The sequence below is a fragment of the Rutidosis leptorrhynchoides genome, chromosome 1, assembly GCF_046630445.1.
Source record: "Rutidosis leptorrhynchoides isolate AG116_Rl617_1_P2 chromosome 1, CSIRO_AGI_Rlap_v1, whole genome shotgun sequence".
NCBI classification, from domain to species: domain Eukaryota; kingdom Viridiplantae; phylum Streptophyta; class Magnoliopsida; order Asterales; family Asteraceae; genus Rutidosis; species Rutidosis leptorrhynchoides.
In genome coordinates, this window is record NC_092333.1 from 16,392,297 (window position 1) to 16,453,831 (window position 61,535).

A 61,535-nucleotide genomic window follows, 5' to 3' on the forward strand; every position below is an offset into this window, starting at 1 on the left:
TGCGGCGTACACGACGAGGAGCCATTGTTCCTTCAAGACACAAGAATATCATTGATTAGTATTCTCAATAATACTAACCGTGATATAGAATAAAGATAAAGAGAAGTTTTTCCTCGACTCGCCTTAAATTCTTTATGTCATAATGTCGGAACGTTCATATAAGTCACCGTAATATAATCCCGGAAATTATATTACCCTGATTCATATGTGCATTCGACACCATTTCATATAGTCAAGGTGGCGTGTCAATCAAATTAAACAACGTGAGATTAAGATGAACTAAGAGTAGATATGAGTAGAAGCGTTCGAGTATAAATGCACAAGTAGTCAAGTAATTCCTACTTCAAGTCTATATGCCGGTTGTAGTCTAGACTCACCAATGTACCCTATGACTCGGGGTCGACACCAATGAACTCTAAATCCCTACAACCAACGCTCTGATACCATCTGTAGCGACCCGACCAAATCGTGTTTGACGGCGCCGTCTACTTAGGTCCCGTTACGTGGTCATAAGTCTTTAAGACAAAGTTTGACCAAAATATGTCGCCTTCATTTCAAAATAAAGATTGTTCCCAAAGTTTACAAGAATTGTTCAACCAATAGTTAAGTTACAACGTTATAATGCGAATGAAATCTAGGCGACACGGTTTAAAGTAAAGTCAAAAGACGCTCCATGAAATGCACATATACTCGACATCCAATGCAAGTATCAAATAATGAGCGGAAGCATGTATCATGTATCGTTCAAGGACCTGAGAAAAACATAGAAATCTGTCAACGAAAACATTGGTGAAATCATAGGTTTGAGTAAGTAAGTACAAGTGAACCACAAGATTTGCATCAATGAAATAATAGTAATACATTCCAAAAGTTTGTTTCACGAGCACCCAATTATCAATGCTTAACATTTCCTTCCATTGAACCCCATCACTTAGTGCTAGAACATACACTGTTTCTCGAAAATATATTTCATTCGTAAACGGTAGCGAACCGTTTGAATGAGGGTTTGTCAAACCCATATGGATCCATACAACATAAGTTCTCGCTTACACCCGGCAAGTGTAACTAATGATAATCGAATTGAGGATTTTGTTCTAAACTCGTATGTAGAATGTTTGTTTTCCTGTACTTGTGTTCACTTAGTAAAAGAAATGTTTATGTTTTCTCATCCCAAATGTAAGTTCAAAAAGAGTAAAAGTGGGACTATGATCTCACCTTGAATGCACGAGTAGTAAAGTACTTCACAAAATAACGTGTGCGAAGGATAGTGCTAGTCTTGACCTAAACAAATAGGTCGTATCAATAACGGTAAACACGATAGGTCAAAGATGTTCAATTAGTCCTATGGCTCGTTACGACTCAATAATGTAGCATGTGAGTCAAGTTGTCATGTTTCATGCAAGGTACAAGTATAAAAACATGTTAGAACAATTGCACAATTATTTGGTTAAGTTTGATTAAAAGTCAACTTGGTCGGGTCAAAGTCAACAGAAAAGTCAACGGGGTCGGGTTGGATATCCGACAATTTTTCTAAGTTATATAATCATATATGAGCATGTTGGCCAAGTTTCATGTTAATCGGAGGTCCGTAGCATAGCAAACATTTTCATGTCAAATGACCCAAACGAACAGCCAGTTTTAGCCAAATGGGACGGCGTCCCAGATGGCTAGACGGCGTCTCGAAACAAAGGGTGGGACGGCGTCCCCAATTCCTAGACGGCGTCTAGGTAAGAGAAGTGGGACGTCGTCCTGGGTATCTGGACGGCGTCCTGAGGTGTTTCCAGGCCCTGGTTGCTGTATTTCCTAAGTGCACGAACCAAAACACAAACCAACACATTTTACAAACCGCAACCAATTAGGACATGTATTTTATATCACCGGAAAGGTAATTTGACGAGGAAAACACCTAGACACATTTCATCAAGCAATTCAACACTTACACACTCCAAAACCGCATTTAAACGTCCATAATCAAGGTTCAAGTTCCAAATATGCATTTCATGATTCGGGCAACCAATTTACATGTATGATATGCCGTTTCGAAGGTAATCATACACACATTGCAACAAAATTCTTATCTATAATATTTCATAGCATTTGATGCATCAAAAGTTCATCTAAAGCTTATCAAACCCTAATCCAAGTTCACAAAATCACTAATCATGTTCTTGGAGTTTCCTTAATTAACCTATACATCAAAACGAAGCTAATGATACTAGGAACACAATTAGAACATGAACTTTTAACATCTAACAACATATGATCATCCAAAATTCAAGAACAACACACCAAAATTCAAGTTCATGCTAGTTACACTAAAACAACGAGATCGAGCATACAAATTACATACACGACATCACAATGAGCCATAGACACTAACTAACACCATTTCAAGTCAAAAACACGAATTTAGAGAAATCTAGAGTTTTAGAAATGTTACCCAAACGAGATGAAGTTGGTACCAAAATGAAGAGGATGAAGAGAGGATCAAGAATATGTAATTTATTTTGTTGTAAGCCTCCTAGATCGGATTTAGATGATGATTGAATGAATTTTGTAAATGGGGGTGTGTTCTTGCTAGAGAGAAAGAGAGAGAGAGAGGGAGATGGTAATGAATGGGTGAAAGGGGGTTGACCCCTTGACCTAGTCAAGGGTTTGATCCCTTGTCAAGTTTAGTCCCTCAACTTTCGTTCGGGTGCGGGAATTACCTAAACGAGATAATTTAAAACGCGTATCAACGGGAGATGTTATAAACATATAACGGACTTTATATTAGTATAACGGAAAAGTAATTGGAAAAAGGCGGGATGTTACATTTTACCTCCCATAGGAATCTCTATCAATTTGTTACTGTCGATGAATTCATTAAAAAGCTTAGCTCTATGCTCTATGAAATTGCTATTTCTACGTTCTGTTATGAAACGAACTTCATTAAAATCTCCACCTACTACCCATGCTACATTATTCAGCTCCATTATCTTATTTAGTTCGTCCCACATGCTTTTCTTTTTGATGTCACTGTGAGGCCCGTAAACATTGATTATGACCGTACTAATAGACTGGCCTACCCAATTCCCTTTGATGGCTAAGAAGTGATTTTTTTCAACAGCTTGGGCAAAATTGAATACTGAGTTGTTCCAAATAGTAATGATACCACCCGATTTCCCGATAGCGTTTTTGACTACATAACTAAAATTGTTCGAACCCCAAATGTACTTCATCCAAAAATCAGTCGTGACCTTCAACTTGGTTTCCTGAAGCAAAACTATGTCCGGTTGTTGATTATGAATTAACTCTCTGACCCAACCCCATTTACCCTTAGGATCATCACCAAAACCCCTAATGTTGAGTGACAAGATCTTCATTGATGTTGACTAGACTGACTCGAACCAACAATACCATAATCGAACCTTTACATCGACTTCTGTGACTGCACACGTTTAAGACCCAATTTTTCACCGAAATCATTAATTTCAAGACTACTACCCGACAGAGCTGAATCTAAACTTCTACTATGAGCTCTAGGACGGATAGACTTACTCGGATGAGAAGAAGGCTGAGAACCCAATCGAGCCATATTTTTGGTGTGAATGATTCTTGAGGAGGCAGACCATCGCATGAGATTGGACCATTTGAGTCCCTTTGATTTGCTTGAATTGATTGATTTGTTTGATTTTTGTGAAAGCTTACTACTCGATTTTTTTGTGATTGATTCTTCAACTGCACTAATTTTCCTCTTCTTTAGAATTTTGGAGCAATCATTCTCGAATTTATCCACTGAATCATTCAACAGGATCTTTCCAATGAACGAAGAGTGGAGATCGACAGGTTTAGGGGATTTTTTGTTCTTAATTGGTACTGAAGTTTTGGTTGAAATGTTTTCTGGAATAGACTGAACTGTTTTGGGATTCGGAGCATTGAAGAAAAACACATCAGACTCTATTGCGGTTTGGAGTGAATCCGGACACACGTTAACTGGTTTGGGCTTAGCAATGGGCTGGTTATTTGTGTTAACAGGCTCAGAATTCGGTTTGGGTTGAGTGGATTTATTGGTTATAGGGTCAATCTTTTGTGATGGTGAGTTAATATGAGAGGTATTTTGGTTTTGTTGGTTTTGGATAGGGCAGGTTGGGACATTTGTAGGTACCGACTTGGGTTTTTCAGAAGTGGGTTTGAGAACAGTTGGGGTGGGGCTGGAAGGGATTGGGTTTTTGGAATAGACAGAACTGTTTATTTTTTGGACTGACTGACTCAGATCAGGTTTACTTTTTGGACTTGACACAATATTTATTTTAGGAGAATTGATTTTGGGGCTTGAAATTGGGCTGGGCTCATGGTTTGGCTGGCACGAATTGTGTTTATTTTTTGGGCTTGACTCAGTATAGGTTTTAGGAAAAATATTATTATGGTTTGAGGTAGGTTTAATATGACTTAAAGGCTGAGTTTCTCCAACCACCGAACATTTACTATTTTCTTTTTCCAATGAGAAATCATTCATCTCGTTGCCCGATGCCTCATGTTTCTCGCTTGCCTCATGTTTCTCTTTTTGTGGGATCTCTCCTTCTTCCAAGGACTGAGATAACTTTTTGTCTCCATCTTTATTGCCTTTATCGAAATTATCACTAGACTTTTGACACCTTGACTGTTGATCACTCATCACCTTCTCCAACTCAACTGTTACCGGAAATACTTCATCTTCATCATCTGACTCGCCTGAGTATTCTGAATCCCCGGCCACCGAGTTACCTTCACTGTTACCAGATTCACCTTCTTCTTCATCTAGCTCTAATTCAGGAAGACAATGAATATCCTCTGACACATAAATGAAATAGGATCTTTTCCCTGAGATGAGTTTCACCAGGTTATTAACTTTGCTGGGTTTACGAAGTTTAACCAGGACTTTGCCGGACACTAGATTTTGGTTACCTTTGAGTGAACAATTAAAATATTCAAGCGGGTTTCCCCACCAAATTGCAATAGATTTAAACGTATTTTCACACCAATCTCTGACTGAAACTCCTGTTATATTCAACCATGTTAATCGGCCTGGAGGTGTATAGTTTTCATCCCACTTCCTAAGGTTGCCAAGCAGTTTATGCACACAATGATCTTTCGAATTAAGAATTATATTAATGGCTTCAACGTTAGCAAAAGTTAACATTACCTCCATACCCCCAAGATACTTAATGTCCACTTGTTTTAACCCTTCCGACTCACATATCTCAGCAAAGTGTTCAAGCATCTCCATGTTGTCAACTTCTCCAATTAACGATCTATCAAGTATCATCTTGTTTTCATCTTCTCTTTCAACAATCGAGATGAGACCCGGAGTGCCATCATTTGGATTGTGTTTTTTTTGATATACCTGGGGCTTTCTGACCACGACCCTAAAATCTCTTCCATCTCTGAAACGATCATTGATGATAGGATTTTTCCTTTTACCAGCAGTTTCAGCAGCATCAGGCCTGCTTTTATCTTCTTTTGAACTGTTGTTACCAAATCTTTTCCTCTCATGGGCTTTGTATGCTCTAAACCATCTCCCCTCCATATAGATGGAATTCATCTCCCTTAGTAGATTATCATTATCCTTGATCCCTTCGAAACGAACGAACCCAAATTTCTCACCATTTTTAAGTCTCTTCTCCGGGATGAAAACATCACTGACCGTTCCGTATCTCTTAAAATGAAACCACAGATCTCTTACTACCCAATGTTGTGGATAATTGCAAAACATGAACGATGAGATTTGTTTGTTGTTTGCACTCGAAAACCAGTCTTGTTGTCTTCTAACGTACTCTCCTCTCTGACCCGTTGATCTCCCAAAAGCACCTGCAGAAAAGCTCTCTCTCTCTAGACCCATTCTCGATATATTCTATAATGCTCTAATCTGACTCAGCTGAATTCTTTCTATTAATTAATCTATTGTTTTCTAAATTAATTAAATTATTAATATTAATTGTAGGGATTGTTGTAAGGTTGAGGGCCTAGGAGGGTCCGATGGGCCACTTATGGATGATAATGCGTGTGAGTCAGATGCTAATGCGTGTGAGGTGTGAGGTAGGGGGACTAATCCCAAATACGAGTAAATAGTCATAAACCACTCGTATCATGGCTCATCTGACTCACCCGCATAAGCATCTAACTCACCAGCATCCATAAGTAACTCATCTGACCCACCGAGACCCTGAACCTTAAAGACAATCCCTACAATCAATAAATTAATAAATTTAGAAAACAAAAAACAATAGATTAATTAATAGAAGGAATTATTTTTAAACAAGTGTTCCCTTTCTAACAGCTCGAGCAACACAAATCGAGAGGGCCTCCTTTTGTAGTACAAAAAATAAATTAATGTGGTACTATGAACAATAAAAAAATGTAGATACTTACCACGGTAGCAAGTGACGTGAATAAAAAATTAGGAACTTCTTACTTAATCTTGTCATATTTCAATTTCTTAAAATAAAATGTGTTGTCCATTCAAATCATCATCATGGGGACTGAACTTAAAAATTTCAAATTCTCTGATTTTTTGCATGTTTCTCCTTATATTTTGTAATGAAAAGGTATGGTGGATGAATATGTGACAGGAATTTCGCATTGTCAACAAGGAATGGAGGTATTCACACAAGAAGGGATTCAAGTTCACAATTGAGCGTGGAATCTTGCATGTTTATTTCAACTTCAAACACCAGATACCGTCGATTAGTCAGCAACACACTTTGCTTTTGCATCCATTGTTGTATCATAAGTATGTTTTATGTAACTCATAATATCACACTTCTCTACATGGTGTTTCTTTGACTTGTAACCTATAGCTGACACAATTTGTGCATCGGATGATGATAGGAAGTTTCCACGGTAAGGTTGACTTATTATTTTCGTAAAACAGTTGTAGGATGGACTCATTATTCTTGGTTAAAATTCCAATCATAATATTCAAAAGTTAATCACCTTGTTTTGATGATGACACAAAAGGGATAAGTGCTTAATCATATGTAAGACGACATGAGTTCATAAGCCTACATTATTTCTAGCAAAACACCAATACATAAATAATCAACTTGGTAAAAGTGCTATGCGGCTGCACCACGGTCGACCGTAAGTCTGACTGTGGATGCCCTGTACCAACGATTGCACCTTTTTCTAAACTGTCAATCTACGCCTAACCTCACGGCCGACCGCAGTTTTCTCTGTTAGCAAATTCATCCACTTTAAGTTAGACCACTTTGAGGCATCTATAATTTACAAAACCTTTTTAAACATACTAGTTGATCTTAAAAGAGTTTTGAACCAAACGATGTTAATTTTTACTAATCACACCTAATGACATCTTAATGACATTTTAAGCTCAATTAAGGTTAAACACATAAGTGTTTTATTTTCACTTGTTACAAAATGTCATTCAAATACATACTAATAATGGTCATTAAAAGTCCCTACAAAAAAGAGATGCTCTCCCATGATTCTTACGTATCATCTTATGTATGTATTATTGTGAATTAGTAAGTTGTTGTAATATCCAAGTATGTTCTAACTAGATTCAAACTAGTTCATTTGAGGTGTAACAATGTTCCAAAGGGCAATATACTTTCATAAGCAAAATGACAAGTAATTAAGAAAGGTTGATGAAGTTTTTGGAAGATAATAGTTTGTCAATAGACAAAATTCTGCAATTACCCTATTAAGTAATCAATGACAAATGGTTAAAGCTTGAAGACTTTCTTCTTTTATGGACATATCAACTTCTACACTTACGTCCAAAACAAAAGGGGTAATGGGGATGATTTAAGAGATAATTGGCTTTTAGTAGCAGCTATTCAACAAGGAAAAATGACAATTTTCAAAGGACAAAACGGCTATAAGAATCAGATGTCAGGGGTACACGGTCGAACCACGGTCGACCGTACAGCTTCCAGGCAGATTTCTCTTTCTTATAAAAGTCAAGCCTTGAAGCATTTGAAGACTCACCTCTTGCACTCATATTCTTATACTTTCTGATATCATTCTTATAATTCATTGTAATCTTTTAGAGTGATTCAAGCAAGAGTACTTGTAAGCTTAAGTTGTAAGTTTACTTGTAAACTATCTTCTTAAAGGGATCTAGAGGGTAGTTGTGTTTTCATTAGGATAGTGCATTAGGATCTTGTGGTAAGAGCTATAGATGTTTGTGAAGTCTTCAAAGGGACGTAAAGGTTCACAAGTTGCGGCTTATCGAAGTACTAGTATTGTATCCGGACACTCCACTGAGTTTGGAGTATCATAGTGAAGAAAAATCTCAATTCGTAGAATTGGGGAGTGGATTAAGGAAGATTAGTTAACATCTTCCGGAACCACTATATATCGTTGTGTTTGTTCTCTCTTCCCCTCTCTTTTTGATTACATTTACGCATACATATATTTTATACATAGTGTTTAAGAACAAACATTTCAAATCACACTATATTAAGTTCAAATTCAAGAAAACGTAAATTTTTTTTTTTTTTAAATCAACTAAGTAACTATTCACCTCCTCTCTAGTTACTTACACACTAGTCCATAATTAGTTAACTGTGTACTATTTTTCTTGTACATTTTTTGCCATATTTTTTGTTGTTCTTTGCACTTATTTTTGCCTATGCGTCTTTCACACACTATCATTTGTTCTTGTTTCTTTTGCACTACAATTAACTTGCATATTACACAATCATTTCTTCTTGTTTTCTTTGATCATACACAATTCGCTTCCATATTCGTTCTCGTTTTTTTGGAGTAAAATTTTGGAGTAACAATTGCCTTTTATTTGGAACGGGGATATCGACATCGAATGCTATCATTTGTCACTCACACACGCGTTAGGAGGAAATGTATGTTTGGACGAAAGTAGCTGGAGCTAGAGCTTGTAGCTGGAGCTGGAGCTTATTTTTAAAGCTGAAAGCTGGAACTTATCATTTTCGTATTAGTGTTTGGTAAGGTAACTGGAGCTGGAGCTTATATGTGTAAAATGACTAGAAAGGACAATAATAATAATAATGATATATTATTATGTGAAGGGTAATTATGTAAATTATCATCTCATAAAAGCTTATTTTTAAGCTAGTAGAGAAGAGCTTAATTTTTAAGCTCTACTTTTTTTCATAAGTTCTTCTTACCAAACCAAGCTTATAAAACATAAGCTCCCAAAGTCATAAGCTCTACATTTTTAAGCTCTCATAAGCTCCAAATTTGTGTCATCCAAACACATCCGAAATTCAATTCGCGACGATGTTGACATTATCATCGAAGGTTGGAAAAACCCCTCAGAGACCTTCCTAAATTGCATTGATGTTGCGCGTACCATCAAAGGATGGAAACTCCCCGCTTGGAGTGCGAATCGAATTCGGGTTGACAGTACTCAAGTTAAAATCTCACCCTCACACCACTCAAAAACTCAAGCAAAGCTTTGGTGGTAACAATTGACCTTCTTTTATTTCTCCTCCCCAAACAACTCATTCCCTATCGTATCAGATTATGTGAACAAGTGGCAGTTTGGGTTGTATTTTGATGGTAACAACTCAAACATAAATTTTAAAAAGTTGTTTTAGAAAAATAAATTGAAAGTAATTAAGACTGTTTCTTTAAACAATAATAATTATATTATATTAAAAGCTACTCATTTCTACTTGAACTCATCCTGACCCATGAGGCCACGACTGATGACCACTTCTACTTGAAACGCTTTTAGAAAAGATATGGAAGTTGAAACCATCATTTGCTTAAACCAATACTAACACACTTGTTTAGCTTTTGACTACTATTTCTCAGGTTATCATACACACTATTTCCCCATTAAGCATCTGTCCCACTGATGTATCCAATTTGATTGGCTTCCAAACATTAAAACTTTACAAAATCAAACTAAAAGTTTGTTGGAAATTTAGTGTAATTGAGGGATTTAATCTATACTTGTAAACGGGTTAGGAGGTACGGAGTGTACACCCATTAAGTGATAGATTGTCCGGACCCGAAAGTGGTTTTTCATTATCACAAATTTGAGTGATTACGGAAGTATTATTCCTGCACTAGGTGAAACATCTCCATCGTGGAAATAAAACAAACAACTTTATGTAAAGGATTTGTTTTAGATTTGAAAACGATTTCCTAGATTTGGTTGTTGAAAATAAAACAAACAACTTTATGTAAAGGATTTGTTTTAGATTTGAAAACGATTTCCTTGATTTGGTTGTTGGAAATAAAACAAACAACTTTATGTAAAGGATTTGTTTAGATTTGAAAACGATTTTCTTGATTTGGTTGTTGGAAATAAAACAAACAACTTTATGTAAATGATTTGTTTTAGATTTGAAAACGAAATTAGTTAGTGAAACATCTCCATCGTGGAATAATACTTATTTTTGGGTGCCTATAAATAAGGACTATCATTTATGAGAATAAGATATACGAAAAAACACCTTAATACTCTTATGCAAAAGAGTTCTTGTTTACTGCCAATAACAAGAACTAATCTCTGTCTTATCTCAAAGTGATATTCGTGTAACCCAGGCAATAAGGGTCGAATAATTACTTTCGGAAAGTGATACCACGATTCAGTGATTTATCCGGCTATCGATTATTTTACCCTACACGAAATTTCAATAAAACCTCCAACATTCGAAAGTAATTATTCGTTATAATCGATGGCTGCTACGATGAAACACATGACGGCGAATTTCTCCAAACTTGATAAGTTTGAGGGAATTGATTTTAGGAGATGGCAAAAGAAGATGCACTTCTTTCTGAGCAGCATGAGTGTGGTGTACGTACTCAGCACACTAATTCCTGAAGATCATGGTGATGATGCCACTATTGAACAAATTCGGAAAAGGTGCAAGTGGGAGAACGATGACTACATCGCTAGAGGTTTAATCCTCAATGGTATGGCTGATTCCCTTTTTGATATTTACCTAAATGTTGAATCTTCTAAAGAACTATGGGACTGTTTAGAAACCAAGTATATGTCTGAGGATGCTTCTAGTAAAAAGTTCCTTGTGAGTAATTTTAATAATTACAAGATGGTCGATTCTAGACCGGTCTTGGAACAATACAATGAGCTCATTCGTATACTTGGTCAATTCACACAACATAAGATGAACATGGATGAGTCTATTCAAGTCTCAAGCATAATTGATAAACTACCTCCATCTTGGAAAGAATTTAAACATTCTTTGAAACATAAGAAGGAGGAGTTAACTCTTGTTGAGTTGGGTAGTCATCTGCGTATTGAGGAATCCCTCAGGTTGCAGGATAATGACAAGCCAAAGAGCAACGAAGTTGCTGGTACGTCTGTTGTCAATATGGTGGAACATAAAAAGTTCACTAGTAATAATGACAAAAAGGGCAAACGTAAACATCGAGGTTATAACAAGGCTAATCCGAACAAGAAGTCTAAATTGACTTGTTGGAAGTGTGATAAAACTGGACACATGAAAAAGGATTGCAAGGTTATTTTTGGTAATAATAATGCCAAAGGATCTAGCACAAGCGGTTCGGGAAATGGTTTAAACAACCACAACTCGAAAGGTCAGAATATATTTAATAATTCAAATGAGAATTATTATGTTTCATATATATCTGAGGCTTATTTTGTGCAGGATGATGATGTCGCGTGGTGGGTTGACTCGGGAGCCACCACCCATGTATGCAAGGATAGATTTTGGTTCAAGACTTACGAGTCCGTGACTGATGGATCAATTCTTCATATGGGAAATGAGTCAACAGCCTCTGTTCATGGACGTGGAAGTGTGAATTTGTGTTTTAGTTCTGAAAAAACTATTTGTTTGTTTGATGTTTTGCATGTACCACAAATAAGAAAAAATTTGGTTTCCAGTAGTGTGTTAAATTGTTGTGGTTATAAACAAGTGATTGAATCTGATAAGTTTGTTTTGTCAAAACATGGTATGTTTGTTGGTTTTGGTTATTCATGCAATAGAATGTTTAGACTTAACATTAATCACTTGAATGTTAATTTTGTTTTTATATCTACTTCTAGCATAAATAATTCTACACTTTGGCATGCTAGACTAGGACATATACACTTTAAAAGAATGCAAGATATGTCTAAAGATGGATTAATACCTGCTTTTGACATGAACAAGGAAAAGTGTAAAACGTGTATGTTAACAAAGATCACTAAGAAACCATTTCAAAATGTACATCGTGATACTGAAATTTTGGAATTAATACATAGTGATTTATGTGATTTGCATGCTACTCCTACTTTAGGAAACAAGAAATATTTTGTGACTTTTATTGATGATGCTTCTAGATTTTGCTATGTTTATTTGTTACATACTAAGGATGAAGCATTAGATAAATTTAAAATATTTAAAGCTGAAGTAGAATTACAACAAAAGGCTTTGATTAAAAGACTTAGAACAGATAGGGGAGGTGAATACATTGACCAATCGTATTTCCAATCCGTTGGTATTATCCATGAGACCACAGCTCCTTATACTCCACAACAAAATGGTATATCTGAAAGGAAGAATAGGGTCCTTAAGGAAATGGTTAATTCCATGTTATCCTATTCGGGTTTAAGTGAAGGATTTTGGGGGGAAGCTATGTTAACAGCTTGTTATTTGCTTAATAGAGTTCCTAACAAAAGAAACAAGATTACACCTTATGAACTTTGGAATAAAAGGAAACCTAACTTGAATTATCTTCGGGTATGGGGCTGTAGGGCGGTTGTAAGACTACCTGATCCCAAGAAGAAAAGTTTAGGTGAAAGAGGTATAGATTGCATATTTGTTGGATATGTTGAACATTCCAAGGCATATAGGTTCTATGTAATAGAGCCTAATGAGTTTGTCTCAATCAATTCTGTGATTGATTCAAGGGATGCAATCTTTGATGAAAATTGATTTTCATCTATACCTAGACCAAAGGATATGATTCCAAGTAACAATGGAATCAATAAGGATTGTAATGATGAAGTCTCTGAAAAGGCCGTTGATCAGTCACTTGAGCTTCGAAAAAGCAAAAGAAAAAGGAAACCTAAATCATTTGGACCAGATTTTCAACTATACTTAGTTGAAGGTTCTAGGGATGATGTTTCTACCCAATATTCGTATTGTTTCAATGTTGATGATGATCCTAAAACATATGATGAAGCAATGAGGTCTCAGGATGTTGCATTCTGGAAAGAGGCAATTAATGATGAGATAGATTCTATCATGGGCAATAACACTTGGGTGTTATCTACCTCCTGGTTGCAAACCATTGGGTTGCAAATGGATTTTCAAAAAGAAGATGAAGGTGGATGGAACTATTGAAAAGTTCAAGGCAAGGTTAGTCATTCAAGGCTTTAGACAAAAGTCTGGAATTGACTATTTTGATACTTATGCTCCTGTGGCACGTATCACTACCATTAGACTGCTGATTGCTTTGGCTACGATTCACAATCTAGTTATTCACCAGATGGATGTGAAGACAGCATTCTTGAATGGTGAATTGGATGAGGAGGTTTATATGAACCAACCTCAGGGCTTTGTCATGCCAGGAAATGAAGGCAAGGTGTGCAAACTTGTGAAATCCTTATATGGTTTGAAACAAGCACCTAAGCAATGGCATCAAAAGTTTGATGAAGTGATTTTATCTAGTGGTTTTAAATTAAACCAAGCAGATAAATGTGTATATAGTAAATTTGATGATTCTGGTAAAGGAGTTATAATTTGTCTATATGTTGATGACATGTTAATCTTTGGGACTGACCAAAGTCAGGTTGATTTAACAAAAGAATTTTTGTCATCAAAATTCTCCATGAAAGATATGGGGGAGGCTGACGTTATCCTTGGCATTAGGATCAAACGTGAAAGCAAAGGAATTTCGATTTGTCAATCTCATTATATTGAGAAGGTGTTGAAAAAGTTCAATTGCTTTGAATGTAATCCTGTGAGTACCCCTGTTGATCCAAGTGAGAAGCTTATGCCTAATCAAGGTGAAGCTGTATCACAACTTGAGTATTCTCAGGTGATTGGCTGTTTGATGTACGCCATGACTTGTACAAGGCCGGATATTGCTTTTACTTTGGGAAAACTGAGTAGATATACTAGTAATCCTAGTACTCATCACTGGCAAGCAACTAGGCGGGTACTGAAGTACTTGAAGAAAACTATGGACTATAGTTTATCTTATAATGGGTTTCCTTCGGTAATAGAAGGATATTCTGATGCGAGTTGGATAACCAATATTGAAGATCATTCTTCAACGAGTGGTTGGGTGTTCTTGCTTGGGGGAGGTGCTATTTCATGGGCTTCTAAGAAGCAGACATGTATTACCAACTCAACGATGGAATCGGAGTTTGTTGCTTTAGCTGCTGCTGGTAAAGAAGCAGAATGGCTTAGAAACTTGATCCATGAGATACCATTATGGCCTAAACCTATAGCACCCATGTCTATCCATTGTGATAGTGCTGCGACATTGGCAAAGGCTTATAGCCAGATGTACAATGGAAAATCTAGACACTTAGGTGTCAGACATAGCATGATTCGTGAACTCATCATGAATGGGGTGATTTCTATAGTGTTCGTGAGGTCACAACAGAATTTAGCTGATCACTTGACGAAGGGATTGGCAAGAGACTTGGTTGACAAGTCTGCTGTGGGGATGAGTTTAAAGTCCACATAAATTTCTAATTATAAGATACCCAATTCCCTTCCAATAAAAATTAGAAGTTGAATTCAATGCGGAAGGCTTATATTTAGAAATTTGGAGTACATAAATTTTATATCATCCCAAGGTAAGGTATGTACTCGGACCTGCTGAAGGTGAGGTTGAAGTCTAGGTTCTTAACAGTTCATTTGAAAAAGTGCAAGAGTAGGTGCATGACTGAAGTGAACTACCTATGTGAATGTGAAGTTTTGCCGCTTCAACAAAGCTTGGACTTTTAGCTTTGGATACATTCATGAAAGGATATGGACACATGGCTTGTAAAGTGTCAGGATAGCTTTAGAGTATTTGAAAACTTATGTGTATATTATTTTCAGTTATTCAAATGGGTTGAAGGGTTCAATTCTTAGAACACCCTGATTCTCGAATATTTGGAATGTGTAATGTACTAAGGTGAAAATTCAATCTTCAAGATATTTTCATTTATGCATAAGTTTTTGTTTTAATTTGTCTAATTCTCATGAAACGAATTGCACTAAATTGGGGAGGATTGTTGGAAATTTAGTGTAATTGAGGGATTTAATCTATACTTGTAAACGGGTTAGGAGGTACGGAGTGTACACCCATTAAGTGATAGATTGCCCGGACCCGAAAGTGGTTTTTCATTATCACAAATTTGAGTGATTACGGAAGTATTATTCCTGCACTAGGTGAAACATCTCCATCGTGGAAATAAAACAAACAACTTTATGTAAAGGATTTGTTTTAGATTTGAAAACGATTTCCTAGATTTGGTTGTTGAAAATAAAACAAACAACTTTATGTAAAGGATTTGTTTTAGATTTGAAAACGATTTCCTTGATTTGGTTGTTGGAAATAAAACAAACAACTTTATGTAAAGGATTTGTTTAGATTTGAAAACGATTTCCTTGATTTGGTTGTTGGAAATAAAACAAACAACTTTATGTAAATGATTTGTTTTAGATTTGAAAACGAAATTAGTTAGTGAAACATCTCCATCGTGGAATAATACTTATTTTTGGGTGCCTATAAATAAGGACTATCATTTATGAGAATAAGATATACGAAAAAACACCTTAATACTCTTATGCAAAAGAGTTCTTGTTTACTGCCAATAACAAGAACTAATCTCTGTCTTATCCCAAAGTGATATTCGTGTAACCCAGGCAATAAGGGTCGAATAATTACTTTCGGAAAGTGATACCAGGATTCAGTGATTTATCCGGCTATCGATTATTTTACCCTACACGAAATTTCAATAAAACCTCCAACAAAGTTAGAAATCGAAACACCTTTTTTCATAATGGTAACATTTTGTGAATTGTTATAAAATATCTAGATTGTGTTATAAAATATCTAGATTGGATGTTAATTTTATTATTATTATATTTCTTGCATAGTAATATTTTATACTATAAATAGACATGTATGGTAACCATTTAAGGTACACCATTTCTCTTGAAATATCAATATCAATATTTCTTCTCTCCTTCTTCTCTCTTTTTCTCTCTTTGTTCTTATAACCATTAAAGGTAGTTATAAGCCTACTGAATTATAACACGTTATCAGCACGAAAAGCTTAGTGTAATTAAAAGATATCTCAAACGATCACGAATCACTAATCAAGGTATGAAATTATTAATAATTTTCAGACTCGAATATATCAAATTTTGGACTACTAACATTTATATTTATGTTATTTAAGTTATATATGGTCGGTTATACCACCTGAATTATATTTCTGTAATCTAACTTTTACTAACTTCACTAACATTTATATTTATGTTATTTAAGTTATATATGGTCGGTTATACCACCTGAATTATATTTCTGTAATCTAACTTTTACTAACTTCACTAACATTTATATTTATGTTATTTAAGTTATATATGGTCGGTTATACCACCTGAATTATATTTTCTGTAATCTAACTCTTATTAACTTCACTAACATTTATATTTATGTTAATAAGACCTCATGATTGTACGCAACACGTCATTTGACAACACGGTACTTTATGTACGCAACACGTCATTTGACAACACGGTACCATGGGTCGAGATTAATTCCGATCAATACGAATACGACGGGGTCTTTATATGTTATCTAACATTTATGATTACTTATGCAATTAATCATTATTTATTTCATGCATACTAATGTTTATTCTTAAATTTATAATTTTAAAAGTTAAAATAAAAAAATAGTTTGTATTTTTATTAAAAGTAAATCTTAAAAGTTAAAATAAGAAAAAGTAGTTTGTACTTTTATTAAAAGTAAATCTTAAAAGTTAAAATACAAAAAGTAGTTTGTATTTTTATTAAAAGTAAATCTTAAAAGTTAAAATAAGAAAAAGTAGTTTGTATTTTTATTAAAAGTATACCTTAAAAGTTAAAGTAAGAAAAAAAAGGGGATGGTAAAATGGAATAGTTTGTTGTCAAAAATGAAGTATTGAAAATGAAGTGGTCTCCTTCTATAACTAAAAAAAATATATATATTTTTATCAAATGAATTTTTTTGTGGCCGACAATTTCAAACACGAGTCCGTGTTTAGTTTATCAAGAATATCTCTTGCTTTGGTGAAAGGTCACGATCACGATATCAGGTGTTGTGAAAGAATTAAAAAATTGGTCAAGTGGCATTTTAAAAACTAGAAAAAAATTTAAACAAAAAGTTTTTTTTATATATTTATAATTTACGGGTAACGTAAAAAAAAGGAAGTTTTTTTTAAAAAAAAAAACAAAGAAAGTGTTTAAATGAGTTTTACAGAAAGGGGAAAAGCAAAGTAAAAAAAAAAAACTTTTTTCCAAACAAAGGTAAATGAAAGTAGGACTTAATACAAGAAAAAAGTAAACATCTCCTAGACGTGATAAAATCTATCAATGATAAGTATTAGACTTGATGAGCTAAATGTGACAAAAATGTTTCAACATGTCTTATGTTAATTTTCTAAAATAAGTTATTATTATTCCGAGTTTAACACATATACATATGTTAATTAAAAATAACCTTTTTGTTCTTATGTAGTGTTGGGTTACAATTTTGGTTGTATGCCATAATTCCATCCAGTAGAGTGACAATAGAAAACTTTTGATGATAATCAATAAATTTTTTTTTTCCAAACTTGTCAAATGTTTTGTTAAAAACGTGACCGTTGAAAAAAGGAGGTTGAATAATAAAACTTAAAAAACAAATTATTTTTTTAAGAGTGTGCATCAAAATGGCCCGTTTAATAATGGGGAGTAAAAATATAGTCAAATTGTTTCAACGAACAAGGGTTCAATTGGATGTCTCTTAAAAAAAATCCGCTGGTACGGGTGATGGATCCAATGGATCCGCATCCACGACCCGCGGGTGCTATCCCTAATTGTGACAGGTACAAATCAACTAAAAGTCTAAAAAATAAATGCTCTTATAGGGACCAAATGTTCACAATAATTGCCTAAGCTAGATATGAAACAAATAGTTCATAAAAAAAAAAAAAAGGTCGTTGTGCGTTTTCGGGATGATAGCCGAAATACACTTACAAAAGTAGGTCAGCCGTCAATTCTTTATGGCCATATCAACGTAGATCAATAAAATCATTTATGGTTTTGATAAAAGATTAATTAAAAATTAATTGTTTTTTGGTCTTGGATTCTCGGTAACAAAAGCAAAGGTTATTTTTGGTTGCCACAACAAACAAGACAGAGGTTGTTGACTTTTGTTGTTAAACATGGCACAGGTGAACAATAACAATAGATTATTGTTTTTGAAAAGAATAATGATGCGTTAATTTTATTGTATAAAATAAAATTAAAGAAAATGGTTTTCATTGATGACTATGAACAAACGCAAACAAAGTGTTTGTGGTATTTGGTGATTAAAAAAAAAGTGCATCTAAAGCTTCTACTGAAAATAATATGCATCTAAAGCTTCTACTGAAAATTAATGTGCAAGGTACAACGTATAACTATATGGTCAAATTCATTTGAGCCTTCGGAGTCACAAGTATATGATGTATATATATATTACTCAATTAACAAAATAGTAAATCTAAATTAATTCATAAGAATAGTAAAATGAAATTAATTAATTTACTATTCACATAAAAAAGCGCATATGATAAAAAGCGCATCGCATATGATAAGCGCATATGATAAAAAGCGAATATGATGAAAAGCACAACGCATATGATGAAAATCGCATATGATTAAAAGCGCATATGGTGAAAAACACAGCGCATATGATTAAAAGCGTATATGGTGAAAAACACAGCGCATATGATTAAAAGCGTATATGGTGAAAAGGATATATGATAAAAAAAAAAAACACATATGGTGATTTATAAAAAAAAAAAAAAAAACACATATGGTGATTAATGGAAAGCACATATGGTGATTAATGAAAAGTATATTGTGAAAAAGAATCACAAATGTTTCTTAAAAGAATTCAAGGTAAGATATATGAACCAATTCATCCATCATGTGAACCATTTTGATATTTCATGGTTCTAATAGACGCATCTAGCGGATGGTCTCATATTTGTATGTTATCAAGCCGTAATATGGCATTTGCAAAGTTTCTTGCACAAATTATTAAATTGAGAACACATTATTCTGATTACACCATTAAAAGGATGAGACTTGATAATGCTGGCGAGTTAACATCTCAAGCATTTAATGATCATTATATATCTACAGGGATTGTTGTTGAACATCCAGTTGCTCATGTGCATACACAAAATTGGTTTAGCTGAATCAATAGATAAACGCTTACAGCTAATAACTAGACAATTGATAATGAGTACAAATCTCTCAATATTTATATGTGGACATGTAAATTTACATGCTGCGACATTAATTCGCATTATACCATGTGGAAGTCGTAAATATTTTCACTTAATACTTGATTTTGGCCAAGAGCCAAATATTTTCTACCTTAAAACATTGGTTGTGCAGTGTATGTTCCAATTGTATCACCACAACACAATAAAATGGTTCTTCAAAGAAAGATGATAATATATTTTGGATATAAAACATCTTCAATCATAAGATATATTGAACCCATGATGGGTGATGTTTTTACAGCACGTTTTGCTGATTGTCATTTTAATAAAACATTGTTCCCTAGATTAGGGGGAGAAATAAAAATAAAAAATAAAATGATGCTTCATGATGTGAACATCAATTAAGGTATATTGAACTCGCACAAAAGAATGTGAAACGAAAGTTCAAAAATAATGCATATGCAAGAACTTGCAAATTAATTACTTTATGCATTTACAGATATAAAAAAGTGACTAAATCATATATACCAGCGATAAATGCTCCAGCTCGAACTGAAATTCCAAAAGCTGGCAATAATGTCACTGTTGAGTCTTTGCCACGCATCAAACGTGGAAGATCAATTGGTTCCGAAGATAAAAATCCTCGAAAAAGAAAATCAGCTGATAATGAGGTAAGAGAAAGTGTTCAAGAAGAACCACAAATCAATATTCCTTCTGCAGAGGATATTGATAAATGTAAATACTAAAATTGCGATAAATTATGCAATATTATGGAACCGAAATGAAACTAAAATCTCTATGAGATATTTTCGTATAATGTTACAATGACATCATGAATAAAGATGATGATCTGGAACTAAAATCTGTCATTGAATATACAAAATGGACATGATTGAGCTCAATGGAAAGGAGCAATAAGAGCTGAATTAGAATCGCTCGATAAAAGAAAAGTTTTCGGATCAATCGTTATCACTTTTAAAGATGTGAAACGTATGGGATACAAATGAATTTTTATCCGAAAAGAAATGTGCAAATGAAGTTACAAGGCAAAACTAGACTTGTAACTCAATATTTCCCACAAAGACCAGAAATGAATTAGGAGGAAAAATTATCCTCCTGTAATGGATACAATTACTTATTAGATAATTAATCAACCTGGTAGTTATTTAAATGCATCTCATGAATGTTGTTACTACTTATCTGTATGGATCACTTAATAGTGATATATATGAATATACCTAAAGGGTTAAGGTATCATAAGCATCTAATGTAAAACCCAAGGGAATATATTCCATTAAATCACAAAGATTTCTAAGTGGATTTATACAAACGGGACGTATGTGGTATAACCGATTAAATGACTACTTGATAAAAAAAAGGGTATAAATATAAACTTATTTTGCACGTATGTTTTATAAAAACAATGTTCGGATATGAGATCGTAGTTGTTTATGTCAATGTTCTTAACATCATATGAACAAATAAAGAGATCTATGAAATCATTCAACTTCTAAAGAATTATTTTGAAATGAAAGATCTTGAAAAAACCAAGTATTACCTTGGATTGCAAATTGAGCATATGCCTAATGGTTTACTTGTACATCAAACAACTTATACCGAAAAGATTTTAAAACATTTTTTTTAAAGACAAACTCATTGTTGTTAGATCACTCAATATTGACACTGATCTATTTCATCCCTGCGAAGATCATGAAAATTTTAACAGATCGGAAGTTCTATATTTTAGTGCAATTGAGGTTCTTATGTATCTTATAGATTATACAAGATCTGACATTTCTTTTGCAGTTAATTTGTTGACAAGGTTCAGCTCAGCCCCTACCAAAAGACATTGGAATGGGATCAAACAAATAGTTTGATACCTTCGGGGAACTACTGATTTATAATTATTTTATTCTAACAACTCGAAATAAGATTTGTTTGGTTATACAGATGCAGATTATTTATCCGATCTACATAAAGCTAAATCTCAAACTGGATATGTATTCCTAAATGGAGGCACCGCAATATCATGACGTTCTCAAAACAAACACTTGTTGCAACATCATCAAATCATGCCGAAGTGATTGCATTACATGAAGCTACTCGGGAATGATTTTAGTTAAGATCAATGATACAAATCATTATTGATTCTTGTGGACTAGAACGCTATAAAAGCGTAACAACTATCTATGAAGATAATACAGCTTACATAATACAAATGAAAGAAGAGTATCAAAAATGACAGAACAAAACATAAATGCTGACGAGGCGCTAAAGCTATAAACGGTCTTAACGGTCATAAGTTTGATGGAAAAGAATGGTATATTGGTAAGGCTCAGAAAAAGACTGAAAGGGAATAGGAACTGAAACAACGGTTTGAACAAACCATGAAGGAGACTGTAGACAAATCACGAGGGCCAAACTTGTAAATAAAAGATTTAGATGATACAGTTTCAGATGAAAACCTCAGATTTTTCTCATATACTCAAGATATCGTAAAAGACAACCAGATTAAAATGAGATACGTTCAATCAACAACTCTGCTGATTTTTATACCAAAGCACTGCTAACTGCTATTTTCAGAACACACGTTCATAATATTAGCATGAGGCATGTTCAGAAGATGTAACAACTCAGGCGTTGCCTACTTGAGGGGGAGTCAACTTTATGCTGCACTCTTTTTTCCTTAGCTAAAGTTTTATCCCAATGAGTTTTCTTTAGCAAGGTTTTTAACGAGACAGTACTAGTTATTCTCTAATAAAATTGTCATCCAAGGGGGAGTGTTATAAAATATCTAGATTGTGTTATAAAATATCTAGATTGGATGTTAATTTTATTATTATTATATTTCTTGCATAGTAATATTTTATACTATAAATAGACATGTATGGTAACCATTTAAGGTACACCATTTCTCTTGAAATATCAATATCAATATTTCTTCTCTCCTTCTTCTCTCTTTTTCTCTCTTTGTTCTTATAACCATTAAAGGTAGTTATAAGCCTACTGAATTATAACATGAATATGTTTTTTTAGCTCATGTACTTTTTTCTTTCTTTCTCTTACTTTTATGTATTTTCTAATTAGCCATTGAAGATTTTCTAATCATCCGTAGAGTCCAATCTTTGAAACAGAAGATCACTTCACTTTATTATAACTTCACAAGAAATATAATTAATTATCAGATAATAAATTAATAACTTAATTAGTATAAAGATACCCAAAACGTATCATAGGGTGCCACACAGATATGTTTTTTCCTACATAGTCTATTACCATTTCTAACACATATTTGCACATTACCTTCTTTTTTTTTTTTTTTTTTTTTTTCATAGGGTAATGATATATGGACTGCACTTTTTGCTAACTCCGTGCATTTAGAGGTTTACTGTGTACACACACATATATATATATATATATATATATATATATATATATATATATATATATATATATATATATATATATATAATCAAGAGGGAAGCACTTTTTTGGGGGAAGTGGGGGAAGTAATTTTTTTTCGTTTTTTTCGAATTTTTTTTCAGGCATCAAGATCACATGAAAATATGAACATTTAAAAAAGACACTTTGTGATGAATGTTATTATTTTGGCGGTAAAACGTTCGAAGAAAAAAATGAAAACATTCAATGCATTCGTGTTATTAAGGGGTTGCCTCCCCTTAATAGGCTTCGTGTTAATATAATTTGCTTTTCGAAAAAAAATTTGAATATTTTGATTCTGAGTTTTATTTAAGGGGTTAGAAATCAGGGTGTTAAAAATTAGGGTTTAGCTATTAGGGTTTAGAAATTAAGGTTTTGGGTTTAGAAATTAGGGTTTAGGGTTTAAAAATTAGGGTTTAGATTAAATATATTAACACGAACGGTTTAGAGTTTAGGGTTTAGGATTTAGGATTTAGGATTTAGGGTTTAGGGTATAGGGTTTTGGGTTGAGGGTTTACGGAGTAAACCCGAAAACCCCAAACCCTAAACTCTAAATCGGGCTAAATTCGAAAAAAATACTTCACACACGTTGAAAACAAAACGATGCAAATAAACTCAGCAGCAAAACATTCAATGCATTGAATGTTTTTATTTTTTTTCTTCGAGCGTTTTCCCACTAAAATAATGACATTCATCACAAAGTGTCTTTTTTAAATGTTCATATTTTCATCTAATCTATAATGTTCGTGAACAAAGTTTTTTTTAAAAGCGAAAAAATAAAAAATTTGCTTCCCCACTTCCCCCCAAAAAAGTGCTTCTATATATATATATATATATATATATATATATATATATATATATATATATATATATATATATATATATATATATATATATATATATATATATATATATATATATATATATATATATATATATATGGCTAAAATAACGAATACTATTAAAATTAGAATATCTTCATCAATAGATGAAGTATTCTATAAACCGATACAACAATACTGACGACCGTTAAGGCTCGAAAAGAAAAAACAATGCAGAAAAACCAATACCTAGCTAAATCGATCCGAGCCAAAACTAGAACGGCCTCAAACACAACTACAACCAATCCACAAAACAACAAAACGACCACAATCTACCAAATCAAACTAACAAGACGACGAGCGAACACTAACACAACCTACTAAAGATAGACACAACAAAAGCCAATAAACCATGAAACCAAAAAACAATCAAATGCATGTCTCCTCGGAAGAAGAATAGCCCCGCTCTCTAGCCGACTGATCCCGTTGATCAAACTGGGAGGGAACGTGTCACATAAGAGGGCCCTTTACCATTTCTATTATCCGGACGTGACGTCTTACCCTCAACCTTATCGATATGAACACCCTTGCCGCTTCAAGAAGGAAATTTATAAGTGATAACATTTGATGGGTTACTACTAATGTGAATGCCCTAACACGGAGGGATCACTCCCTGGTCCACCAAATCTTTAAGAAACCCCTTTTTAGCAACACCCGAGGGACCAATGTCATTAGCTTCCAAAGAACCCGTATCTTCTACAAAACTAAACTTCCGACCTATATGTTGAGTCGAAGAGGCTGTAACCTGAACATCACGCACCTTTGCGACATCAACAACTTTAACCTTTTGTCTACCTTTTTTTGGGCGACCTTTTTTAGCAACAGTGGCATCAACTTGCAAAACCCCATGACCCTCATTACACCCATGAACTGCAACTTCATGAGGTTGAACCGGAACAGAAATATTAGCAGAATCTGTAACCAAAGCGTCAACAGGCTGAACTTCAGGGACCAAACCCAGGGACCAAACCCACACCATCCGCAACACCTAAAGTCCCGAATTGTAGATCAACCTCATCTGAATCAAAGTTCTCGATGCCGTTCAAATCATTCGACGAATTCCCGGGTTGATCATGATTAACTCCATTAACGTGATCCCCCTCGTTACCGCAAGCAAACAGATTCTCGTTAGCAAAATCACAATGTTGACCATAGAAATGGTGACCTACATGAACAATTTGATTATAAAAAGCCAAAAGGTCGGCTGAAAATTCGTTTAGATCAAGATCCGAAGAAACACTTAACTCGTTAACCCAAACGTGACACACCGAAAAAATGTCATCTTCGAGATCTACCTCCACCGATTCATGAATATGCTTTGGGTTTCCTGTTTTGACAAAGGCATACAAAGCACCAACATTGCCTAAATTACTAGACACCTTCGCAACTTTTAGAACATCCCCAAATAAACTCGCAATCTTGGTAGTGCTATCGGCAGAGGCATATGCAACCGGAATACCCTTTAATTCCAACCAAGTGAACTGGAAGAAAGTCCGTGCTAAATCATTAACCGGTGATACTAGCACGAATTCATCAGAAGAATTCAAAAGGATCCTATTGAAACCAAGCTCATCTGCGCACACAATAAGCGCCCCGAATCTACCTACTTTACTCACCTTATTAACTTTACTCACCTTATTAACCGAAACCTTCATTTTGATCAGAAAGGTTTGAACCTTTAAATCTTCTAAGGGAACCGAGTCAACAATCAAAATGCTTAAACACAGGTGGTCCAAAATCAATTTGTTCGACCCAATCTTACAACGAAGTTTGGTCGGGACAAAGGCACGATTCCGACTCGGAAGGGAACGAGCAACCTGATTAGCCGACGAACCGGCAATCCCACAAAAATAGGTTGGCCAAATACTCGTGAACCATTCATAGACTCGACAGCAGCAGCAGCAGATGAAACAATAGAAAAGGAAATGAAACAATACCTACGGCTAGGCCAAAACTTTATCTCTGACAAGGGGCCATACTTACTGTACACATATGCAATGCACAATTTTGATGGATTTATTATGAATATATTACCACTTTTCTTTTCATACTATGATAACTCACCACACATGCTTATGTCTCCCTAACGTAATAACCTCGTGGAATGAAGATGAAAAGGTCAAAGTCAACCTAAAGACTTCAAATGAACTTCAGATGATCTCTACATTACTTGAATCATAAGAAACCACTGGAGTTCTTGAACAGCATCTTTCATGTTTGGTCGATCTTCTTTCTTTTCTCTTAAGCATATGCAAGTGCAAGCTTGCAAAAGAGGCTTACACTGGTCAAAACTTGACCAGAAGGATTGTTTTCGACCAAACGTTGGTTAACAACGTCCACCATCATTAACACCATCATTTGTTTCCCCACCATCATTTGCACTTATTTTGCGTATGTATCTTTGTATCTTTAACACCATCATTTGTTCTTGTTTCTTTCCCTCCAGCAATTGACTTTATTTTATTTCCCCACCTCAAACTACTCATTCCCTATCAGTGGCGAATCTAGGATTCGAGCTCCATGGGGTCCCTAAAAAGTTTATTCGATAACTTACTTGAACGAAAATTGATTGTGTTCGGGTCGGGTCGGGGGGTTTTTTTTTTCCCGACACAGACACAAACATATAACAAAAGTTAGGTAATATTATTAGAAATTAAATTTTTTACAAAATTATCATATATTTCAATCTACAAAAGACTAACTGCAACGTTTTACTTTTGTCTACGAGATTTCATACGATAAAATTCATTCATAATTAGAATTGAGACTTCCAATTTTGTTAAAGAAAAAATTTTATTGAAGAAAATTTAAGAGTAGGGTGCAACTTGTGTGGTGGGTGTAGTGGGTCTTAACAAAAAGAAAGTTCATATTGAATATTTGGTATTGTGGAATAAAATAAGAAATATAATAAGAATAAAAAGTGCACATGTGTGTGGTGTGGTGGACTGATGCGTCTCAAAAAAGTTTAGATTAATTTATTTATTTACTCCGTATTTATTAGTGGCTCATACTATAAAATAATATACTAATTTTATGGTCTGTAGTATAAAATTATAAATTTTAAAAATTATGGGGTCCTATAAATATAGGTGTCAAATGTAATTTTGAAATATCGTTTCTAAAAAATTTTCGCAACTAGTGATATCACGGAACCCCGGAGCTAATATGCTAGGTTCGCCCCTATTCAGTATCGTATCAAATTGTATGAAAAAGTGGCAGTTTGGGTTGTATTTTCATACTATAACAAGACAAACATAAATTAGACTATAATAATAAATTTGAAGTGCAGGAGTCCCGTGGCTAGTTTTACTTGAAACACTTTTAGAAGCATAGGGAAGTTGAAACCATCATTGCTAAAACCAATACAAACACACTTGTTTAGCTTTTGACTACTTCCATTCCTTGGGTTATCATTCAGTATTTCCCCATAAAGCATCTATCTCACTGATGCATCAAATTTTGATTGGCTTTTAAACATCTGAGGTAATCACCTGCTTCAATAGGTTGTAAGATGTGCTTTCAAAGTTGTAACATGTCACATGCTTATGTCATATATTATCTTTTTATATTTTTATAATTATCTGTACATAAAATAATAAATGAATCTGTATCTCAATGTTGGGTATACAGATACAAATTGAAACATTACAGAAATCACGCCTCCTAATTCAAATTTCCATCTGTATTTGAAATTCAATTTATTTATCCATCATCTTCTTCATTTATTATTCATTAATCATCCATATTTTCTCATTCAAAAGAATATGGTCAGTCATCTACCCAACAATTCATCTTCCTCTATTTTTTTTTTATCGGCGATTTCAATTACATCTGATTCACTCCAGATTCGAGTTATCTTGAATATGTATCGTGGTTCTTCAAAAAAGGCCCTGCTAAGTGTGTAATTTTTTTTTATTATTATTATCGTCTTTCTTTGTGGCTCGCTCAATCATTCATTCAGTTACTCATCTTCAAAGGCAGTTGCTGATTCCATCTTGCTAAGGTTACTATTTCGATTAATTTTCCCTTTTAAGTTGCAATCGGTTTTTTAATCTCTCATTCATATTTTGCCTCCATTGAAACTAATTTTAATTTCTATTATGTTTAATTTTTATACGAAGGTTGTTGATGATGATTCATATTTTAGTAAACTGTGCAAGTTCATGCTTTTTTTGTTGATTTTTTTTCATCTTTGCAAGCTTTATCTTTGATAAGTTAAAGACTTACAGTCGTAGAAATTTGTTATGACCGCCATGTGTTCGATTAAATGCTTAAATGAAATTGAAGATCTAAACATTAAACTGCTTTCTATGTTGATTTCATGTGAATGAATTAAGAGTGTTTATCATGAGTACAGTGTCTACTAAGAGATATGGAGTTAAGGTGTTTTGCCATGGGTATGGTGTTCATTTGTGAGGATAACAAAGAAGCATTAGATTGTGTATTTAAAAGGTATTTTCTTGTGCTTAGATTTTCTCTGTACCTACTTTGTTTGTTTCACAAAACTTGATCAATCTGAACAAATAGTTTATTTTCTATAGTTTATTGTTTTTATATAATGTTGTTACTGATTCCAAAGGTTTAAATGGGCCAGAATGCTCTTTGCTATTGGATATAGTTTAATATATTATTTTTGGTTTGATAATGCAATTTAGATCCATTTGTTGGAGAATTATTACCCACTATATTACCCAATATGTTATCATATATTATGCCAATGCCAATGTATTCTTTTTCATGATGCAACAGTGTATTAATGCTTGCTTAGATAAACCATGGAGCTTATTTTAGGTATGAAAGTACTCTGTGAGATATTTCATGAGAGAATAACACACATTAATATTTGGTATGAAAGTAGTCTGTTTTTTGTTTTGCTTGAATTTCGTAGTTTACAGTTTTGTTTTAGTTTTAGTTTGAATAATACACATCAATAACTCATGAGCTTATGTTTGGTTCAGTTTTGTTTTAGTTTTTAGTTTTAGCTTGAATAATACACATTAAAATTTCATGAGCTTATATTTGGTTCAATTTTGTTTTAGTTTTGCTTGAATTTCGTAGTTTACAGTCTTTAGTTGTTTTTGTAGTTAGTTCATATTGTTATATCTTCTTCTCAATCTTTTTCATTTGTATGTTTTTTACTATTTGATAATTTGGTTATTAAAATATATTCAAGTCAAACATATGTAATTTTTTATATGATGGTGAGAACATGACCTATTGATGGACATGAGCATCGACAGTGTGATACAGATGAATAATTATTCAAATTTCTTAATGTTTTATGTTAAATCTATTATGAATAATTATTATTCTCATCCGTGGAAGATATATCATACTCCTATATTATAAGCTATTTTAAAATAGTTCAACTTGAAGGTTTATGATTCAATATTTATGTTGATCGTCTTTTTACGGAGAGATAAATATTAATTAATCGATCAATGACACTAACATTATTATGTAGATTATTTCATCAACCCGTGAATTCACGGGTCAATGAACTAGTTAATATTTTATAAATCAAACTAAAAGTTAGACCCATCATGCAAATGATGATGAAGGGTTCCTCTAGAAATGTACTCATAGATCATTAACGACTGTTCGGCTTCAACACAACATCCTAAAAGCCGAACAAGATTCTTGTGATTGACTTGCGAAAGAGTCTCAACTTCATTAAGTACTTGTTGTGTACTCTTTATGTTGCCTACTTTAGCAGACTTAACAGCTACAACGGTCCCATCTTGAAGCTCCCCTTTATAAACTTCACCAAAACCGCCACATCCTAAAAGTTCATCTTTAGAAAACGCGTTTGTTGCTTTCTTTAGTTCTTTTAAACTAAACATTCTAGCGCATTTCATTCCGTTGCTGGATTTAAACAGCTCTTCTCTCTCCTCTGCAACCTTTGCTTTTTGACGAACGCTTTTAGATTTTTTAACTGTAATAGTAGTCATCAGTACTGCAACTACAAAAAACAAGATCACACTAATTGAAATCGATGTTGATTGTAAGACCAGATTTTGAATTAGGCCTCGTTTATTACATAGACATCATGAGACACCCTATTTGATAGGTTGACGCTTGGAAGAAACTAAGCATTCGAGTTGGGTTTTACAAATCTGTTCAGGTGGTGGGGCCCACTTAATCTCAACTCCTCCTTTCCATAGGCTTGGCAGTTTTTGTTTATCTAAGTGTATGATGCTTTTGAAAGCTCGACAGCCAGAAGCATGCAGACGAATTTGTAAGCTGATGGAAGACCACCTGCAATCAAGGTTGGAGAACTCGGATCTCGGGAGATCTCGTTTGGACATTTTTTTGGGGGATTTCGGCATCTCGGAATAATGTCGGGGAGATCTCGGGCGTTGACTTGCGTTGACTTTATAGTTTTCTTAATAAAAATATATATGTATAAATAAATATATGTATATTTATATACGTTTTTATGAGCTTTTACAAGAAAATCCGATAAATAAGCTAGAAAATCATAGAAATTACGAGATTTTACAAGAAAATCCTAGAAATAAGCAAGAAAATCGGAAAAATCGTGGCTTAGACCAAGTTTGACCCCGTTGACCGAGAATTCTCGGGAGATGGACATCTCGTCTCGGCTGACTTCCAAAAATGAGATCTCAGAGAGATCTTTAAATTATAATGTATTTCTAGATTAATCTAGAATTATTAGTGATGATAGATATTAAACTAATAGATATTTTAGTAGATGAACACTAGAAGAAACTAGACTTAGTTAGTTGAGATGTTACTAGAAAAAGTCAATTGACTTATTGTGCCTATAAATAGGCTTCATGCCATCCATCGATGTACATACCAACAAAAACAATTCAAGTAATACAAACTCAATTTATAAAAGAAGTCTTCTTTTATATTCACTAATTTACTTAATCACCCCTCATTAATTAAAAGTGATCTCTAATCTATCACTTCTAAAAAATCTAAACCTACACTAATTATAACAAGTGGTATCAATAGGTGTTTGGGCGTTCGTTCGTGTACACCATGACTACCGTTGGTGCATCCAATATTCCCGTCCCCATCTTTGATGGCGACAACTATGATTTTTGGAGTATCCGAATGAAGACATATTTTTGTGGGATATTGTCGAAGTCGGATTTACAACTCCAAAAGACATCGAAACTTTGTCCGCGGAAGAACAAGAAAAATACAACAAAAATGTTGTAAGAAATGCTGCTGCTCTAGGCTATATTCAACAAGCCTTGACACCGTCCATCTTTCCACGAATCATGGGAGCTACGACAGCCAAAGAGGCGTGGAAGATTCTTCAAGAAGAATTTCAAGGAAATGTCAAGGTGAGATCTGTCAAACTACTTACTTTAAGACGGGATTTTGAAAATTTAAACATGAAAGACATCGAGACCGTAAAAGATTACTATTCTAGAATAAAAGAAACAGTAAATCAAATGAGAGCCTATGAAGATTCTATAACTGATAAAAGGATCGTAGAAAAAATACTTATCAGTATGACTGAAATTACGATCATGTCATTACTGCTATCGAAGAGTCAAAAGACATCGAGACTCTGTCAGTACCAGAATTGATTGGCTCTCTTGAAGCATATGAGGCTAGACTGAGTCGGCGTAGTAAAAACTCACTTGAAAGTGCCTTTCAGTCTAAACTCAAATTACGGTCTCAAAAATTAAACAATGGGGGGAAAAGAAATCTTGAAGAAAATTCGAGAGGAGGAGAAAAACCCAGAACCGGGTTCGATCCGAGAAGAAAAACCTATCCTCCATGTGGTATTTGCAAAAGGACAAACTACTTGGAGAAAGATTGTTTTCACAAAGGAAAGCCACAATGCAATAACTGTAAAAGATTTGGGCATCTAGAAAAAGATTGCCGTTTAAAACAAAATCATCGAGCTAACTTCACAGAAGAAAGTGAAGATATACCGGAGAACAAAAATCAGTTATTCTATGCCTGTCATGTCACAAATAAACAGAGGGACGATACTTGGTTGATCGACAGTGGGTGCAGCAACCACATGACAGGAGATGAAAAGTTATTTGATAGTATCAACACCTCCGTAAAGTCCCGCGTCAAACTAGGGAATGGAGCGCTTGTTGACAGTAAAGGCAAAGGTACGATAACTGTTCAAACTAATAACGTCACTCGATCTGTTAATGACGTTCTTTTAGTTCCAAGCCTTGCAAGTAACTTGCTAAGTGTTGGACAAATGATGGAGCACGGATACTCTTTACTCTTCGAAGACAAATCATGCGTTATTCGTGACAAGAAAAATAACTATAAATTAATAGCCGAAGTGCCAATGGAGAACCGCAACTTTCCGCTTCGTTGGCAGTATATCCAAGACACATTCATGAAAGTTCAAGTTGAAGAATCATGGCTATGGCATCGAAGATTTGGCCACTTTAACTTTCACGCACTAAAAATCCTCCAACAGAAGAATATGATGAGATACTTGCCTAACATAGAAGAGATCACCGACATGTGTGAAAGCTGTGTGATGGGCAAGCAACATCGAAAACCTTTTCCTCGTGACAAAGCTTGGAGAGCGAAAGGTATACTAGAGCTGGTGCACACTGACGTATGTGGACCAATGAGGATCCCGTCTCTTAACCAAAACAGGTACTTTATTCTCTTCATCGATGACTATTCTAGAATGACGTGGGTTTACTTCATGCGTGAAAAATCAGAAGTATTTACAATGTTCAAGAAATTCAAGAATTACGTTGAAAAGACTAGTGGCCATTATATAAAAACACTAAGGAGTGATAGAGGAAAAGAATACACCTCTACACAATTCAATAAGTTTTGTGAAGATGAAGGAGTAAAACGCCAACTCACAGTTAGTTACACTCCTGAACAAAATGGCGTCTCTGAACGTAAGAATAGAACTGTAATGGAAATGGCCAAAACAATGATACATGAAAAAGGCCTTCCAAACAGTTTCTGGGCTGAAGCTGTATACACGGCTGTATATATACTAAATCGATGCCCCACGAAAGCCGTCGAAAACAAGACTCCGATAGAGGCATGGAGTGGAAGGAAACCGTCGGCGAAACATCTGCGAGTATTTGGATCTATCTGCTACATCCATATTCCAAAGGAGAAACGTCACAAGCTCCAAGAAAAATCAGAGAAGGGAATATTCTTGGGCTATAGCACACAATCAAAAGGTTACCGAGTCTACAACTTGAAGACCAATAACATTGTAATCAGCCGAGACGTGGAGTTTGACGAAGACGCTTCTTGGAACTGAGAGAAATACAAAGTTGAAAAACAGACATATCTGCCGCGGATATCTATGGAAACTCCAGCTGAACAACCACTACAAACAGAGCATTCTGAACAAGATGAAAGTACCGGAGAAACGAGTCCTGCTACGCCAACTTCTCCGTCGACAAGATTACCTTTGGCGCAAGACGAGTCAAGCCCAGAGTCCACACCTGGAAGAGTCAAAGCGTTAGCAGAGGTATACGAGGTATGTAACTTTACAACCATAGAACCTGAAAGCTATGAAGTTGCAGCCAAAGATGAAAAATGGGTGACTGCTATGAACGAAGAAATAAGAATGATCGAGAAAAACAACACATGGGAGTTAGTTGATCCTCCAGAAAATAAAGAAATCATTGGAGTAAAGTGGGTTTACAAAACAAAGCTCAATCCTGATGGTTCTATACAAAAACATAAAGCAAGGCTAGTAGCTAAAGGCTATTCACAACAGCCTGGAGTCGACTATAACGAAACTTTCGCACCCGTAGCACGACTGGATACTATAAGAGCTCTTGTGGCATTAGCAATTCAACGAAGGTGGAAGATTCACCAACTAGATGTGAAATCAGTCTTTCTAAATGGGTTTCTAGAAGAAGAAATATATGTAGAGCAACCACAAGGGTTCATTCAAAAAGGAAAATAAGAAAAAGTCCTAAAGCTCAAGAAAGCCTTATATGGACTTAAACAGGCGCCACGTGCTTGGTATAGCCGCATAGACAGCTACTTCACAAGTTCAGGATTCAGGAGGAGTGAAAGTGAGCCCACACTCTACATCAAAACCCAAGGTAACTCTGACACTCTCATTATCTCCTTGTATGTTGATGATCTTATATATACGGGAAACAATGAGAGAATGATACAAGAGTTCAAACAAGACGTGATGAAGACATTCGAGATAAGCGACCTTGGATTGATGCGCTATTTTCTTGGCATCGAAATCAGTCAAGAAAATGAAGGCGTCTTCATTTGTCAAAAGAAATATACCCAAAATCTCCTGAAAAAGTTTAAACTATACGGTTGTAAAACCGTAGCCACGCCACTAGTTGCAAATGAGAAGATGAGACAAGAAGATGGATCGGAGAAAGCGGATGCTTCAAGATTCAGAAGTCTCATTGGAAGTCTACTATATCTAACAGCAACAAGACCAGACATCATGTACGCAACGAGTCTGCTATCCAGGTACATGCAAAACCCTACTCAAATACATTACGGAGCTTCTAAAAGAATACTAAGATACTTGCAAGGTACCATGGACTATGGAATATGGTACAAGCCCAACATAGACTCGAAGCTTCATGGATACACTGATAGTGATTGGGCCGGATCGATGGATGACATGAGAAGTACTTCCGGATACGCATTCACACTTGGATCTGGTGTCTTCTCATGGACATCAAAGAAACAAGAAACGGTGGCACAATCATCAGCTGAAGCCGAGTACGTCGCAGCCGCAAACTCAGCTAATCAAGCTAAATGGCTAAGAAGAATACTTGAAGACATGGGTGAAAAACAAGACGAAGCTACTCAAATATTCTGCGACAACAAGTCTGCAATTGCAATGGCAAAGAATCCTGTGTTTCATGGTAGAACAAAACACATTGATATCAAATATCACTTCTTACGAGAAGTCACCGCTAAGAAAGAGATTGAATTAAAATATTGCAAGACTGAAGAGCAAATTGCAGATATTTTCACTAAAGCACTACCAAGATCAAAGTTCGAATTCTTACGCAACATGCTCGGAGTAATACCGAAATACATTAAGGAGGAGTGTTAAATTATAATGTATTTCTAGATTAATCTAGAATTACTAGTGATGATAGATATTAAACTAATAGATATTTTAGTAGATGAACACTAGAAGAAACTAGACTTAGCTAGTTGAGATGTTTCTAGAAAAAGTCAATTGACTTATTGTGCCTATAAATAGGCTTCATGCCATCCATCGATGTACATACCAACAAAAACAATTCAAGTAATACAAACTCAATTTATAAAAGAAGTCTTCTTTTATATTCACTAATTTACTTAATCACCCCTCATTAATTAAAAGTGATTTCTAATCTATCACTTCTAAAAAATCATTCTAACAAGATCTCAGGGAGAAATAAGGAGATTTACAACACTATGTGCAATGAAGGTACACCATGGGCTAACAGTACTTGCACATTGAAGACCACGGGCCGGGTCAACCCGGCCCAAAAACTCAAGGTAAAGTTGGCATAGACTTGAAGGAGTGCAACTAAGAGGTGATACAAAGAGGCGTGGTGAATAGTTGAAGACAAAGACAGTGTTTGAGGATTAGATCTTAAAAGGGAGTGTTTAGTTCAACCAAAGTCCCTCACTAACAGGAAAAATCTCGAGTGGCGCATGTATTTGGCAACCATGGTTGAATTTGAATCACTAGTTTTTGACTTGGTGGAGTGATTTTCACCACATTATATGAACTTTTATTCAGGGCATCAAAGTAAAGGTTCTGAGAGTGTCTGTCACAACGAAGAGTGTAATCCGTGTTGCCAAAGGCAGGGTTGGTGCTTAACGGGTATGGAACGTTTAGTTGGCCACAATTTGGGCTTCTCATGGTTAAGGATGATAATGGACAGATTATGATTCATGGGTTTGGCTATATAAAGGCTCAAAAGTTGGAATAAAGTGGTTTCAGATAAAAGTAAAAAAGTATGGTGGCTAGAATCTTGAAAACTACTGAAATGTGTGGTATTAAAACAGCAATTTTTGGAGATTTCAATATAAATTCAATGCAAACATAGCACTATGAAAAAATATAGTAACAAATGAATCCATATTGTGACAGATTTGGACCAAAAAAAGTGACCAAATTTAGTAACTAATTTAAATTCCATCAGGAAAATTCTTGAATCATTAATACTTAATAGTAGGAACCTTCCATTAAAGATCATAGTACAGGATCTAATATTTCAAGTCTCATCGCCAACAATACGGCGTCTTTTAGTGAAAGTTGTGGTAGACTGGGAATGTGCTATTATTTCCAACTTTTACAATGAGGTGTCATTATTTCCATGTACATTGTACAATAAAAGGCGACGAAGCATATTCATGTTATCCTTCAACTATTTTGACAGGTGACCTGCAAAATAGAAAAGATTAGTTCAAGCACTCTTAACTTTTAACACAAGCTAGCTAAGTAACGTCTATGAAGAAACAATACGTACCCAAATGCATTTTGTTTGATAGACAGTAACTCAATATCCATCTGCATTGTTTATAAACAAACAAAACTAAGAGAAGGTCTCATCTAAACAAATGTTACAGATCATCTGAAAGTGGAAAATGAGCAGGTTGGGTCAACAGGTTTGTGTCAAATTGGGTGAAGTTACTGTAAACATCATCTAAAACATGCATATAAGTGGCTAATGTAACAAACAATTATCTCTAACATGAGAGATTCTTTGACTTACAAAATGCATATTTGATGGCACTAAATAACTTCTTAAAAAGATTTCTTAACTCAGCTGTTTTAATATTTAGCAGTCGTTTAATATAAGCAGTTTGGCTGTATTCAAAATGGCTCCACAGTATTATAATGTGTATAACGTCTCAAGTGAATCTGATACACGAAAAATAAGTGACCACAAGTACGACGGATAGAGAAACTGAGATAGAGATGTTCACCATTATATAATAAAATATCATCACATTGTTGATCATATCAGTAAAGTACATACTAAAGATGATTACATGTTTAGTACAATTTGTATTTTCCTTTGTGAGCTCTTGAAAATAATAATAATAACAACATTATATCATATACCAATGGAACTTAATATAATAATTAGGACTAAAACAATAGTTTACTAAAAAGTAAATAGGTACCTCAATGGTTGCATTTGGAGGAATTTCCTGCACACCTTTGCTTCCATAAGCAAGTTCCGGAGGAACAATCAGCAGCCTCTGCAAGAATTCATATAATAGAAGCTAAATTCACATTTTTAAGCGATGATATAAAATCAAAGAGATATATCATGCGACTCGTAAAAGAATATTTAAAATATCCATTCAAACCATAAAAGGCGTAAAAGCAGAGAAACAATCGTACCTGGCCTCCAACGCGCATGCCTTGTACACCCAAGTCTAGGCCTTTAAGGACATTTCCACTCTCTGAATTACCAACATCGAACCCATAAGGCTGGAAAAAAGTAACATTATGAAATTAGATTAATTCATTGTTTTTATTTTTATTCACCACACTTATAAGTATCACAAAAGTACAAGTAAAAGGAACATGCATATCTAAATTTGCAGGCTGATGAATGATTAGGTATGAGGGTGAACATGGTTAAATTTATGTGCAGGTTGTATTGGGTCAAAACACTTCTTGCCCAAAAACTTTGTGTTTCCATCATAAATCAGGGTGTCAAATCTAATTTTACGATTAAAATGATCTGGGAGATTTAATGCATTATTATGAGTACAATTTGGGAAATTTACGACCCATTAGATCCGTTTTGTGAATTTTACTTACCGTTCCACCACCGACACCAAGCCCTTGTCTACTTGTCATAAAAGTGATGTTTCTCCATTTAGCAACATAATGTACCTACAAGATCAGTGTAAAACATTTAGTTCATCAGATTCACCTAGTATAGATAATCGGCTGCAACATTATTTAGGCACATAATGAAAGGGAATAACAATACAAATGGGTCACAAACCGTACTGCAACCCGAGATCCCTTAACAGCTTCAGCTCCGTTTCCAACCTTCAAATCATAAATCCTGAACACGATTGGTTTAAAATATTAGATACGTTCAAGAGTCGACTTGGTATGATAGCTGTTTGTAATTTACTAACTTTAATCCATTGGAAAGGGTTGTGTATTCACTCTCAGGCACTTTTGCTCCTTTAAGCTGTAATAAAGAAATTTTTTGAAGTTATAAAACTTCGAATGGAATATTTTAGAGAAAAATATATAATAAAAGGTCTTACAGCTCTTCTACTTGTACTAACAGCACCAGCCACATCAGAGACACAAAAACCAGCAGCTACTTATTGTACAAATTAGTTTCCAATCATTAGGCATCAAAGTACAATTAGGAAATACAATAACCATGTTAATAGCATGACAAAACGGGTCAAACAGTCAAATGGGTCAAGTAAGTCAAATGTTATTACAATAACTTTTGTTATAGGTAGCCTACAATACACCTACCATGATACCTTTGTTTCCCTCAAGTTGAAGCATATATATACCCAATTAGATTTGATTATGATAAATTTAGTGGAAGTTAAAAAGTTCATTATGTAGTACAGACCCATGAGTTAAATTAACTTAATACAAAAACTGCAATCAAAGTTTATCATAATTCGGTTTTCATAGAAGACATGATCAATTTTTTCCATTGAGGCCAAACATGATAGCTTGCACACTGATGATCATGCACCAATCAAGTTCGAATATTTTGTAAAAATAATGAAAATTTAGGGAAAAAGGTCTTGATATCACAAATATGAATGCTAGTTTAGATGCAATTAGTAGTTGAATAAGAAATACCTGAAGCAAGAGACAAACTTATGAATGTTCTCCTCCTACCATCAAACTGAAAAACTGGTGCATCTTTAGTACTAACAGAATAATCTTCTGATGAAGATGGTGATGAAGCATTACATGACAAAGTAAACCTTGAATTTTGTGTATTAATATGAGTATGCTTAGTTGAAGTAATACTGGATGTGAAAGAAGTGTGAAGGAACGATGGTTTGTGAGGGTAAAGAAAGAGTTCCATGGAGTATTACTATAATTATTGTAGGTGACACTTATGACACAACCAATATTATTTTGTGTATGAAAGATGTTATGGATAGTACGGTGAATATCATCCACATTTTCATTGTGTGGTTTTGAAGCCAAAATAAATAAAATTAAAATAAAAAAATAAGGCCATATGCAATGGACCGTGACCAGCCACCGGCTCACCCCCATTACTAGCAATCCGTGAAAGGGCCCGCCAATGGGTCCTGCAACGGCTCTAACGGACCACTGGTGAGGCTCACTCGATTTTTTTTTTCTTTTTCCAACGGCTACTTGAATTTTATTTTCTTTTACACTTACACTCTGTATATACAAACACATACTACACAAACATAATCACACTCTCATACTATACTTTCAATTTTTATTCAATATCAAACACTCTCAACCTTCAATTCATATTTCCACAAACACAAAAAAACAAAAAAAAACAAAAAAAAAAAAACAAAAATCAAATGGCTTTGAAAGATTTATTACTTTCTGAGAGCGAAAGCGAGAATAACGTGATGGATAGTGATAGCGCAGAGTCCGATTCCGATGAAGATTTAATTCAAGAAGGTTACAACACGCTTAACTTACTCGATTCGCTTGATGCAATGGACGAAGAGATGAGGCTCGAAATTCTCGTACAATTATTAGAAGACGCCGGTTACAAAGAGATCGTATTGATACCGGTAATCATTTGTACAACGACTATTTCTCGGATAATCCAACATTTCCTGGTGATTATTTTCGAAATCGATACCGAATGAGTAAGTCATTGTTTATGCGTATTGGTCATGCTATTCTATCATATGATTCTCAACCGAGACCCGATTATTTTAAATATTTTGATCAACGTTACGATGCAACCGGTCAACTCGGTTTCAATATTTTTCAAAAGTGTACATCAGCCATACGTCAATTGGCGTATGGCATTGCGCCTGATGCATTCGATGAGTATTTACACATGGGCGCATCAACGTCTCGTGATTGTTTAAAGAATTATTGCAAATGTATTATTCATATGTTTTCACGAGAATATTTAAGGAAACCAACTGAATAAGATGTTCGTCGATTGCATGCCAAACATTTGGAGATGCACGGTTTTCCGGGTATGTTAGGTAGTCTCGATTGCATGCACTGGCATGAAAAAATTGTCCAGTTGCGTGGCAAGGGCATTACCACAGGGGTGATCACGAAGGACCAACAATAATGCTCGAGGCGGTTGCGTCCTACGATATGTGGATTTGACATGCTTTCTTTGGTCCAACGGGTTCGAACAATGATATTAATGTTCTTAATAAATCGGATTTGTTCGAAGATTTATTGGATGGTCGAGCTCCGGAGGTCCGTTACACTATCAACGGGCACGAATTTACAAAAGGGTATTACTTGGTAGATGGCATATACCCAGAATGGGCAACACTTGTCAAGTCGTTTAAATGTCCAATTGAGCCAAAAAAAAATGTAAAGTTTAAACGTTTTCAAGAAGCCGCGAGAAAGGACGTGGAACGAGTTTTCGGTGTTCTTCAAGGTCGTTGGGCAATACTAGAACACCCAGCAAGACCTTTTAGTATCAATAAAATACGTCGAATCATGTACACTTGTGTTATACTTCACAACATGATCACCGAAGACAACGAGCGCAACATATGCGACCTCAAAGAGGATTATCTCCGCGAACGAGAAAACATGCCGCGACGTACTTGGACGGAGAGAGTTGAGCTCCAAGATCGGGTGGATCGAGAGATGCGAGATAAAAGAGCGCATCATGTCCTTCGCAACAATTTGATCGAACACATTTGGACACTCCCGGATGATTATATTGTTCGAAACAATTAGCGTTATTTATTGTGTTTTTTTTACTTATGTATTGTCTTTTATTTTTTAATTATGTAATGTTTTAAATTTTTATTAACGTAATGTTTTTAATTTTATTAAATAAATTGTTTTTTGTACGGCTCTATTGAGTCGACATCAATCATCGATTTATTGGCGACTTGACTGACTCTTAGAGCCTAAATTAAATTCCTGTCAGGAGTTAAAACCCATGGAAATTTGATTCTACCATTTTCATGGCGTCTAATTATTATTATTATTTTTTTAATTTTTTAAACTTTTTCCTACTTAAAGGCCGGAGGTCCTCTCGGAAGCAATCTCTTTATCCGTCGAATAGAGAGAGGGATGACTTTCTCTACTTTTGAGAGTGTTTGACTCTGGGTGGAGAATTGACTTGTCTTTATTCTCGGATATGGGAAGGATTGTCTACATCTCACCTCCCTCATACACCACTTATGTGGTATTGGATTTTGTTGTTGTTGTTGTAAATAAATTGTTTTTTGTATTTATTTATTGTATTTAAGTAATATTTTTAAATTGGTTAAAGTTTGAAATGGAGTGTGATTGTGAGTGTTTAGTGAAAGGAATGTTAAAGGGATTGTGCTGATGTGGTACTAATGTGGCAGTAAAAATGTTAGTGAAAGAGCTGAACGGTTGCAAGTGGCCTAATACCAAATATTTATCTTATAAAAGTTATATTTGAATAATCTTTGTATATGTTAAAAAATGTGTTCTTCATAGTTACATACATTTCTAAAATTTCCTCTATATTGTATCTATTTATTTTGGAAAGCAAAATAAACTGATTACAACAACATTATCTAATCTCACCGTCGAATTTTAATGAGATAAAATGCAGTCACATTCTTTCAAAAAACTTACCTGAAATTATGAAGACCGATTTCAGTAAACAGAGACCCTAATGCAGATATCAACACACAAATTCTTGTCGTTTCTTTCAGGCCCAACACCAAACATTTGGGCTTAACAGCCCATTAATAAAATAAACAAGATCTTTCTCTTCAAGAAACTCCTCCGACCACCATTCCACCACCGTCACCGTCATGTGTTGCCACCTTAACTCCACAACCACCATATCTATTCCTCCCGTTGAAATCTGTCAAGATCCGAAGGGATGCGCCATATGCCGTTGAGACACAATGAGATCAACGTTTATGGTCGCTCTTTTAGCTTGATTTCAACGGTGGTGGTTTAAATCAGATGGGAACTGTCGATATATGATAATAGTGGTATGTGCTTTTAAACTTTAAATTTGTTCTCGTTAAAATATCTGAGAATAATTATATTTGCTTCAATCTTTGTGTATTTGAATTAAATATTGGTTAATAATTTTATAGTAATTTGATTTAACTCTGACGGTTGATCCTTATTACCAATTCTTAGGGTGTGTTCCATAGTTATTTCATAACAGAAATGAAATGAGATGAAAAGAAATGAAGGTGAGGGAACTTGAATCATTCTAAGTTGAATGAAGTGTTTGATGGAAAATTACATTGAAATCAACCATTCATTTTCTTCCCTTTCCTCCATATCAAAACTCAGGAATACCCTTTCATTTTAAAACTATATTCCTTCCCTTTCATTTCTTTCTAGATTAACACTCTGTAACAAAGCCTTAACTTCAATCGTGACACATCCAAGCAAGGTTACAAAATTCGCTATTCGGGGATTAATCGATCGGAACTTTGGAAGGATTAATCGGAAATTCGGGGATTAATATGAGATTAATCGGATTGTACTGTATACATTTAAATATTAAATTTTAAAGTTTATATGTGTAATTATAGAAAAAAATCATAATTATATAGAAAATTTTTAACATAATTGTATAAAATTGTTTATCTTGCTTCAAAACTATAGAATTCTAGTTTAAATTCATGTTAAAATGTTAACCATTTTTTATTTTGACTGACTTTGATTATCAAATTCGATTTTGATCCATCAATTGACATTAGTTAAATGTCCCGTTCATATCGATTATAAACGTTCCATATTAATTGATTTCGTTGCGAGGTTTTGACCTCTATATGAGACGTTTTTCAAAGACTGCATTCGATTTAAAAAACAAACCATAACCTTTAAAATATTACGACGATTATCAAATAATGATAATCTAAAATATAGCGTTTTCACACGACCATTACATAATGGTTTACAATAATATTACACAACAATATATATGTCTTCGAATGCAGTTTTTAAACAATATTATACAAGCATGCTGACTCCAACTCTTGTCCATAAATTAGCATGCAACAGCTGAAGCTCTTAATAATCACCTGAGAATAAACATGTTTTAAATGTCAACAAAAATGTTGGTGAGTTATAGGTTTAACCTATATATCAAATTGTAATAATAGACCACAAGATTTCATCTTTCAATAACATGCAATCTGCATAAAAATCATTCATATGGTTGAACACCTGGTAACCGACATTAACAAATGCATCTAGAATATCCCCATATATAGATATCGAAGTACTAAAGCAGTTCAAATTCTCTGATTGGGGCGTGTCAAAACCCATAGATCTATCTTTAGGATTCGCGTCAATTGGTGGCAATTATAATAAACACCAATTCTTAGGCAACCAAGTTCAACAAGGGCGATATCCGGTATAACGATTCAACATAGAATGTAGTTTTAATACTTGTGTCTATTTTGTAAATTATTTTCAAAACTGTATGTATTCTCATCCCAAAAATATTAGATAGTAAAAATGGGACTATAACTCACTTTCACAGATTTTCACTTCGTCGGAAAATAAGACTTGACCACGGGTCGATTCACGAACCTATAACAAATATGTACATATATATCAAAGTATGATCAAAATACATTCACAACATTTTTATTACGTTTTAACGATTTAAGTTTATTAAGTCAGCAGTCCTCGTTAGTAACCTACAACTAGTTGTCCACAGTTAGATGTACAGAAATAAATTAATATATATATTATCTCGAATCAATCCACGACCCAGTGTCTACAAGTCTCAGACTCGATCACAACTCATAGTATATATATTATTTTGGAATCAACCCCAACCTTGTATAGCTAACTCAAACATTACTGCATATAGAGTGTCTATGGTTGTTCCAAATAATATATATATATATGGGTCGATATGATATGTCAAAACATTGTATACGTGTCTATGGTATCCCAAGATTACATAATATATGTTAGAATACATGTATAATACAATATAAGTTGGTTAAGTTATGATTTGTATAGATTTGTTACAAATTTCACGTAGCTACAACAAGCAAAATTATCCAATCTTGTTTTACCCATAACTTCTTCGTTTTAAATCCGTTTTGAGTGATTCAAGTTGCTATGGTTTCATATTGAACTTAAGTTTATGAATCTAAACAGAAAAAATATAAGTTTATAGTCGGAAATACAGGTTACAAGTCATTTTTGTAAAGGTAGTCATTTCAGTCGAAAGAACGACGTCTAGATGACCATTTTGGAAACATACTTTCACTTTGAGTTAAACCATGATTTTTGGATATAGTTTTATGTTCATAATAAAAATCATTTTCCCAGAAGAATAGCTTTTAAATCAAAGTTTATCATAGTTTTTAATTATCCAAACCAAAACAGCCCCCAGTTTTACTACGACGGCGTATATCCGATTTTACGGTGTTCTTCGTGTTTCCAGGTTTTAAATCATTAAGTTAGCATATCATATAGATATAGAACATGTGTTTAGTTGATTTTAAAATTTAAGTTAGAAGGATTAACTTTGTTTACGAACAAGTTTAGAATATACTAAACTATGTTCTAGTGATTACAAGTTTAAATCTTCGAATAAGATAGTTATATATATATGAATCGAATGATGTTATGAACATCATTACTACCTCAAGTTTAGTAGGTAAACCTACTGGAAGTGACAAGAAATGATCTAGATTTAAAGGATCTTGGATGGCTTGAAAGTTCTTGAAGTAGGATCATGACACAAAAACAAGTTCAAGTAAGATTTTTACTCGAATTAAGATAGTTTATAGTTATAGAAATTGAATCAAAGTTTGAATATGAATATTACCTTGAATAAGTAAGATAACCTACTGTTGTGATGCCCCGTACAAAACCATCGTGTACGAATCATCAATAACAGGATCATTACAAGGTTAAGTACTATATGCTGTAATAAAAGAAGTTGCATTAAGCTTGTTACTTACAAATTTGAGAGAAAAAGAGAGAAGGTTGGGAGTATGAAATGAAGTATGTGTTTGGAAATGAAAGGATGCAAGTAGAAGTAGTACAAAAAATGAAATAAAAACTCCACCAAGGCCTACTAAGGCCACGGCCTGCAGCTCATCAAAGGGGGAGGCAAGAAACCACTAGATACTTGTATGATTATGGTACAAAAGTTGGTTAAAATGGGTGCATGCATGGGGAGAAGTTGTAAGTATCATGTAACAATATTCCAAATACTCTAAACTAACTAGTTTTAACTTAATGATGCTACTTACATGAAAGAATGGGCTAAGTAATCCATTTAGGAAGTAGGGTGGGCTTATAAGCCCAAGTATGCATGTAAGTAACAAGTTAAATGAATAAGCTCAAGTTCAAATAAATAATAATCCAATTAAAGCTCAAGTAATTAACCAATAACCTTAGTTAATTAAAATGATTAATAAAACTAATCATGAATGCAAATAATATCTAAAAATATTATTCGTGAAAGTTTCGTGTGTCACAAAGACGTTTCGGGCATTTAAAGTCAAGTACGGACAATCATGGCAACATGTAAATGTAATAACGTACATTCGTTTAATCACACGTATTAATAATAATAATTATTAATAAATAAACGTTGGAAAATCCAGGGTCGTTACATTACCCACCTGTTAAAGAAAATTTCGTCCCGAAATTTTAAGCTGAGGTAGATGGAGGAGTCGGGAAAAAGTGAGGATACTTCCGCATCATTTGATCCTCTCGCTCCCAAGTAAACTCAGGTCCTTGTTTGGCATTCCATCGTACTCGGACGATCGGAATCTTGTTGCGTTTCAAAGTTTTGATCTCACGATCCATAATTTCAACAGGTTCCTCCACAAAGTGGAGTTTGTCGTCAATCGTAAGCTCCTCAAGTGGTATGATAAGTTCAGGTGCAGCAAGACACTTCTTCAAGTTTGACACGTGGAAGGTAGGATGAACTGGGCTCAATTGTGCTGGTAGATCCAAACGGTAAGCAACGGGTCCAACACGTTCCAAGATTTCAAAAGGACCAATGTATCGTGGGTTCAACTTTCCACGTTTTCCAAAACGAATCACACCTTTCCAAGGTGCAACCTTCAACATTACACGATCACCAACGTTGTATTCAAAGTCCTTACGTTTAAGATCGGCATAACTCCTCTGACGATCGCGGGCAATTTTAAGTCTAGCTTGAATCTGAGCAATCTTCTCCGTCGTTTCGTGGACTACCTCGGGTCCGGTGATTTGCTTCTCGCCTACTTCGGCCCAACAAATAGGAGATCGGCACTTACGGCCATACAATGCTTCAAAAGGTGCAGCATTAATGCTCGAGTGATAACTGTTGTTGTAAGAAAATTCGGCGAGTGGCAAATGCCTTTCCCAGGCCTTTCCGAAATCAATGACACATGCACGCAACATGTCTTCCAATGTCTGAATCGTTCGTTCACTTTGCCCGTCAGTCTGTGGGTGATATGCTGTACTCATGTCGAGACGGGTTCCCATGGCTTCTTGTAAAGAACGCCAAAATCTAGAAGCAAAACGGGGATCGCGATCCGAGATGATCGATAAAGGTACACCATGACGAGATACAACCTCCTTGATGTATAGTTGAGCAAGTCTTTCCATTGTATCCGTTTCCTTCATCGCTAAGAAATGTGCAGATTTGGTAAGGCGGTCAACAATAACCCAAATAGTATCGTATCCGCCCACCGTCTTTGGTAGCTTGGTAATGAAATCCATTGTGATCCTTTCCCACTTCCATTGTGGGATTTCCGGCTGTTGAAGTAAACCAGAAGGTCTCTGGTGCTCGGCTTTAACTTTCGAGCAGGTTAAACATTTACCAACATAGGTCGCAACGTCCTTCTTAAGATTCGGCCACCAATACTGTTCTTTAAGGTCGTGGTACATTTTGCCCGCACCGGGGTGAATTGAATATCTCGATTTGTGTGCTTCATCAAGTATAAGGTTCCGTAGATCTCCATAAAGAGGTACCCAAATTCTTCCGGCATAACATTGGAGTCCAGACTCCCTAACCTCGAATCGAGAGACACGTATGTTCAAATGTTCGTGAGATATGTTCTCCTCCTTGAGGGCCTCATCTTGGGCTACTCTGATCTGGCTGTTGAGGTTCGAATGGATGGTGATGTTCAGAGCCCTAACACGAAGAGGTGCCGTCCTCTCCTTTCGGCTTAAAGCGTCAGCTACAACATTGGCCTTGCCAGGGTGATAACGGAGTTCACAATCGTAGTCGTTGAGCGTCTCGATCCATCGACGCTGTCTCATATTCAGTTGCCTCTGATCAAAGATGTGCTGGAGACTCTTGTGATCGATGAAGATAGTGCTCTTAGTTCCATAAAGGTAGTGTCTCCACAATTTGAGCGCAAAGACAATGACTCCAAGTTCAAGATCATGAGTAGTGTAGTTCCGCTCGTGAATCTTCAATTGGCGGGAGGCATAGGCAATAACTTTTGATCGTTGCATCAGTACACAACCAAAACCACTCTTCGAAGCATCGCAATAAACGACGAAGTCGTCACTGCCTTCAGGAAGAGATAGGATAGGTGCGGTGGTTAACTTCTTCTTCAAAGTTTGGAATGCTGATTCGTGTGCGGGTTCCCAAATGAACTTCTTACCCTTGTGAGTCAGTACGGTCAAAGGACGCGCAATCAGAGAAAATCATTCAATGAACCTTCGGTAGTAACCAGCGAGACCTAGGAATTGGCGAATATGCGTCGGAGTAGTGGGGGTTTCCCACTTGCCGATAGCTTCAATCTTGGTGGGATCAACTTTGATACCCTGGTCGCTCACAACATGACCCAGAAATTGTACTTCCTTCAACCAAAATTCACACTTGGAGAATTTGGCGTAAAGTTGCTCTTGTCTCAAGAGTTCAAGTACTAATCGGAGGTGTTGCTCGTGCTCTTCTTCACTCTTAGAGTAGATGAGGATATCATCTATGAAGACGATAACAAACTTGTCCAAGTAAGGCTTGCAGACACGATTCATAAGATCCATGAACACGGCAGGTGCATTGGTTAATTCGAATGGCATCACGAGGAACTCATAATGACCATAATGAGTTCTAAATGCAGTCTTCATCACGTCACTTTCCTTCACCCTCAACTGGTGATAACCAGATCGTAAATCGATCTTTGAGTAAACGCTCGATCCTTGTAGTTGATCAAAAAGATCATCAATTCGTGGAAGAGGATACCGATTCTTGATAGTCAATTTGTTGAGTTCACGGTAGTCGATACACATACGGAAGGATCCATCATTCTTCTTCACAAACAACACAGGTGCGCCCCAAGGCGAGAAGCTTGGTTGGATAAATCCTCGATCAAGTAGTTCTTGTAGTTGGCTTTGTAATTCTTGCATCTCGGAAGGTGCGAGTCTATAAGGTATGCGAGCTACAGGTGCAGCTCCTGGCACTAAGTCAATTTGAAACTCTACTGCTCTCTGCGGCGGCAATCCAGGCAATTCCTCTGGGAAGACATCGGAAAATTCGTTCACAATTCGAACGCCGTTCACGCTCTTCACCTCAGTTTCTACCATTTTCACATGCGCTAGGACAGCAAGACGTCCCTTCTTCATAATCTTTTGCGCTTTCACGCAACTAATGAGTTTCAACTTCGAGGTACATCTCTCTCCGTAGATGATCAGTGGCTCACCGTCTCCTTGTGGTATACGAAGAGCTTTATCTCCACAAATAATATCAGCCTTTATCTTGCTCAACAAATCCATACCGACTATCAAGTCAAAACTTCCCAGTTTGATGGGTATCAAATCAATTTCGAAATCTGCACCAGTTATGTTGATAATAGCTCCACGACTAATATGGTCAACCTTTTCAAGTTTTCCATTGGTGACCTCGACAAGCATACTCTCTTTTAACGGGACTAATGACCAATTAATCTTATCGCAAAAATGTCTACATACATAACTTCTATCCGCACCAGTATCAAACAAGACAGAAGCTAAAAGATTGTTGATTTTGAATATACCTGTCACCAAGTCGGGGTTTTCGCGTGCGTCCCTTGCATTAACATTGAAAGCTCTAGCGCGCGGTGGTCCGCCATCTTTTCGTTTATTTGGACACGCATTTCTGAAATGGCCCGTCTGCCCGCATTCGTAACACTTCCTTGGCCCTGTGGGGTTCGGCTTCCCATTCAAAGTGGTGACCTTGCAGTCTTTTCCAACATGCCCAGACCGTTGGCACTTCTCACAAACAATATTGCAATACCCAGTATGATGCTTGTAGCACCGCTTGCATTGTGGTAAGGTTCCTTTGTAGTTCGGGTTGGAGTTGGTGTTGTTGTTGGGGTTTCCACCGTTGTTGTTTCCTCTGAAACCCTCATGTCGTTTCGCCGGGTTTTGCTCATAGGTCCTTCCCCTGTTGTTGTTGTTGTTGTTGTTGTTGTTGTGGTTATCCCATTTGCACTTCTCGCTAGTACCCGCTTCAGACTTAGTTTTCTCCGGTTCATCGATGGTTATTTGATTCATCAAAGTATGCGCCATGCGCATCGCTTCGGGAACATTCGGTGGCTTGGACGAGGTGACATTTCCCTTAATGCTCTTAGGAAGTACCCAAAAGTACCTTTCCATTCGTTTGAATTCCGGGGTGACCATTGTCGGACACATCAGGGCTAGTTCCAAAAATCTCCTGTTGTAACCATCAAGGTCGTTCCCAACGGCCTTTAACTGCATGAACTCCATTTCCATCTTTTGTATCTCGGTTCTTGGACAATACTCCTCAATCATGGCACACTTAAATTCTTCCAATGGCGTAGCATACGCCTCATCAATGCCTTGTGCCTGTGCCATTGTGTTCCACCACGTGAGCTCGCCGTCAGATAGCGTGCAAGAAGCAAATTTGGTTTTGTTGTCCTCCGAACAGTTGCTAACTCGGAATACTGATTCAAGTTTCTCGAACCATCTGGTGAGACCAACCGGTCCCTCAGTGCCGCTGAAGTTGTGTGGTTTACAGCTCTGAAATTCCTTGTAAGTACACCCATTTCGAACGGATTGCATAACCAGTGGTGGTGGCGGTGGCGGTGGAGCTTGGGGTTGCATTTCAGCAATGGCTGCGGCCACACGTTCTTGGATCATCTCTTCAATTTGAGCAGTAGTAGGTGTGGATCGACAGTTAGCCATGCTGTTCTATACAAACATTTTGACTCAAGTCAAAATCCAGCATTCAATATATAATAATATAGTATATAACAACCAACATGTAAACAGCACAACACATGTTAATTAAGTAACGCAAGTTGATACAAGTACCGCAAAACACCATACAGTAACGTAAATAGAACACTTGTGCAAAAAGTAACATCACAAAGTTTCCATTCATTAATAATAAGTTTCATACATCATGATAGATTCGTACAATACATAAGTGAAATATGAAACTACAACTAGATTACATCATGAAATCTAATACAAAAGGTCCTACGGTGAAGGTGGGTGTAGGATGTCTAAAACCTGAGCCAACTGCTCCTCGAGCTCAGTAACCCGAGCTCGGAGGATTCCCACCTCCCTCCTCAGTTCCTCGTTAGAGGGAGATGGTGGGGCAGGCGGTGCGGGTGGTGCGGGTGGTGCGGGTGGTGCCGGTGGTGCGGGTGGTGCAGACCGCACGAAACGGGGTGCAGACGTTCCGGCTCCAGAAATAGTCAGTACGTAACGGGGTGTCTTACGCACTTGTGGGTCGGAAGGGTACGTTACAAGCCGCTTACGAGCAGTAACCCTACGACGTCGACCAAACTCGTCAGTGAAGGCTCGTCCTCCGTTGATCCCCGAAATGATGGTACCGTCGAAGCGATACCGCTTCTTTGGCGGGGTGGAGGGTGGCTGAATAGGTATATCAGCAGGGTCCTCATCATCACTGGAGTCGTCTGAGGAAGAGTCATCTGATGAAGAATCGGCGGATGATGAGTCATCCGAATCATGTGGTAGTGGAACTGGTGGCTAAAATGGCAGTTCGTGGGCGGCCATCATCTGTCTGTATCTGCCTGGCGGAATCGGCACTAAACGTCCATTAGGAGCGCGTCGGCACGGCATGCGCATATGGTTACGGAATGGCACTTCCCCGAACTCCTCGGGAATCACAACACCACCGATGCGGGGCTGTGGTTCCGAGGGTCCGGGAGCAGACGGAGCTGGAATCTCCGTAGGGTCCACGTGTCCGTCAATAGTAGCCACTGGTGCCGGCGCACTACTACTAGCTCCGAAAGACGAAGCGCCGGGGTCACTGGTGCGTATCGGGATCGGTGTGTCGGCAGCAGCAGCAGGTGGGGCGACTGACGAGTCTGGACTGCCCAAAACGATAGCAGGTGGAGTATCCGACATCTGAACAAGGAAAAATAAATTTTTCCATGTCAGTAAGTCATAAAGCAAGCACGTATTAGGCCAACAGTTTAAATCATGTATAACAATAAGTAGCATGGCCATAATAACGAATCGTACAGAAGTAGCATGCAATCGAAAGCAAGTAATATCATGCAGTAGTGAAATCATGTAATAGCATACGGCATATAGCAGTAAAAGTAAGCAGCAGCATGCAGTAAGTTCAGCGGAAACAAGTAAACTAGCAAGTTGTAGATTAGTCCTATTAGTGAATCCTACTCGGGTCGGTCTTAGACTCACTAATGCAACCTAATTCCCTACAACCAATGCTCTGATACCAAATGTGATGCCCCGTACAAAACCATCGTGTACGAATCATCAACAACAGGATCATTACAAGGTTAAGTACTATATGCTGTAATAAAAGAAGTTGCATTAAGCTTGTTACTTACATATTTGAGAGAAAAAGAGAGAAGGTTGGGAGTATGAAATGAAGTATGTGTTTGGAAATGAGAGGATGCAAGTAGAAGTAGTACAAAAAAATGAAATAAAAACTCCACCAAGGCCTACTAAGGCCACGGTCTGCAGCTCATCAAAGGGGGAGGCAAGAAACCACTAGATACTTGTATGATTATGGTACAAAAGTTGGTTAAAATGGGTGCATGCATGGGGAGAAGTTGTAAGTATCATGTAACAATATTCCAAATACTCTAAACTAACTAGTTGTAACTTAATGATGCTACTTACATGAAAGAATGGGCTAAGTAATCCATTTAGGAAGTAGGGTGGGCTTATAAGCCCAAGTATGCATGTAAGTAACAAGTTAAATGAATACGCCCAAGTTCAAATAAATAATAATCCAATTAAACCCCAAGTAATTAACCAATAACCTTAGTTAATTAAAATGATTAATAAAACTAATCATGAATGCAAATAATAAATAAAAATATTATTCGTGAAAGTTTCGTGTGTCACAAAGACGTTTCGGGCATTTAAAGTCAAGTACGGACAATCATGGCAACATGTAAATGTAATAACGTACATTCGTTTAATCACACGTATTAATAATAATAATTATTAATAAATAAACGTTGGAAAATCCAGGATCGTTACAACTGTAAATAAGAAAGGTTTTTTGATCTTAGATGATTACTTGGAATGGATTAGAAAGCTTGGAAGTAAACTAGTAAACTTGAAAGGATTTTTGAAGTGTTCTTGAAGTCTTTCAAAAGTGTACTAATACATCTTAATACACTACATGTATATTCATTTTAACTGAGTCGTTAAGTCATCGTTAGTCGTTACATGTAAGTGTTGTTTTGAAAGCTTTAAGTTAACGATCTCATTTAATGTTGTTGAAAGCTTTAAATCAAATTTTAACACATTTTTAATAAAGCGATATTAACCCAAACAAAAAAATTTCCGAGCTGACCTGGCAGCTCGATCCCAGCCAGGGGCTCTGCCCCTTGGACCCCGCCAGGGGTTGCCACCCCTTGGACCCCGCTATCAGGGCGCTGCCCCCGAACCCCCGTCATAATCAAGATAAGTTCAAACAAGTGTGCACTCAACACTTTTCCAAACTTGTTCGATATTTATCAAGGTTATTTTGGTTAACAAATTAATCCCATTACACTTAAATCATATTGATGACACAAATCACCAACAATGAATATATCATAATATGATATATATGTATTTAGTAAGGCGTTGCTATAACGATAATCGTTATATATATCGTTTCGAGTTTCATAATTCAATAGTCTCATTTTATGTATATAACTCATTGTTAATATACCTAGTGAGATACCTACTTTTCATAATATCATGTTAGCTATATACATATCCATATATATATATCACCATATAGTTTTTACAAGTTTTAACGTTCGTGAATCGCCGGTCAACTTGGGTGGTCAATTGTCTACATGAAACCTATTTCAATTAGTCAAGTCTTAACAAGTTTGATTGATTAACATGTTGGAAGCATTTAATCATGTAAATATCAACTTCATTTAATATATATAAACATGAAAAAGTTCGGGTCACTACAATTGGCCGTTTAATTAAACGGATTTTTGAAAATCGGAACGGTTTGCTCCTAAAAATGATTAATCGGGGATTAATCGGCGAGTAATCGGGTTTTTTACAACACTGATCCAAGTACTCACATCATAACTTTGTGGTATTTAGTTGAATAATATAATAATGGGTTAAGGCTATCAGTGTATTCATATATATATTTTTTCAATGTATATTATATATCTAGAAAAATACTACTACGTATTATAGACTATAGACTATATACATTAAAATAATGTGTTAATATAAACCATTATAATTTGTTAACCAGTAGCAATTTTTTGTCATGAACACCAAAAATTAATTTTGCGATTTAGATCTTGTTAGCTAAGTGTAGTAAATCACGTTAACAACACTCGATCACTGTCATTTGTGCCAGAAACCTCACTCAATTTCCGAATTCGTAAGTCAAACCTAGAACAATTTTGGTCAACATTTTAATTGGAACGATTTACTAAGTTTCAGGTTATAAATTCACTTTTCGAAGCTTAGGAATGTTACTTGAATCAACTTTTATGAACATATCAAAGCCTGACATTCATCATATTACAAGTTCGCATTTGGAGTTTGTATGAAGAAAAAGTTGTTGTTCATCGCGATTTTATGGATTTTGATACTGTTTGGATCGAAATATGTTACAAAAGTTGTTAATTGGTACATAAGGAGTGCACTGCAACTTATTTTAAGTTCTTATTCATTCAAATGATGATTTGGCAGATTTGCAGTTCATCGAATTTATGAAGGTGTTCATAATTGATTTTCACTGATTTTGAAAGATGTTGATGTTATGGCTGTTAATCCTTCAGAAGAAGTGTTAATTGCTGCTTCTGGAATCAGTTTCAATTAATTTTTAGCTTCAATTGATCAATGATTGAATGTTCGAGCTATGTGTTCATGTGTGTTATACGACGGTTGTTGTTGAAGATGATGATGAAACCGATACACTAAAACCGGTTTATCCGGTAACAAGTTACCTTTTGTTTACATCGATACACTTTTTGAAAGTGTGTGACCTACATTAGTATTTTTTGGAGATATAGCCTGTATTAGAACAAAAAAAAAAAGTATATGACTATTGACTAGTAACTCTATAATAATATGTATCTTCATCTTGGTGTCACTTGCAACTAATGTTTGAACTTATCATGTATCAAAATATTGTTGTACAAAGTAAATAAATGTCGAAGACATGTATAACAGTAATACTTCCTTCTTTCGATAATTTTATTAAGTTAAATTGAGTGTATACATAAGACTAATTCAGTAACAACAAACATTATTACCATATACTCGGTCTAAGTTATGGTGTCTGATAATGAGATCAGCTACAGATTTGATTAGCCGTTTAAACGTCAAACACTAGAAAATGATTTTCTTGCAGCCGCATGTTGCTCCTCACCCTCATCGACAACCGATTGGCTGCCAAAACACTTGGTGTCATGATGCTTCTCGTTTCCTTCGACCCATTTCTTGAACTTCTTAATCAACCATCCTTTCTTTGTATTTCGTTGATTGGATCCAAAAAAGGGCTCTTCTCGGCGCAACACAATTTCATTGTTCAACTCTTGCCCAATGCAGTCACCTTGCGCTACATTCTCTCCCATTTCGACTTCATGATCATTTTTAATGTCGTTGGGTCTTGTTTGTTGCTCGACCTCATTCCTCCTTGCTAGCTCATGCCGTAAACAAGCATGACACCATCTTAGGTATATCAATTCTTTTAGTTCAGCTGCTCGGTCCTTTTGTAGGCTCTCTAGTTCGTTTACTACTTGATTGTACTTCTCCATTAGTTTCCGTTCTTCTTCAGCCTCCAAAAATAAAGTAATTTTTAATAATTAAAACAGAATTATTAGTTTTAAATTGCATATCCCATAGATAAGAAGAAATTTGTTAAATAAATATAACTTATTCAAATAACTTAACACCCAATGCATTTTTAAATATAAACAATGGTAAAAAGTTCTTCGGAGGAGGCAATTAAGCAAACCAAATCATTTTGTCATGAAGTTTATTTTTTATCTATTAGCAACCCGCATGACCCGCCCATATTTCCACCTCTATCGTTTACCTTTAATGCGAGTTCTTTTTCTGTAACGTCTAGCTTGATAACAACCTCGTTCTTCTCATCTCGTAACTTACTGATCACACCTCGCATTTCCATAACTTCAACTTCATATCCTCCTATCAAAATTTCTTTTCTTTTTAACTCGGCATCACTACGCAACATTTCCGCTTCTCGTGCTTCGATTTTCAAATTCTGTTTCTTTACCAACTTCGAACTTTCTCTCGTTTTCTTCAAAAGCTTATTTTCCCTTCTTCTAAGCAACCCATTTTCCAATCTAGAAGACTCGAGTTCTCCCAACGTTTTTATATATTCGACCATCATCTCATCGAACTTCTTGTTCTCTACTTCCATTAATGACATCTCTCTTTCCATGAACTCGACTCGTTCTTTCTCCAAACACAAACTTTTTTGTATTTCCATTAATGCATACTCTTGATCTTTTAAGTCAATAAATCGAAAAAACCGAACCTTTATCTCCTTTTCAAGGTCTTGAAGCTCTTCAATCTTACTTCTGAGAGAGTAAATTTGTTCTTTGAGATGATTTACATCTATACAATCTTCATCTTGATCACACATGCTATTGAATTCGGTTTCATTGATTCGATCCTGAAAAGATGAAATCTTTCTATGTTTAATTCTAGCAATTATAGTACACGCAACAGAAAAAGCTAGAGGGATCCCAGCCATTATCAAGGTTGACTTGATCAACTCTTTTGATCCTCTGGCTTCCATTAATTAATCAAACTTTTTCAAACTTTTGGTTGATAAATCTTTGTTCAGGTCTTATTTAATTTATAACTGAAATGTAATGTAATGATGATTGAAGATGAAGAACAAATTATAAAAACGTGTTCATTAATTATGTGAAATATATATGACACATATTCTTTGCTTTTGTGTTATGCTTTAAGCTATCCTTTGGACGTGAAGTTTTTGGTTGCTTTTAGGGCACATTTAGTGGCCACAATTTCACAAATGCAACTTTACTGATTTCTTTTTTGATCCATTTTGTTTTGGAATCCGATTTCTCATAAATCATTCCAATTATCACTAAACTCCCTTTCAAAACAGATTTTCGTATTAGCAGCACGTTAGTACTTATTAAATTTCCTACCAGAACGAGAATTGATACCTCCATCAATGCATGGGCGAATCTAGTAGGAAGCTCTTAGAATCACGCGATACCACTAGTTTAAAATTTTTAGTAGAAAATACCACTTAAATTTTATAGGACACCACTAAATTTAACATATATTTTTCAAATATACATTTTTTTTAAATTGTATAGAAGATTACTAAATTTAACTACTCGAACCCCATATATATTTCGAATTTGTAATTTTTTGAAAATAGATTTCCACTAAAATACATTCAAATATAATATATATGTTATATTTCAGTAGGCTTATAACTACCTTTAGTGGCCTGGTTCAATATATTCAAATTGAAAGAACCAATAAAAGAGAGATGTGTTGTAGAAGATATAGGAGAGAAAGAGGTTGAAGAGAGGTGTGATGTATTTAATGTATATGTGTGTTTTTGTAACTTACATTATGCACATATATATAGTACAAATTTTACTATCCATATTTGACTAATTACCATCCATATTTAACTACTAAATTTACAACACTCCCCCTTGGATGGTAATTTTTTTTAAAGAGCAATTAATACTGCCTCGTTAAAAACCTTGTTAAAGAAAATCCAGTGGGATAAAACTTTATCTAAGGAAAAAAGAGTGCAGCATAGAGTTGACTCCCCCTCAAGTAGACAACGCTGAGTCGTCACATCTTTTGAACTTGCCTCATGCCAATATTGTGAACGTATGTTTTGAAACAGCGATTGACAGTGCTTTGGTATAAAGATCAGCAGAGTTGTTGATTGAACGTATCTCATTTTAATCTGGTTGTCTTTTACGAGATCTTGAGTATATGAGAAGAATCTGAGGTTTTCATCTGAAACTGTATCATCTAAATCTTTTATGTACAAGTTTGACCCATGTGATTTGTCTACAGTCTCCTTCATGGTTTGCTCAAACTGTTGTTTCAATTCCTATTCCCTTTCAGTCTTTTTCTGAGCCTTACCAATATATCATTTTTTTCCATCAAACTTATGACCGTTAAGACCGTTTATAGCTTTAGAGCCTCGTCAGCATTTATGTTTTGTTCTGTCATTTTTGATACTCTTCTTTCATTTGTACTATGTAAGCTGTATTATCTTCATAGATAGTTGTTGGGCTTTTATAGCGTTCTAGTCCACAAAAATCAATAATGATTTGTATCATTGATCTTAACTAAAATCATTCCCGAGTAGCTTCATGTAACGCAATCACTTCGGCATGATTTGATGATGTTGCAACAAGTGTTTGTTTTGAGAACGTCATGATATTGCGGTGCCTCCATTTAGGAATACATATCCAGTTTGAGATTTAGCTTTATGTAGATCAGATAAATAATCTGCATCTGTATAACCAAACAAATCTTGTTTCGAGTTGTTAGAATAAAATAATTATAAATCAGTAGTTCCCCGAAGGTATCAAACTATTTGTTTGATCCCATTCCAATGTCTTTTGGTAGGGGCTGAGCTGAACCTTGTCAACAAATTAACTGCAAAAGAAATGTCAGATCTTGTATAATTTGTAAGATACATAAGAGCCCCAATTGCACTAAAATATGGAACTTCTTAACCAAGAAGATCTTCATGATCTTCTAGAGGATGAAATGGATTAGTATCAATATTAAGATCTAACAACCATATGAGTACTTAATGGTTTTTGTCTTGTCCATATTAAAATATTTTAAAATCTTTTCGGTATAAGTTGTTTGATGTATAAGTAAGTCATTAGTTATATGATCAATATGTAAATCAACGTAATACTTGATTTTTTTTTTTAAAATCTTTCTTTAGAAGTTGAATGGCTTCATAGATTTCTTTATTTAAGATAATTGATATAAACAGCTATGATCACATATCCGAACATTGTTTTTATAAAACACACGTGCAAATAAGTTTATATGTATACCCTTTTCTTATCAAGTAGTAATTTAATCGATTATACCACATACGTCCCGATTGTATAAACCCATTTAGAAATCTTTGTGATTTAATGGAATATATTCCCTTGGGTTTTGCATTAGATGCTTATGATACCTTAACCCTTCAGGTATATTCATATATATATATCACTATTAAGTGATCCATACAGATAAGTAGTAACAACATCCATGAGATGCATTTAAATAACTACCAGGTTGATTAAGTATCTAATAAGTAATTGTATTCATTATAGGAGGATAAGTTTTTCTCCTAATTCATTTCTGGTCTTTGTGGGAAATCTTGAGTTACGAGTCAAGTTTTGCCTTGTAACTTCATTTGCACATTTCTTTTCGGATAAAAATTCATTTGTATCCCATTGTTTCACATCTTTAAAAGTGATAACGATTGATCCAAAAACTTTTCTTTTATTGAGGGATTCTAATTCAGCTCGTATTGCTCCTTTCCGTTGAGTTCAATCACGTCTATTTTGATATTCAATGACAGATTTTGGTTCCAGATCATCATCTTTATTCATGATGTCATTGTAACATTATATGAAAATATCTCATCAAGATTTTTCATTTCATTTCAGTTTCATAATATTGCATAATTTATTGCAATTTATGTATTTACATTTATCAATATCCTCTGCAGAAGGAGTATTGATTTGTGGTTCTTCTTGAACACTTTCTTTTACCTCATTATCAGCTGATTTTCTTTTTCGAGGATTTTTATCTTCGGAACCAATTGATCTTCCACGTTTGATGCGTGGCAAAGACTCAACAGTGACATTATTGCCAGCTTTTGGAATTTCAGTTCGAGCTGGAGCATTTATCGCTGGTATATATGATTTAGTCACTTTTTTATATCTGTAAATGCATAAAGTAATTAATTTGCAAGTTCTTGCATATGCATTATTTTTGAACTTTCGTTTCACATTCTTTTGTGCGAGTTCAATATACCTTAATTGATGTTCACATCATGAAGCATCATTTTATTTTTTATTTTTATTTCTCCCCCTAATCTAGGGAACAATGTTTTATTAAAATGACAATCAGCAAAACGTGCTGTAAAAACATCACCCATCATGGGTTCAATATATCTTATGATTGAAGATGTTTTATATCCAAAATATATTATCATCTTTCTTTGAAGAACCATTTTATTGTGTTGTGGTGATACAATTGGAACATACACTGCACAACCAATGTTTTAAGGTAGAAAATATTTGGCTCTTGGCCAAAATCAAGTATTAAGTGAAAATATTTACGACTTCCACATGGTATAATGCGAATTAATGTCGCAGCATGTAAATTTACATGTCCACATATAAATATTGAGAGATTTGTACTCATTATCAATTGTCTAGTTATTAGCTGTAAGCGTTTATCTATTGATTCAGCTAAACCAATTTTGTGTATGCACATGAGCAACTGAATGTTCAACAACAATCCCTGTAGATATATAATGATCATTAAATGCTTGAGATGTTAACTCACCAGCATTATCAAGTCTCATCCTTTTAATGGTGTAATCAGAATAATGTGTTCTCAATTTAATAATTTGTGCAAGAAACTTTGCAAATGCCATATTACGGCTTGATAACATACAAATATGAGACCATCCGCTAGATGCGTCTATTAGAACCATGAAATATCAAAATGGTTCACATGATGGATGAATTGGTTCATATATTTTACCTTGAATTCTTTCAAGAAACATTTGTGATTCTTTTTCACAATATACTTTTCATTAATTACCATATGTGCTTTCCATTAATCACCATATGTGTTTTTTTTTTTTTTTTTTTTTTTTTTATAAATCACCATATGTGTTTTTTTTTTTTATCATATATCCTTTTCACCATATACGCTTTTAATCATATGCGCTGTGTTTTTCACCATATGCGCTTTTAATCATATGCGATTTTCATCATATGCGTTGTGCTTTTCATCATATTCGCTTTTTATCATATGCGCTTATCATATGCGATGCGCTTTTTATCATATGCGCTTTTTTATGTGAATAGTAAATTAATTAATTTCGTTTTACTATTCATATGAATTAATTTAGATTTACTATTTTGTTAATTGAGTAATATATATATACATCATATACTTGTGACTCCGAAGGCTCAAATGAATTTGACCATATAGTTATACGTTGTACCTTGCACATTAATTTTCAGTAGAAGCTTTAGATGCATATTATTTTCAGTAGAAGCTTTAGATGCACTTTTTTTTAATCACCAAATACCACAAACACTTTGTTTGCGTTTGTTCATAGTCATCAATGAAAACCATTTTCTTTAATTTTATTTTATACAATAAAATTAACGCATCATTATTCTTTTCAAAAACAATAATCTATTGTTATTGTTCACTTGTGCCATGTTTAACAACAAAAGTCAACAACCTCTGTCTTGTTTGTTGTGGCAACCAAAAACAACCTTTGCTTTTGTTACCGAGAATCCAAGACTAAAAAACAATTAATTTTTAATTAATCTTTTATCAAAACCATAAATGATTTTATTGATCTACGTTGATATGGCCATAAAGAATTGACGGCTGACCTACTTTTGTAAGTGTATTTCGGCTATCATCCCGAAAACGCACAACGACCTTTTTTTTTTTTTTTATGAACTATTTGTTTCATATCTAGCTTAGGCAATTATTGTGAACATTTGGTCCCTATAAGAGCATTTATTTTTTAGACTTTTAGTTGATTTGTACTTGTCACAATTAGGGATAGCACCCGCGGGTCGTGGATGCGGATCCATTGGATCCATCACCCGTACCCGCGGATTTTTTTTAAGAGACATCCAATTGAACCCTTGTTCGTTGAAACAATTTGACTATATTTTTACTCCCCATTATTAAACGGGCCATTTTGATGCACACTCTTAAAAAAATAATTTGTTTTTTAAGTTTTATTATTCAACCTCCTTTTTTCAACGGTCACGTTTTTAACAAAACATTTGACAAGTTTGGAAAAAAGTTTTTTATTGATTATCATCAAAAGTTTTCTATTGTCACTCTACTGGATGGAATTATGGCATACAACCAAAATTGCAACCCAACACTACATAAGAACAAAAAGGTTGTTTTTAATTAACATATGTATATGTGTTAAACTCGGAATAATAATAACTTATTTTAGAAAATTAACATA

The 61,535-nt window shown here is 35.1% G+C and overlaps 3 protein-coding genes and 1 pseudogene across 4 annotated transcripts; all 4 read right to left on the reverse strand.

Moving 5' to 3' along the window:
• Positions 1 to 2,810: 2,810 nt before the first annotated feature.
• LOC139842424 (uncharacterized) lies at positions 2,811 to 3,365 on the reverse strand. Its single transcript, XM_071832588.1, has one exon. The coding sequence runs from the start codon at positions 3,363 to 3,365 to the stop codon at positions 2,811 to 2,813; it is 555 nt and encodes a 184-aa protein (XP_071688689.1).
• Positions 3,366 to 29,261: 25,896 nt separating this feature from the next.
• LOC139842498 (wall-associated receptor kinase-like 20) lies at positions 29,262 to 35,584 on the reverse strand (annotated as a pseudogene).
• A 167-nt stretch (positions 35,585 to 35,751) lies between these two features.
• On the reverse strand, positions 35,752 to 38,857 carry LOC139886400 (peptidyl-prolyl cis-trans isomerase FKBP16-4, chloroplastic). 2 transcript variants are annotated; one of them, XM_071870211.1, is made up of 9 exons: positions 38,534 to 38,857; positions 37,969 to 38,027; positions 37,834 to 37,889; positions 37,700 to 37,757; positions 37,505 to 37,579; positions 37,079 to 37,168; positions 36,856 to 36,933; positions 36,195 to 36,235; positions 35,752 to 36,109 (listed from the first exon to the last, which is right to left on the reverse strand). In XM_071870211.1, exons 1-9 carry the CDS (start codon positions 38,763 to 38,765, stop codon positions 36,082 to 36,084), a joined length of 717 nt encoding a protein of 238 aa, XP_071726312.1. In that variant the 5' UTR covers positions 38,766 to 38,857; the 3' UTR covers positions 35,752 to 36,081. The 2 variants fall into 2 exon arrangements, with proteins under 2 accessions (XP_071726312.1, XP_071726313.1); XM_071870212.1 differs by having other exon boundaries at positions 37,969 to 38,024; positions 38,534 to 38,840.
• A 15,620-nt stretch (positions 38,858 to 54,477) lies between these two features.
• Positions 54,478 to 56,167, reverse strand: LOC139857037 (protein CHUP1, chloroplastic). The gene is made up of 2 exons (XM_071845747.1): positions 55,332 to 56,167; positions 54,478 to 55,071 (listed from the first exon to the last, which is right to left on the reverse strand). Exons 1-2 carry the CDS (start codon positions 56,058 to 56,060, stop codon positions 54,616 to 54,618), a joined length of 1,185 nt encoding a protein of 394 aa, XP_071701848.1. The 5' UTR covers positions 56,061 to 56,167; the 3' UTR covers positions 54,478 to 54,615.
• Positions 56,168 to 61,535: the final 5,368 nt, after the last annotated feature.

What these genes read in the sequence shown, in the direction of transcription:
- LOC139857037 (XM_071845747.1), bottom strand. Translation starts at nt 56,060, where the DNA reads ATGGAAGCCAGAGGATCAAAAGAGTTGATCAAGTCAACCTTGATAATG. An exon ending in AAAAAGAACTCGCATTAAAG is followed by an intron (nt 55,072 to 55,331) that starts GTAAACGATAGA and finishes TTATTTTTGGAG; the next exon opens with GCTGAAGAAGAACGGAAACT.
- LOC139842424 (XM_071832588.1), bottom strand. Translation starts at nt 3,365, where the DNA reads ATGAAGATCTTGTCACTCAACATTAGGGGTTTTGGTGATGATCCTAAG.
- LOC139886400 (XM_071870211.1), bottom strand. Translation starts at nt 38,765, where the DNA reads ATGGAACTCTTTCTTTACCCTCACAAACCATCGTTCCTTCACACTTCT. An exon ending in TTGGTGTCGGTGGTGGAACG is followed by an intron (nt 37,169 to 37,504) that starts GTAAGTAAAATT and finishes ACTTTTTTCCAG; the next exon opens with CCTTATGGGTTCGATGTTGG. An exon ending in GCATGCGCGTTGGAGGCCAG is followed by an intron (nt 36,934 to 37,078) that starts GTACGATTGTTT and finishes GAATTCTTGCAG; the next exon opens with AGGCTGCTGATTGTTCCTCC.